The 65,123-nt window shown below is 46.6% G+C and overlaps 14 protein-coding genes across 14 annotated transcripts in view; 4 read left to right on the top strand and 10 right to left on the bottom strand.

The window, feature by feature from the left end:
• The window catches only part of NEUTE1DRAFT_105018 (uncharacterized protein), a gene marked incomplete at both ends in the record, with an annotated part of 2,457 nt that extends 1,041 nt beyond the window's left edge, over positions 1 to 1,416 (bottom strand). The window contains one exon of the mRNA XM_009857355.1: positions 1 to 1,416. This exon is cut by the window's left edge and continues 597 nt beyond it. Within this exon, the coding sequence (XP_009855657.1) occupies positions 1 to 1,416 (1,416 nt within the window).
• A 1,096-nt stretch (positions 1,417 to 2,512) lies between these two features.
• NEUTE1DRAFT_132786 (uncharacterized protein) lies at positions 2,513 to 5,919 on the top strand (the record flags this gene model as incomplete). The annotated part of the gene is made up of 3 exons (XM_009857356.1): positions 2,513 to 2,816; positions 2,886 to 5,170; positions 5,250 to 5,919. The coding sequence occupies 3 exons, from the start codon at positions 2,676 to 2,678 to the stop codon at positions 5,614 to 5,616; spliced, it is 2,793 nt and encodes a 930-aa protein (XP_009855658.1).
• Positions 5,920 to 6,397: 478 nt separating this feature from the next.
• Positions 6,398 to 10,748, bottom strand: NEUTE1DRAFT_105020 (uncharacterized protein; the record flags this gene model as incomplete). The annotated part of the gene is made up of 8 exons (XM_009857357.1): positions 6,398 to 6,891; positions 7,062 to 7,210; positions 7,270 to 7,974; positions 8,010 to 8,011; positions 8,212 to 8,553; positions 8,606 to 8,743; positions 9,027 to 10,351; positions 10,427 to 10,748. The coding sequence occupies 8 exons, from the start codon at positions 10,746 to 10,748 to the stop codon at positions 6,398 to 6,400; spliced, it is 3,477 nt and encodes a 1,158-aa protein (XP_009855659.1).
• Positions 10,749 to 10,988: 240 nt separating this feature from the next.
• Positions 10,989 to 14,058, bottom strand: NEUTE1DRAFT_149642 (uncharacterized protein; the record flags this gene model as incomplete). The annotated part of the gene is made up of 3 exons (XM_009857358.1): positions 10,989 to 13,298; positions 13,350 to 13,536; positions 13,625 to 14,058. The coding sequence occupies 3 exons, from the start codon at positions 14,056 to 14,058 to the stop codon at positions 11,337 to 11,339; spliced, it is 2,583 nt and encodes an 860-aa protein (XP_009855660.1).
• Positions 14,059 to 15,206: 1,148 nt separating this feature from the next.
• NEUTE1DRAFT_118607 (uncharacterized protein) lies at positions 15,207 to 15,492 on the bottom strand (the record flags this gene model as incomplete). The annotated part of the gene is made up of 1 exon (XM_009857359.1): positions 15,207 to 15,492. The coding sequence occupies one exon, from the start codon at positions 15,467 to 15,469 to the stop codon at positions 15,266 to 15,268; it is 204 nt and encodes a 67-aa protein (XP_009855661.1).
• A 1,461-nt stretch (positions 15,493 to 16,953) lies between these two features.
• NEUTE1DRAFT_71201 (uncharacterized protein) lies at positions 16,954 to 18,524 on the bottom strand (the record flags this gene model as incomplete). Its single annotated transcript, XM_009857360.1, has 2 exons — positions 16,954 to 17,563; positions 17,951 to 18,524. The coding sequence occupies 2 exons, from the start codon at positions 18,518 to 18,520 to the stop codon at positions 17,165 to 17,167; spliced, it is 969 nt and encodes a 322-aa protein (XP_009855662.1).
• Positions 18,525 to 20,563: 2,039 nt separating this feature from the next.
• On the bottom strand, positions 20,564 to 25,677 carry NEUTE1DRAFT_149644 (uncharacterized protein; the record flags this gene model as incomplete). Its single annotated transcript, XM_009857361.1, has 4 exons — positions 20,564 to 20,649; positions 20,719 to 23,384; positions 23,457 to 23,491; positions 25,600 to 25,677. The coding sequence occupies 4 exons, from the start codon at positions 25,675 to 25,677 to the stop codon at positions 20,609 to 20,611; spliced, it is 2,820 nt and encodes a 939-aa protein (XP_009855663.1).
• A 4,236-nt stretch (positions 25,678 to 29,913) lies between these two features.
• Positions 29,914 to 31,749, bottom strand: NEUTE1DRAFT_89901 (uncharacterized protein; the record flags this gene model as incomplete). The annotated part of the gene is made up of 4 exons (XM_009857362.1): positions 29,914 to 29,997; positions 30,061 to 30,186; positions 30,255 to 31,248; positions 31,310 to 31,749. 4 exons carry the CDS (start codon positions 31,657 to 31,659, stop codon positions 29,914 to 29,916), a joined length of 1,554 nt encoding a protein of 517 aa, XP_009855664.1.
• A 935-nt stretch (positions 31,750 to 32,684) lies between these two features.
• NEUTE1DRAFT_132792 (uncharacterized protein) lies at positions 32,685 to 35,320 on the bottom strand (the record flags this gene model as incomplete). Its single annotated transcript, XM_009857363.1, has 4 exons — positions 32,685 to 34,251; positions 34,354 to 34,525; positions 34,757 to 35,029; positions 35,122 to 35,320. 4 exons carry the CDS (start codon positions 35,123 to 35,125, stop codon positions 32,685 to 32,687), a joined length of 2,016 nt encoding a protein of 671 aa, XP_009855665.1.
• Positions 35,321 to 35,766: 446 nt separating this feature from the next.
• On the bottom strand, positions 35,767 to 39,413 carry NEUTE1DRAFT_132793 (uncharacterized protein; the record flags this gene model as incomplete). The annotated part of the gene is made up of 4 exons (XM_009857364.1): positions 35,767 to 35,811; positions 36,090 to 37,601; positions 37,680 to 38,267; positions 38,367 to 39,413. The coding sequence occupies 4 exons, from the start codon at positions 39,411 to 39,413 to the stop codon at positions 35,767 to 35,769; spliced, it is 3,192 nt and encodes a 1,063-aa protein (XP_009855666.1).
• Positions 39,414 to 40,607: 1,194 nt separating this feature from the next.
• NEUTE1DRAFT_149647 (uncharacterized protein) lies at positions 40,608 to 41,757 on the top strand (the record flags this gene model as incomplete). Its single annotated transcript, XM_009857365.1, has 1 exon — positions 40,608 to 41,757. The coding sequence occupies one exon, from the start codon at positions 40,684 to 40,686 to the stop codon at positions 41,755 to 41,757; it is 1,074 nt and encodes a 357-aa protein (XP_009855667.1).
• Positions 41,758 to 42,368: 611 nt separating this feature from the next.
• On the top strand, positions 42,369 to 43,343 carry NEUTE1DRAFT_125594 (uncharacterized protein; the record flags this gene model as incomplete). Its single annotated transcript, XM_009857366.1, has 1 exon — positions 42,369 to 43,343. The coding sequence occupies one exon, from the start codon at positions 42,369 to 42,371 to the stop codon at positions 43,341 to 43,343; it is 975 nt and encodes a 324-aa protein (XP_009855668.1).
• Positions 43,344 to 43,411: 68 nt separating this feature from the next.
• On the bottom strand, positions 43,412 to 44,693 carry NEUTE1DRAFT_89911 (uncharacterized protein; the record flags this gene model as incomplete). Its single annotated transcript, XM_009857367.1, has 2 exons — positions 43,412 to 43,651; positions 43,721 to 44,693. 2 exons carry the CDS (start codon positions 44,636 to 44,638, stop codon positions 43,484 to 43,486), a joined length of 1,086 nt encoding a protein of 361 aa, XP_009855669.1.
• A 1,239-nt stretch (positions 44,694 to 45,932) lies between these two features.
• Positions 45,933 to 47,739, top strand: NEUTE1DRAFT_55822 (uncharacterized protein; the record flags this gene model as incomplete). Its single annotated transcript, XM_009857368.1, has 2 exons — positions 45,933 to 46,004; positions 46,087 to 47,739. The coding sequence occupies 2 exons, from the start codon at positions 45,933 to 45,935 to the stop codon at positions 47,737 to 47,739; spliced, it is 1,725 nt and encodes a 574-aa protein (XP_009855670.1).
• Between the last annotated feature and the right edge of the window lie 17,384 nt (positions 47,740 to 65,123).

Here is a 65,123-nt window from a genome sequence, read left to right on the forward strand (position 1 = left end):
AACCGCTCTAGGCGTGGAATCCATGGGAAATTCTGATCCTCGAATTTGATGTAGAAGTCGGCTGACCTCTAGACGGGCATATTCAGACTTGGAGTAGCTCGATGCTGATTGTTTATCGGCAGGAGAAGGATCACTGGAAGCAGAGAGCTTGAACTTGCGGCCGTCAGCTCGGATTCTGGCCGAAAACCGATCGTTTTCCTCGGCGGCACGTGCCCGAAGGTTTTGTGCCGGCGTTCCCTTTGGGTCTGCAGTTACACGAAAAAAAGTCTTCCTGGGTGGGTTTTTGTAGAAGCCGTGGGCTGCGGGGACAACGAGCTCATTGGAAAAATAAAACAGTTCAATGAGCTCTAAGCGCATTTCTTCGGGTGTGCTTTTGGCAGTGCCAAGCGACTTGAGTTCAGCATCACAATCATCCAAGGCCTTTTGAATCTGTCTGCGTAACGCGCTGACATGTCTCCCAATGTGCTGCTGAAGCTGGAGGCTTAACCTTTGCTTCAGAGCGCTGGCTCCGCACATGGACGCCGGAAGCGAGCTCCATTTGCCTTTGGAGAAGAAATCCCGTTCAGTCGACCGGCGTTGCTCCGCAGAAGGCCAGGGTTCTCCTTCTGTTCGCGGGCCAGGGTTCAGAAGGACGTACCAGCCCAAACGAAAATGGTTACGCCGGTCATTGTTCTTGACGAGCTCGATGAACTTGTCTTCAAGACCAATGGAGTCGGTAAGATCAGGCTTGGTGAGAACGCCGATGGTGCGGGTACCGTTAGGGTCGAAATGTCGAGCCTTGGTCAGTATGGGAGCCTGGACGTAATCGGAGTTCCCGCCAACGACGGCAAGAATGATGGTACGGGGACTCCGCATGTATCGATCGGAAAGCGCTTCGATGATACGGATGTCTTCAAGGGACTGGTCCTTGTTGGGATTCCGTACCAAACCAGGTAAATCGACAAGAGTCAACAGTGGCATATCCGGTCCTTTCTTCTCCACCACCAGAATGTCCCGTGCAGCAAACCGTCCTGGAACACCCTTTGGAGCAATGAGTTCTGCGGCTCCCATTACCGTAAGATCGAATGGGGAGCTACTGTTGACCAGACGACCAAACTCTAGCAGTTGTTGTTGCTCGCTAGAAGGGCGATTTCTGTCGGGAATGATGGAGACAGTGATGCTGGACTCGGGGGATCTGCGCAATCTGATTTCGGTAGCAAACCTCGTACAAGCGCCAGCTTCGCGGGGGAACGGGATTCCAGTGAGAGCTTCGAGGACAGAGCTTTTGCCAGCCGACTGGTCGCCGACGACCACTATCTGAGGCAATTTGACATTGTCGAGTTGGGCGTATTGCAGTTTCTCGAGCAGGTCAAGCAACTGTCCCTGTTCACCGGCCAGGTCTCGGGCATCGAAAGTTGATTCAAGGGAAGATGACATGACCACCCGGAGAGCGCGAGACGAAAGAGATGTAGTGGATTTGATTGCTTGACTGTAATTATGGAGCGAGCAGAAGAAACACAAAATGTTGAACACTGAGAAACTTAAGCTTGACAACAGTCAAGAAGAAGAAGAAGAAGAAGAAGAAGTGATGTTTGACGACGAATGATACCGACCTGAGCACACTGGATGTCTCAATCAAGACTTTTGCCTATTCATGGCAGCATCAACGCGTGGGTAAACATGAAGAGAGTGCAATCTGAGCATGACTTGGTGACACTTGCCAAAGGACATGGTTTTAAGGTGTTACGTATAAATCGTAGCCAGTGCAACCGCGGTGTTGGAGAGCTAGAGGTAGTAGGTAGTATGAAGCTGCGACCAATGCGCGACTGTCCGATACAGCATTTCTGCGGAATGGGCGAGTCGAGGGGAAAACATGGGCAATTCCATGAGTGCAGTGGCGACACAGAGAACATATGATAACGTTCAAACCTAACCGTCAAAGATGTTGTTGTGGTTCGGTTCGTTCGTTGCGAACTGACGGATCGATTAACTGTTCGGCGGAGCCTGCCGGGAGCTGTGGCTGTGCTGAAGCCCTGCAAGGCTGCCACGCGTGGCTGATCATTCTTGGTCCACTTCTTCAGTTCGTTAGGCGGGTGCGGCGGGACTGAGTGCCCAACGGTGAGTGGATCACTAGGAAGCAACGTCACCCCGCATGACGGCGCCCAGCCTCCAGTCGAACCCCCAGTTCACAGCGGTGTCGACCACTCACTGTCACGCCTTCCGCCTTGTCGTCTCCAGTTGATGCTGCCTTGTGCAGAACATGCCGGCGCTATCATGATGGAAAGTTAGCGCAGGACAACACAACCTGGCACCACTGCGGGCACCACTCTCACGCCTCCAGATCCGCAAAACGAACCCCCCGGCTGCACTGCTGCATGACCAAATTTCAAATCACACCCGACGGGCACCTATCTTAGGTTCAGTTGCGCCTCAGCCTGACAAGAAGATCTTTTCCTCCTCCTCCTCCTCCTCCTCCTCCAGTCCTCCTTCTCCTCCTCTTCCTTCCTCGAATACGATGTGGCTGTACTAGGGTGAACCACATCCCAATGTCGCCCGCGTTTACACGACCACCCGATCCCACTTACGCCTAACCCGCCTGTTTACGCGAACCTCAAAGCACGAATCCGGAGGCTGAAACCGATATCCGATCTAGCGCACGCTCCCGCCTGTGGCCGGCCACAGCACAGCGATCCGCCATGAACTGGATACTTGAGGCTGGAGATGTCGACCAGGGAAGGTGCAAAGGCGAGGACTATGTTGGCCCGGGAAACAAGGATACCTGGTACCAGTTTATCATCTCGGTCTCTCTGGGCATCTCGGCCTTTCTAGCTTTTTGCGTGAGTACCTTACACCCAATTACAGGCGTCATATCATCATCTGCTAACCTACATGTCCCCAATATCCAGGCCCTCCGACCACGATGGAAGTCTCTCTACGCTTCGCGAAAGCGGGCGTCCATGGTCGACCCCTCGATCGCTCTCCCTCAACTCCCAGATACCTTCTTCGGATGGATGGGCACCCTATATCGCGTCACCGAGCGGCAGGTCCTCGCCTCGGCCGGCCTTGACGCCTATGTCTTCCTCAACTTCTTTAAGATGGCCATGAAGCTGTTCGTCATCGTCTTCTTCTTCGCCTTGGCCGTTCTTGAACCCATCAACCGAGCTTTCCCCGATGACCTCAACACGTCAGAGGTTCCGCCCGCCCAAGTCTTTCGCCAGTATACTTACCCGTACGGCCACACAACTCTTTACGATGACGACCCCGACCAGCCTGATGACAGTTTCAAAAAGAGCAAGCGCTACCTGTGGTCATATCTCGTCTTCACATACTTCTTCACCGGTCTCACGTTATTCTTGATGAATCGCGAGACCTTCAAGGTCCTCCGTGTGCGTCAGGACTACCTTGGTACACAATCCACCATTACTGACCGGACCTTCCGTTTGTCTGGGATCCCCAAGGATCTGCGCACAGAGAAAGACATCAAGAATCTGGTAGAGAAGTTGGAAATTGGCAAGGTCGAAAACGTCACCCTGTGCAGGAAGTGGAAAGAGCTGGACGATTTGATGGACAAGCGACAGGCTATTCTTGCCAAGCTAGAGGAGACATGGATCGCTTACCTGGGCCAGAAACCGGTGCAACTAGCGAGGGGTCCGCCTCCAAACACGACTGCCAACGGGGATCTTGAGAACGGCCGCCTCATTCCAGATCTTGGGGATGAGGAAGCAGGCGAGACCGGCCGTCTTCTCGGCAACACCACTTCTGATCTCATCTCGAGCGAGAGACCGCGGCCTCAGACTAGGATTTGGTACGGCTTCCTCCGCCTGCAGAGCCGCAAGACCGATGCTATTGACTACTACACGGAGAAACTGCGTGTCTTGGACGACCAGATTCGTGCCGCCAGGAAGAAGCACTATGAGCCGACCGACCTTGCTTTCGTGACCATGGACTCTATTGCAGCCTGTCAAATGGCAATTCAGGCGCTCATTGACCCCCATCCTGGCCAGTTGCTAACAAAACCAGCCCCTGCGCCATCCGACATCGAATGGAGAAACACTTACGCATCGCGCCTCACCAGACGGGTGCGATCCGTTGCAGTGACGCTCTTCGTCGCGTTCCTCACCGTCGTATGGCTTGTCCCAGTTGCCTTCCTGGCATCTTTCTTGAGCATTTGCACCATTGAGTATTACTTTAAGGGCTTCGCGATGTGGCTCAAACAATATGACCTTGCCAGAGCACTTGTCCAGACCGGTCTCCCCACAGCCGTTGTGTCGTTGCTCAACGTTGCGGTTCCGTACTTCTACGACTACCTCTCGTACCAACAGGGCATGCTCTCACGCGGTGACGCCGCCCTCTCCACCATCAGCAAGAACTTCTTCTTCACCTTCTTCAACATTTTCCTCATCTTCACAGTCTTTGGCGCCGTCACCTCTATCATCGATGTTCTGCGCGAAAGTCTGAAAGACACCACATACATTGCTTACGCCCTGGCCAGCAAGATCGAAAACCTCGGTGTCTTCTACACCAACTTCATCATGCTCCAAGGCATTGGCCTGTTTCCCTTTCGCCTGCTGCAGTTCGGCAGCGTTTCCCTCTACCCCATCAATCGCCTAGGCGCCAAGACCCCACGCGATTTCGCCCAAATCGTCAGCCCGCCCATGTTCTACTACGGCTTCTACCTCCCCACCGCCCTGCTCGTCTTCATCCTCTGCCTCGTCTACAGCGCCCTGCCACAGGGCTACAAGGTCGTCGGCCTCGGTGTCGCCTACTTCACCCTCGGCTACTTCACCTACAAGTACCAGCTCCTGTACGCCATGGAGCAGCCCGCGCACGCCACCGGTGGCGCCTGGAACATGATCTGCTACCGCATCATGCTCGGCCTACTGGTCTTCCAGCTGACCATGTCGGGCTACCTCGCACTTCGCAAGGCATTTACCGCCGCTCTGCTCGTCTCCCCGTTGCTAATTATCACGGTCTGGTACGGGTATTCGTTCCGTCGCCACTTTGAGCCGCTCACCAAGTTCATTGCGCTGCGGAGTATCAAGCGCGGCGAGGACATTGGGGAAAATGCGATTTTGGATGAAGATCTAGATGGCGAAGGGGCGGAGACGAGGGAACGCATTAGGAGGGGGAGTACTTTGGATGAAGACAAGGAGAAGGGGGCCAAGTTTGTCAATCCGAACCTTGTGAAACCGTATGTTTTCTTTTTCTTTCTTTTTTGTTAATCTCTTCCCTGCACTGCTTGTACATCCTCGCTAACACACCCCCAACAGCCTCGAACAACCCTGGATTTTCAAAGACGCCCCACCACTGCTCTACCCCTCCTCCAGCCTTTCTGATGTGGAAGACCGCTACACAGACGAGGAGCCTAACTCCGGGGGCGGTAGTGACGTCTACTCGGGCTCTCGACGTCCCACTCGCAACGCTAACGGCCTTCGTGTCGAGACCTCGCGCGGTAGTTCGCAGAGTCGCGCAGACAGTGGTGGTGGTTATGCAGACCTATTAGGCGCGGATATGTACACCGGCCTTGGTAGGGGAGGAGAGAGGACGCCCCGGACTCCGGCTGCTGACACGCCGAGGAGTAACGCATCGAGTGCGGCAAGTCTTGGTGATACCCATATATGGAGAGACGGGTTCTGAATCTGAGCTAGAAAAGAGAGAGAAAAGAAAAAGAAAGTCGATGATTGATATGATGAAAGAAAAAGGAGGGTGTTGTTGTATTCCATCGGATTGTTTGTTTGGTGTTGTTGTTGTTGCAGCTCGCTGCTGCTGCTGATGGTCATTGTACTGTTTCTCTTTCTTTCTCTTTTTTCTTTTTCTTTTTTCTCTCTCCTGCCTTTTTGGTTGGTTCTGGGTCGTTGGGGCGGCGTAGTTGTCACTTTTTGTTTTATTCCTTTCTTTTCGCTTTAGACATGAGATATGAGAAACATACATCATTCTTACAACAAAAGCTCTCCATATGGGGCGTGGGTGTTATATACCATTTACACATTGCAGACATTGCTACCGATGATATAAACTAGATGGGCTGATGGTCGTCTAAATGCCCAAAGTGGAACACTTCCTTGCTCATATACTTTCATCAAAGATGGACCTTAGGGTGTCTTATACCTAATATTCATTGGGATGCAAAGCGCCGTGAATACCGCTAAACTTAATGGTGTCTTGCTGTAACGTGCCATGCTTTGAGGCTACTCGCCGCGGATGTCAAACTCACTGCACAAGAAAGCGCTCATGTCATTTTACTTTTTCTTTTTTTTTTTTTTTTTTTTTTTTCTGATCCGACAGCTACATCTACAAACTATTTCCCACTCGTCCTTGTATTCGGAACAAAGTGTTTACAAGTGAGCAAGTAATTTCCGACCGATATCCGGCAACCTTTTGACCTTCAAAATGTTCAAACCCCCTTCACCTTTCTGGACTAATCTTCCTTCCTCCGCTTCTGTCTTCCTTCACGTTCTGCATCACTCTCGGCTCCAGCACCTTCTCCTTCCTCGCCCCCATCATTCTCAGCAGCAGGCCGCTTTCGTCCACCTTGACTAACGTCCATAACCTTATCAGCTTCTTCAGGACGGCCTTCACCGACCTCTCCAGCATTCTCATCAACTTCTTCCGCCTCATCGTTTTCCTCTCCCTCCTCAACACCAAACCACCTAAGCGTGAACTCGGTCTGCAATCTCCGAAGGTACGAACCCAAGGCGGCATCGTCCATGGTCGAGTCGAGGGCTTGTTTCATAACAACAGGCAAAGCTAGCGTGAGCTTCCTTTGTCTAGCCTCCCTTCCCTTTTCTCCACTCTGCGGTGGCCTTTGACCCTCACGCAAGGCTTTCAGAACCTCCTCAGCGTTGTCCACTATGGATGCAGGAAGAACGCAGCGCGCTAGTTCGATGCCGTAGTCCTCATTCTGCACGGGACCTCCGGCGAGAGTGTGTGGCAGTGTGATCTGGGTGATTTGGCCTACTGCTTGGCTTTGGCCTTGGAAGTGAACGTTCAAGACATCTCTCGGATAGATTTTGTTCAAAAGTTGAGCTAGTACGACTGAGATTAGCTGTGAATCAACGAAGAGAGACGCTCTTTGAACCTACGAATACGTGTGAAATGCGTTGCAAAAAAGACACGTGGTTTCATCTTGATTAACTTCTCGATGATAGCAATGGCGAGAGCCTGACCGTCTTTTGGAGAAGTTCCCCGGCCAAGCTCGTCCATGATGATCATGCTTTGTGCTGTGGCTTGCCTAGACATCCCGTTAGATCATTTACTTCGAGCTTTTGTAGGGGAGGAAAGGATACCTACCTCAAGATGACATTCGTCTCCCTCATCTCCACACCAAATGTTCCCAGGTTATTCTCAGGCGCATCGTCCGTGGAGACTCTAGCAAAAACTTTGTCACAGATGGAAATGGACGCAAATTGCGCAGGGACAAAGGATCCCATCTGTGCCATGATTTGAATGAGGGCAACTGATCGGATGAACGTGCTCTTGCCGCTCATGTTACCGCCAGTGATCACCTGGAAACGTCCGGATTGATCACCAGAATACACGTCGTTGGCAACATAGTGGTTTGTCCGTGCCTCGACAATTGGATGCCTTGCCTGTTTGATAACCATGCTATCAGTGATCATGGGTCGAACGTAGTCCTGGGTAGTGGCAGCCTGTGTGAATGAGCAAAGCATATCGAGCAATGCAATAGCATCGCTGATATCGAACATGAGACTCGAATGCTCTTGAAGTCTCCCTTTGAGCTCGATAACCAATCTATCGCTCTGCATCGTTGCAATATCTGCCTGGAGCTGAATAGCCCTGCTCCTCTGGAGAAGCTCGGTTGTCTGGCATTTGAAATGCTTTTTATCCCTAGTGCCGTTAATCATATCGAGACCGGCAATCGAGACCTGCTTCCAGTGGCTGACTTCGCCGGAATTCCCCTTTTGAACGTCGGATTGAGGTTGTATTTCACGTTCGACATCCGAGTAATCAAACCTGAGCCAATACCGCCGGTTGCTGTCCATGTACAAGTTTGCACGAGTTCCCAAAACCTCTAAACTGCGTCAGTGATGATAATCTTGATGCAGGGAGATTGACCTACCATTGAACTGGTTGTCTAGCATATCAAAATACTCATTGAGGTCATTCGTAAGAGCTGTGAATGACCTGCGTGCTTTTCCAAGAACGGAATTACGCACAGCCTGCCGAATAACTATTAGCCCCGTAAACGAAAACCAAGCAGAGATGACTTACTCTGACGGCCCACATCCGATTGTTCCTCAATTCTATTGGCTTTTTGCTGTAGGCAGCATCATCTTCTATCATCTCTTCCATGGCCCTTTGAACGGGCTCAGTGTGCTCTGGTGCAAACCTATCCCTGATCCATCTCAATAGACGGCTTTTGCACCCAGCTGCTTCAAGTATACCATGCAATGCGTCAATGCCACTAAGATACTTCTTCAGCATGAGTATGGAGTTCAACTCCTGTTCCGCTTTGGTAAGCTCCGCGTGGGTTGGTAGGAGTAGGCCTTGATTTGTACATCCTGGAACGCCTTCTTCCAGAGGCTGCCGTGGGTTGGGTTGTTCCTGGCTGATCTTTGAAAGAATTAGCATGCTAGAGGGACTGAGAGTGTTAAAAGCAACTTACCCATACGATGACGCGCTCAAAGTCGATTCGAACAAGCTCTTCGAGTGCTTTGCGCAACTCACGAAAAAGTTCTTCGTTAGTAGACAACTCCTCAACTGATTCATACCGTTCTATAACCTCTTCCTTGTTTGTACTCGGCTGTAAGAGGGTTGTGCGTAGCAAGCGGTTTCCTTGGGGGGTTTTGGTACTGTTGAGTATACCGAAAAGCGTCGAATTCTTTGCAGTGGCTCGTCGTGTATTTTGAAGCAGCTCCAACGAGGCAACGGTGGTGCGGTCAATACCCATGGTGTTGAGTGGCTGGATATACCTGATTCGTAACGCATTGCTGGCAAAATGAATGTTCAGCTCGTTCTGTACATACTTCATTACCTTGATATAGTTAGCCAACAGTCTTATCTCCACGATGACGCCGATAACTTACAGCAGAAAAGGCACAAGGAGTGTAGAAGTTGTTCTCAAGGTCTGACTTGAGAGCAATCACATGATCCCGAAGTGCAAAACGCTCAATCATCCTGAGCCCTTCTGCCTCACTCCAATGTTCCCTTCCCCAAAGCACTATGGGGACTGCTGGGAAGTCTTGCTCCAGACAAGAAATGAGTAAAGACTTGCTGCTATTGGTGGTGACGCTGTTGACGACAAGGAACTTTTCCGGCTTTGACGACATCTTCCACAATGTGTCTCCCAGACGCTGATACAAGTACTTGTCATCGTTCAGAATTCTGGCTAAATCCACTTGTCCCGTAGTGATATTGATGACGGCAATGCCAACCACTTCCGCAGAGCGACTCTCTGATATAGCACAGATGACGTGATCGTTTTCTTCAGTACTGACGGTTGGGGCCGATTCTTTCTGTGGAGTTATGATTGAAGAGGAGCCAACTAGGCGGTGTCTTTTCTCAAGGCTTGACTCTTCAGCATCTGAGTCGGAATCGGAGTCACTCAAGACAGGCGTGGGCAAGGTTGATCTGGTGCTCATTGCTTGAGTCTTGCTAATGCGATCGTACAATGAGGTGCGTGGTAGGCGTAATGTAGTCTCAGAGGTGTCTCGTTGAGAAAACGAGTTGGATGTACTGCTCCGAGAGCTTGAATGAGAGATCACAGGTGAACTCATCTCTCGAGAGCCGGGAGTCGTGCCGGGACACTCCTTCAAGCCCTTTAGAGGAGCCCTACTCGAGTACTTGGCTCTGGGAATACTTGCGCCGCGGCCATTTCCCTGTTCTTCTCCCCTATACCGATGATAGGAAGACGAGCTTGTGGTACCAAGGGGAGATGGGTGTACATTTTGCACACTGGGTGTTCTGGGGATGTCGCGACGCGCACCCATATTTGAGCGTCGTGACTTCACAGGAGTAGAATTTTGTGTGCTCGTGCTGGCTGGCCGGCTTAGCGGTAACCGTCTGTGTTGGCGTCCATTATGGGTTCTGGGAGAGCTTGAAGCTGAAGTATTGCCAAAATAAGGGGAGCTGCAAAAATCTCTTCTAGGCTCTTCTCTGATTGATGAGCTTTCGGTGACACGGCGCTGGGGCGTGATGTGTGCTGGTCCTGATCCAGGACCCCAAGATTTTGTTGCTGTGATGTTCTCAAAAGCAAGATATGGGTAACTCGCTCCGGCGAAGTTTCCGTTGGACCTCGGGTTATAGCTGTGCTCGGGGCCATACCCGGGTTGATAGCTGAATTCAGGCTTACGGGGATCGGATATGGGAGTGTGGGGAGCGTAGGTGTTGACGGGGTGCAAGGCGTAGTTGCCTGTCACATAGAAGTCAGCTCCTTGCCACTAGTTTTCTTCATTTGATAGGTTTGACTCTAGACTTGATGTCGTACCATGGGTATCAGGCAAGTAGCGCTGATGACTCTGGGAAACAGGGTATCCGTGTGGGACCTGCCTGCCTCTAGGATCCTGCCAGTTATACTGGGTGGGAGGGCAAGTTGGCAGCTGTGGATGTGGGAGCGGCTCTGGGATCATGGTAGTATGAAGGGGCGGCCTGGACTTGATAACAACATCATCCATGAGCGCTGATCCCCTTGCAAAGGTTTGATGGCGTGGCTCGCTTCCGATGGCAGCACCGGACAAGGCTCTCCTGCGGTAGTCATCGGACAGGAGGCGAGGAAACCGACCCTGGTGCGCGTGGAAGTCCTCTCCCATGGCGCCGGAATTAATGGGACTGCTGTCAATAGGTCAAGGTGAGGGCGAATGGGAGTTGTTCAGTTGTTTTGTGACTGGTTGTTGACCTTTGAGTGAGAATCTGGGGAAAGTGTTGCGACGATGAACGCGTCTTGGACTGGGAAGAGCGCAAAGTCAACACTGCCATGAATTGGAAGCAGAGGGGAAATCCAGCGTATGGCGCATAACGTAGTTTTCATAAGTGCGGGTAAGGAAGGTGGATGGAAGGAAGGAGCGCCCGGGTTGGTTCAACTTTGTGCTTTCGATGCTCCCGTCTACTTAACGTTATGCGCCTTCCTAGAATCCCACTTCAAATACCTATGGCACACCAAAAAGAGGGCCAAAAGGACACGCCTGCATTCGCTCCTTCCTCTCAGTACCCATGTAATGAACTGATGTCCAGCTGACTTCTTGTAATGAGACCAATGATCATAATCCTCCACTTCCACCTCTACTGGTCCCCGTCTTGTCGGCAACTTCTTGTTCGGTGTGGCTCTCTGACATGATGGGAGACTGACAAAGCTCAGTTCAGAATAGACATCGCCAAACCGAACATCTTTCAATGTCCCTTCATATCTCCTTGACGAAGCCTACCTCGACCAGACGATCCATCGCCAACTGCAGATTCGCAATCTTTGCCCGGGTGTTGTCCCTGATCCACAGAAACACCGACAACATGAACCTTCGAGCAATCGGTGCACCCGTCTTGATTCGCATCTGTTCCTTTCCGACCACGTACAGAATCTTGGAAGCATACGCGCGGTCAAGACGAGCCAATTCTGCCGCCGCCTCTTCATCACGGAGCTCGACGGGGAGTAGCACACCATCAGGACCCGATGCCCCTGATGATTCTGTCCGGTGAGAAGTCTCCCCCTTTGCAGCCTCCTGTTCCCCTTCGCAGTCCGTATCCTCACCTGTCCTCAACTTCTCTAACGCTCTCATCCTCTCCGTAGCCTGTCGCACTACAAACCGCCTGATTTGTTCGTAGATCAAAGCGGCCAAGTCAGGACTTATCACCTGATCCATGAAACCATGCTTGATCACCAGCCTATAACACCCTGGCACCGCAGTGACATGCGACACAGCATACCGCTCCTCGGGCAACACCGTCGGCGCCTCAACTGGATGCAGATGGAAGAACACCGCCACCTCCGGAATCGCGACAAACTTGGTCACATAGTGCGTGAACACCGCAGGCGTCATCACGCCTGTCTTGTCAAAGAAGATGCCAAACCCACGAAGTGAACTGAGCGGGTCGCCGCCCCATACTGGCTGCAACCGTAGCCGACCACCCTCGTTTTTGTCCTTGACAATAAGATGCGACGGCTTGAACCGGTCTTCGGCCTCGGCGCGCCACTGATTCTCCTTGCCGAAGCGCCACAGCAGAAACAGCGAGGTCAGAATGCCGGAAAGCGTGAGCGTAAACCAGGCGCCCTCGGGGACCTTGATCAGTGCCGCCGAGAGGTACAATCCGTCGACGGAGGCAAAGACCAGCCAGGGAACGAACACCAGGAAGGGCGAGAGCTTCCACACAATGAGGGAAACAAGAGTGACCATGCAGGTATCGAAGAAGGTGACAAACATAACGCAGACGCCGTAAGCATTGCCGAGCTTGACGGTGTCGCCGTAGACGGCCGTGACAAGGATTGCGCCGAGCATAAGTAGCCAGTTCACAAAGGGCACGTAGATCTGCCCGTGGAAGGTCTGTGAGGTGTGCACCACTTTGACTTGCGGACAGTAGGAAAGCTTCATGATCTGACTGATGAGCTGGAAGGTTGCCGTAATCATGGCTTGGCTGGCTACTATGGCAGCAAGAATGGCGATGACCAGACTTGGGTACAGGGTTCCTGGAGGAGCCGCGTTAAAGAAGGGGTTCGTGTAGGCGTCCGGGTGGTGACTGATGTAGGCTGCTTGTCCGATATATGCCAACAGCAAGCAGGGGTAGGTGTAGCACATCCAGCTCAGTTGGATGGCATGAAGACTAAAGGCTCCTAGGTCGGCAAACAAAGCCTCGACGCCAGTGAAGGACAGAAGAACACCGCCAAGCATCCTCCAAGCGCGCTTTTTATGCTCGATAAAGAACTGAAAGGCAAAGTAGGGGCTGAAAGCTTTCAAAACCGTCCAGTCAAATGTGACCAGGTTGTAGATGCCAAAGGAGAAGTTTAACCCGAGCCAGACGATGACGATGGGCGCAAATGTGGTTGCAATTTTCGATGTACCGAGTGGCTGAATCAGAAACAGAAGCACCAAAATGCCGCACGTTGTGCCGGTGACGGTGGACTTTGAAATATCAGGCTTGACAACGGATAATCCCTGGACGGCTCCGAGGACCGACTGAGCCGGGGTCAAGACGCCGTCGGACATGACCATGGAGACGGCAAGGACGCCAATGATTTTGAGCAAAACGTGGGTGAACCTGCTCCCCTCGAGTTTGGCGCGCAAACTGCGGGTAGGGGGTTTGAGGTCGTTGGTTAGATGTCTTTCCATCCGCACAGTCACTTGTTCTCGCGGGTCGCGCTCGGTGATGTTGGCCTGCATTTATTAGCAACCCCCCCGGGAAATGAAGGGCTTGCTTGTACTTACAAATCTGGTAAGCAACGAATAGCAGCTAAAGGTACCACCTTCGCCCTCATTATCCGCATGGAGAATGACAAAGATGTACTTGAACGTGACGAGGATGGTGATGGACCAGATGACGACCGAGAGGACTTGGAGTAAATCCCTGTGGGTGGGCGGAGCAGTAAACGTTGACGAGAACACGTAGAGCGGACTGTACCAGAGACATAGGGGTGGTTAGATCGTCTTCAACAGGGTAAACAAGAAAAGAAAAAAAAAAGGTATCTGGGTACATCACTCACCTTGTTCCGATATCTCCATAAATCACACCAACAGACTGGTATGCCAACCAAAGCAAAGTTCGTCCCTTAAACACCTGCTTCTTCTTCTCATATCCGCCCCGCCAATCATCTCCCTCTTCGATATCAAGATGCGATTGTGATGTGGTGTCATTGTCGTGCGAAGAGCGACTATCAGCCGGTCTTTTTCCGCGAGAGATGATGCTGCGAGGGTTGAAAACGCCTCCGACTAGCTCGGGGCGGTGGCAACTGGACATGGAGCTACCTCGCGAACGAAAGTTCACGCCGGTTGAGACACCGGTTGCATGTTCTCGGCTGGCTCGGTCGGGATCATTGGTGTCTTTAGGGGGGAAGGATGGTTCTTCGATTCTGATGGTGGTCGTGTTGTTGGTGGGACCCGAACTTGGTTTGGGGGCTGCTGTAGTGTCGTTGTCCATCTTTTCAGGACTGAAGAAATGGAAGTGTGAGGTCAATTGAGATGGAAAGAGACGTGCCGTAAGGGACGTAAGTAAGGGGGGACCCTGCAAAGGATCTGGATACACCTAGATAGATCGATGAGTGTAGGTAGGTAGGTAGGTATGGAGAAAAAGAACCAAGCGCAGGCGTTGGAAAGCACGACCACCACCCACACACAAAGACTTCGAAAAGCAAAAGAGGCGGGGGTTCTACTCTTCGCTTAAAGGGCCCTCACAAGTTGAAGCAGCTCGATACAGCTCCCTCGGCCAGTTATATAGTCGGGGATCACTCGTATCTGGTGGAAGGATGGCAAAGACGAAGAATAAGAGGCCAACCAGTCCCGCTAACAGGGAGAGGCTCCCGTCAAACCCTGTCATCCTCTGTGAACGTGAGCCGACGTCCAGTCTTGGAGGAGCGATAAGCGTTGTGCTCGAAAAAGCTACCTAGCCTGCCCGGCTGGTTTGGAGGTAAGGTAGGTAGGTAGTAGGCAGGTAGCTAAGGCAGGGATGATAAGAGGAGGTCCGGCCGTCGTCGTGAGGGGGGCGCACAAGGCAGGGTATCGATCGGACAGGGATATCAGCGCCGGATATTCGTGGTATTGTGAAACGCCTCTTTTTTTCTTTTTTTTCTTTTTTTTTGTTGCATGGGGTGGTGAGAAGGGTAACTTGCCCGCATTTGGGAGATTCCAGTTCGCGGTCCCGACCTATCAGAGCATTGGACAGCTGACATGACAGAGAGCTGACTGACTGACTGACGCAAAGCAGCTGTGAAAGCCCCGGAACCGCATACCTACTGAGTGAGCATGCATGAAGCAATAACACTTCTTGAGAAATGAGGCTGGGCCTAAGCTTGTGCTTGGGCCATGGGTTCACTGCAGAGGGCTGCGCTGGACTGCACCCCACTGGGTGGTGCACGGTCTGGTGATGACGGTGGAAGAAACAATGCTTGCTGGGTGTGCGATGGGGTTTGCAAGGAACCTTGTCGATTTAACAGCGAGTTGTAAGTCAAGAACATACATGTAGTGTGTTCTAAAGAAACAGTTGAACATGGGATGAATGATGATCCATTTACAGCAAAGCCGCCTGGCATGATGCCAGATGCCACAAGATACAAGCAGACCGGTAAAAGTCAAGCCGATATCAGCATTCCAAACACCACCTACACTTCCAGATCAGGCATACCGAAACTTCAACCACTCGGGGGCAAGGAAAAGAGGTGTTGAGCCCCCCCACTCAACTTCCATCTTGTCGCGCTGGACTCGAGACCCGAGGAAGGAGACTCGGAGCACAGAAGCTGGCTACCTCTATGCTCACAGTTCAAGGAAGCTGGGAACAAAACTGTATTGAACCTCCCACCAAGATGATAGGTGAGTCCCTGTTTGTCGGCGTTCATCTCGTTTACTTCATCCGGCTTCTGGTCCACTGTATCACCAACCCTCGGTGCCAACCACTCCATACCCATCATGCTGGGTGAGGTCCTCGAGCTCGAGCTCTCAGCTCGGACTGCAACATTCCTTTGCGACGGTCCTGCTTCAACACGGCATTGGACATGTGCGTGGAGCTTAGGTACCTAGGTATCTGATCTTTTGATTTGCAACTGTGGTATTTTGCATCAGTTGCATCAGCAGCACTGCCACTCACTCTATCGAATTCTTCGAGTTTCCTAACAAGGAGTAGCACGTGGGCTGGCTGGATGGATGGTCTTGTTGGAAGGGTTGGGGACTGGATGGGAAGAAGAGGGACTGGAACTTTCCGGTCCGGGAGGCCTCCTCACTCTCTCTCTTGTCAGGACCGGCCGGGATTGAGCGTGGGTGATGGCAGTGACCCGCGGTGGAAACAAGGAACAGAAAACAGAGAAAAATCGCGCGTATACACTACACGCTGCAGGCGGCTCAACTTCCCAGTGTCGGATTCATGAAGCGGTGGAACGTGATTGGTTGGGGATAACCGACATCTCGCTTCGTTTGGACGTGCGTGCGACTTTGCGACTGTGCAAAAGCAGAGGGCCAGATCCCGGAACTCTTACATGCAATGGAACGAAGCGACGGTGAGGAGACCGATAGGATCCAAGAGGGCCGACTGGGTGGCAGGATCGCGGACATGGAGGTGTCTGGCCTGGTGGGGGTTGACCTCCAGTCATCAAAAGGGAAAAAAATCATCGCTGGAAGGCCTTTGAGCGCTGACAGAACTGTAGGTACCTACGAAAGGGAATCCATGGTTGGAAAGAAAGACCACAAAGGAATTACATATCGTCAAGTATCGTTTGGTGTTGTTCGCTCCAAGGAGTGACATTGAAATAAGGTTGTTTCGCCAAGATTTGGTCAAGACGTACGGAATGGTGGTCTCCACCCACCCATCCACCCGCCTACCCCCCCTAGATCGACCCCGACCATCGTTCCCTGCCTGGGCGCTTTAGGCGCTTCCCCTCGCATGTCATCCTTTGTGTGCGGGGAAGCTTCTGACATTTTTGCTTTTTTTACGTTAGTATTCATTTGAAAACGATTCGCGACATCAATTTTGAACGCTTTGCACAGCCTCAAGCCATAAGTACCTTAGCTTGTTCTCTCTATCTCCATCTCCTTATGCCTTTGTGATACATCTCTAGTGGTCTGACGTTGTCCAGGTAAGACGGAGGCACATCATGTCACACGCGACCAGACAACCTCCATTGAAGCTAAGATCCGAAAAAAGGGCAGTCGTAAATATTTGCAAAGACTACCATGCCTCAAAGATGGAAGCACAACTTTTATCTTCCCACGTGCACCGCGATTACTCTAACATGTTTCGAATAGTCCCCTTTAGAGCAACCAGACATGTGATATCCTTTCTCGCAAGCTCATCCCCCTGGGACCAACCTGTATGTTACCAGGTGCATCACGCAAACCCCCTTAAGGCAATGTTCACTGTGCCTCGAACGCCTAGATCGCAATATCGATTAAATGTACGACGACCTTTGCAAGAACGGGTCCAAGGTTTTGTCCCCTGTCGGATGTGTCGCATTATGTCCAAGTAGGCGTTGCGCTGTATCGTCTTACCATCCTAGAAGCCTCTAGGCCATGCCCCACGAAAACCCCTCCCAGCTAGTCTTCTAATCCATCTGGTCAACGGTCTGCGCCTCCTTACCCTGACCCTCATTAGAACGAGCCTTCTCCGCACCCTCTGCCTTCTTTCCATCCTCCTCGGTAACCGCAAAGCGCCAGCCGAGCTTATCCTCGATCTTTCCGAGCTGAATTCCCTTGAGCTGGGAGAGAAGCTTGAGGCAAAGGTCCCCGGCGTCCTCCTGGTTATCGGGGAGGTAGGTGACAGTTTCCTCTTCGGCCTCTCTGTTGAAGGAGACACGAGCGTGCTCTTGGGTAGCAGTGCTGGAAGCGAGTGACTGGGGAGATGACGTCTTGACGCGTCTGGTGATTGAGCGAATGGGGACCAGAGCGGCGGCGGTACCAGCGGCCATAACCTCGGAGAAGGAGGGGAGTTCAGAGTACTTGATCTGTGTGGGTGGTAGAACAGGGTGTTAGCGATTGATCCGATCCAGATATCCGGTTGAGATCCATGGGAAAGAATATCTCCGACTGTTGTGGAACACCCCTTCCGTTCGGCAGTCATTCTCCTGTAAAAAGGAAGGTATAGGCAATGTAGAGGTAGTATTCCACCCAAGGCCTGGACCCAAGAGACACACCAAGAATGCCCTCCGTTGCACTTTGCTTTCCGCTTGCATCTGAAATCGAAGCTTCCACCACTCCCGGGTCCCTGATCCGATCTTGGCACCATGCCGTGATCACAGAACACCGACATCAAAACCGGCCGAAGGTCGGCATAGACATAAGATTGTGGAGGTAAGGAGGGGAATAGAAAGCAGCAGACAGAAATCACTTACCGGTCTCTTCTCGACCTTCCAGCCAAAGCTCCTACCAATCTCCTGGATACTGTCACTCGTGACACTATCAATCACGGCCTTGGAGCTGGGCACAACAACAGTAACGTCATCCTCTCCCCCATCGCCACGAAGAACACCAATAAACCCACTGGTGCTAAACTCGTCGACCTCCTCGTGCCTAGCACTATCCAGATGGAGGGTGATATCATAGCCCTCCTTGCGGGCCTTGTCACTCCAGCGGAGCACAGGCGCATAGTTGCCACCAACCTTGGCGCTACCGGTACCGTTGGGCGCGGCACGGTCAAACTCCTCCAGGATGAGCGCCTTGACGGGGTGAGTACCGTGGTACACGCCCGTAGGGATGACAAAGACGGAGAAGAGATACTCCTCGGGCGGGCTGAGACCGAGCTGCGCGGAGCTTCCAAAGATCTGAGGGCGAATGTAAAGGGCCGCGCCCGTCTCGTGGGGTGGGACGAACTCGGCGTTGAGAGCCACGGCCGCTTTCACGGCGTCAATGAACAGGTCGACCGGCACGGGCGGAATGCTGATGTACTCGGCCGAATGCTGCATGCGGCTCGCGTTCTTGTCGGCGCGGAAAATGGCAATCGAGTCGTTGCCGGGGAGACGGAAGGCCTTGAGCCCTTCGTACGCTTGCTGGCCGTAGTTGAGGGCGGGCGCCATACCGTGCATGCGCAGGTAGGGGTCGCTGACGAACTTGAGCGGGGACCATTTTCCCGTCTTGACGGAGTAGGAAGACTCGATATGACCGTTGACTGCGAAGTGAAAATGGTTAGACATTAGCGGACTGTTGCTTTTTTCGTGTTACCCGTAGTCGCGGAGATTGGCCCATTGTATTCTCTCGTCCAACCCATGGATACATTGGAACATGGATGGTCGCAGAAGACTAGATGTGTAGAGGTAGAAGGGACCTAACAGAGGAGATGCAGGGACTCGGGTGTATTCCACTACCCACCTTCGCGGACCTTGAATCCGACGTTGGACCAGTCGATGGTGCTGACCGGAGGAGGAGGGAAGTTCGCCATGGCGCGGATCTTTTTTTCGGGACTAGAACTGGTCTACTGCGAATATTGTTGAAGAGGTTGTATTCTGGTCAACAGTTTCTGGTGATGATTCTTTGTCAGCTTCGGGAATGTTAGAAGTACCCAAAAGTAGGAGACAGGTAGAGTGGCGCAAGATTGTCAGATGAATCTCAGAAACGTTCAGGCGATGTATGTCCTTGTGCAACATCGATAAATAATACCAAATTTCCCTCAGACGAACCGCAACAATTCGCAGGCCTAACTCGAAGAAGCACGTAACTAACCTGTACCGCTAACACTTTGGAATTATCAAGTCTATCTGCTTAGAACTTGTTCAGAGTACGAAAAGAAGCCCCCCCAAAAAAGAGACAAACAGTCATCCAGTTATCGAGGTTCCCAGGAAGGATCCTGCGGCTCTCCGATATACGGCCGAGACGCATGCATCAATGCCGGACGCCCGATGTCGTTGCCGTAGGTACGTGTAAGTTGACAGGGGTTGATTGATGACACAGCACTTTACTGCCCCGCCATTTCTTCACCTGCCCTGCCCCGCACTACATAAGCATCATAGCCCAGGGGCATTCCGCAGTGGGAGGCCAGGGATGCTGTCCTTTATGAACAATACAGCTAGAGGTAGTAACGAAGATGTGGACAGTTCTGGGGAAGTGATGTCATCGTCACCATCGCGACATTCCCCTCAATGACCGTCTATACTCTCTCCTCGTTATATGATCGAGACGGGAGCTTTGAGATTGGAAGTGATATCAATGCACATGAGCATTGCATCGTACGACGGGGCAGGTATGCGAGCGAGTGCCTGGTCTTCGAGATACATCGAATGCAACGCCCAGTGTGCAGTATGATACTGACACCTCTCTTGCTCTCTGGGGTAACGTCCACGCACCACATCATGTCAAATTGCTGTCTCGATGCATATCACAAATATCTTCAAGTTATCTCGACAAGAAAACACGAACAGACGAAAAAAAGCCTTATAAGAAACCGATAAACCATGCCAGCGCCTGGCTACCTTATTCTATATATATATACTACCTTGTGGTGCAGTGTAAGAATGATCATGATGCGCTCCATTTTCCGTTTCCCATAATCCCATGCTTTCCATACCACGTGTCATTGTTGCCGTAAAAGAAGAAAGAGAATCACCACCATACATGTACACACCGCCGCCCAATGTAGTGTTCGTCAAGACCGTGTCCTTTCTGTCGCTAAACGAGTTCCCTTAGCTTTCAGATTTTGCCATGCAGTGCTTGATGATCGCAGATCGCTGGGCATATCGATGAACATGTGTGTGGTGCTGCAAGAAAATATTGACGAAAATGAAGTGAAAAGAAAAACAAATCATAAAAGGAGAGGAGGCATTGAAAGCAGGCACCCTCCAATACTGGAGAGGGCTTGCGATACAAAATGCCAAAAATTCCACCAACGCAAAACGCCACGCAAAAGGGGGGATGCTGCAGCAAAGCAAACAAGCAACGCCCGGATTGCTCACATATTGACGAGAGACGGAATAGTTATAGAACTTCGACGACGCTGATGCTCAGCAGGAACCCTATATGTCATGAGTCGGTAAATGTGGCCTCAAAGAGAAGGCTACTGCTTACACGACTTGGGATAGCTTCTGGAGAGCTGCGAGAACGCCTACAAAATCACATAAACCACATTAGCAGCTGCTTCAAAAACAAAAGAAATAAAGAGAGATCTGCTTACCACTAACGCCCTGGGTCACCGTCGCCTTAGCCTCAGTGTTTCTATTGCCAAGGCTAACAGTCACCACCTCCTGTACTGTTCCATCAGTGCCCAACTGGTTGGCCCACTTGAAGACCTTCTCGTCGTCACGACCGTCGCCAACAACCATAAGGAAGTCAACCGGGGATTTGTGCTTCTCATCCGGCCCCATCCGTTGCTGCAAATCATCAAAGATCTTCTGGGCCGCGGTGCTCTTGGTCCAATCTATGGGCTCAACAAGCACGCAACCGTCCATTGGAATAGCGTGAACGCGTTGGTCCTCGCAGGCGTCATTGATGTGGCTGGCCAAGTCGGAAGCTTGTGTAGCGGCCGTCTCGTAATCATCCGCAGACTTGTAGTGGAACACCAAGGAGCAGCGACGTTCCTCAATCGCCGCTCCCGGCGTACGCTCCAAGTAGTAGGTCATGATGTCCCGGAGTGAACTCTTCCAAGAGCGGATCTTGTTGGAATCGGCCATTTCGGTCCAAGTGTTGCTTCCGCAGTCCTTGAGATAGCATCCGCTTTCGGCGATCAAGCCGAGGTTAGTAACGCGGCGGAAGATACGGTCCAGCTCCTCTGGACGTCTACCAGACATAACATAAATGGTGTTGCGCTCATCGAGCAGAAGATCGTTGAGAACATCCAGGGTGCGTTGAGGGCTGACCGGAATGATTTGATTAACGGGGCCCCAGCTGACAAGGGTTCCCTCAAAGTCAATGATGAAAAGGCGGCGTTTAGTGCGCTCGTATTGCTGCAACAACGTGGTCATCGAGAGGCGAGGTACTGCGGTCTGATCGCGACTATGTTGCTCCTCGTAGACCTTATCTAGGCGGAGCATGAACTCTGAGAACCAATGCGAGCCTGTGTGAACGTTGACGGCCTCGTATAGGTTCTTCCAGCGGCGCTCCTTCTCCTCGCCTTCCATCTCGAGAGCCTTCTTGATGGCATCTGCACAAGCCCTGTAGTCCCAAGGGTTCACCGACAACTCATTTCCGTTGAACAACGAGGAAGTACCCGTGAACTCAGAAAGGATCAATGAGCCGTGCTTCTTCTCGCTGAACTTGCCATCCTGGCAGAAAAGGTATTCGTGGGATGTGAGGTTCATGCCTTCACGTTGACTGGTGATCATGAGAGCATCAGCAATGCTCAATAACGCAAGGTACTGGGCGTAGTCGATGTCCTGCTTGAGGTAGACCACAGGTTGATATGCCAAATTGGCCCACGAAGAGTTGACGCGGGTCACAATGTCAGAAACGGTAGCGTCCAACTCGCTCTTTTCGCTTGTTGAAAGGGCAACCTGAATCAGAACGACTTTGTCCCTCCACTCAGGGTTCATGTTCAAGAACATCTCGTAAGAGAGGAGCTTCTGGCGCACGCCGCGGACGTGGTCAAGCTTGTCGCGGGCTACGATGAGCTTCTTGCCTGCATAGCGCTCACGCATGATGTCCAGCCAGCGCTTAACTTCACTCTCACCACGGTGACGGCTGAGGCTAACAGGGTCAATACCGATCGGGAGGTTGATGACGTCGACAAAACGGTCCTCGAGCTGAAGACCATCCGGGGTGGCCTCCACGCTCAGAATGCGGCTGCAAGTCTGGAGGAAATGTCTGGCATACTCACGGATCTGGAATCCAATGAGGTTGGCGCCGAGCATGCCTTCAAGTAACTCCTTGCGAACAGCTAGACATCTAAAGACCTCCGAAGAAGGGAAGGCAACGTGCAGGAAGAACCCAATCTTGGCTTCGGGAATCTTCTTCCTAATCATTCCAGGGACCAAGAGGAGGTGGTAATCGTGGATCCAGACCGTGTCTCCTTTTTTCCAGTTCTTAACAATCTTGTCGGCAAACGCCTGGTTGACGTTTACGTAGTACTTCCATGAGTGATCCTCGTACGCCTTGCTCTTTGGGTTGTCCGGAATCTGGTAGTGGAAAACGGGCCACAAGATCTGCTTGCAAAAGTGGGAATAATGACCGTCGAAGTCTTTGTCCGAACAGAAAACAGCCAGCATGTCGTGCTCAGTGGCAAGTCTGTCATCGATGTCCTGAAGTTGCTGAGTACCCTGGAGAGCGTCCGTGGGCATGCCCAACGTGCCAATCCATGTGTACTCTCCAAGCTTGCCATCCCTGGCAGCTGCCTCGGCGGCGTTGCGCAAGCCACCGTTACCCTGATCGGCGCTAACGATCTTCCAGTCGGCGTGTGCAAACACTCGATCATGGCTTTCACTTCTCACGAGGCTCCGTGGCTGTGTGATGCCTTGGCGACCCATTTCTCTGGCCTTTTGGTTCAGAGCACGGCTGCTGTTGATCAGGGAAGGAGGCGGGGGAGAGTTCGCACGGGACATCGGCTGGTCCGGCCGGCCGCCCCATGTCGGAGAGCTTCGATCGATTGGAGCACGGTAGCTACCATCGGGAGAGAAGGGCATTTGGGGAATTTGCACCTTTAACCCATCCTCGTTTGCCCAAGGGTCATGATGCTTGCGGTCTTCCGTCGGTGTGTGCGGAGGAGTGATGTGACTAGGTGCAGGCTGGAAGAGGCTGGGAGGAGTGTTGGGGGCGAGCTTTTTGGCCTTGCTGGCCGGCTTCTGGGAGGCTGAAGCCCCTCTTGGCCGGGCACCAGGCAGGTTGAAATGAACGGTCTTGGGAAGAAAGCTGTAAAGGTTTCCGGCAAGTCAGTAAATATATCCATGCCCTCGTTCCCATCTTTTCATTGTCCGGACCCACCCATCCGAGGGGGTAGAAGGGTCGGACAAGGTAGCCTGGTGCAGAGATGCAATGCAAACGCATGGAATGTAAAAAAGAGTCCAAACTGGTGAGAACTTACAGCGAGGCAATGAACACAGTCATGGTGGGCGGCTGTTAGTGCTTTGTCGAAACTTGAAAGACGGTATAATCTGCTAAATGGTATATAGATTTGATGGAGGTGACGGCGACCGAGATGTCTGCTATCGGTCGTCTGTTGTGCTCATCAGATATGGCAGTGAACGCGTCGCCGAGCTCGAGGGCGTCGAGGGCTGTATCAGGACTTTTAGGTCGCGTCAGAATCTGTTAGGCGCAGAAACCGGACGTTCTATGTCGAAGGCGAACAAGACGAGATAGCGGTGCAGACAATGGACGTGCGTCAGGCAGGACGAGTCAAGAATGCGGGACTCGGCAGAAGTTGAGGAGGTTGGAGATGGTCGAGCTTCCGCCAGAGGAGGGGGACTCTTAGGTTAGTTAAAAGGGAAGAAGAAAGGATGTGATTTGGTGGAATGTGAGAAAAAAAAAATGACCAAAGGAGACACGGGAGAAGCTAGTAGAGCATGACCAAGACCACGGGGTCACAGGCAGGGTAGGCAGCATACCTTAGTTTCAAAAGTAGTGCTTGGGCTGGAAGGCGCGATTACTCTTGGGTCTCTGCTGCCAGGGGGATAATACCGGTGAAGGAAGTGGCAGTGGGTGGATGTAATAGACTGGGTTCAAAGACGTGATTCTTGCTTTGGAAGGAAGAAGAAAGGAAACTTTTTATTTATTTATCGAGAGTCAGCCCAATTGGATGCAATTCCTTGACATCTTCTGCCCAGACACATGCAGCGGGGCAGTTGGGTGAAGCTACCCAAAAAGGTATCGAAACAGTTGCTTGTAGACGGCCGTCGACTGGACGAGCCGGGTAAAGAAACAGGGCGATGACGAATGTAGCGCTGAGGAACTTGAGCAGCCCGGCGTTGTAGTGGAGCCCAGCTTGAAAAGACTGCATTGACCGACACTGACGTAACAAGCAGCGAGCTAGCTAATGCACAAAGAAACTGACCTGCCATCCCGCTGCTGGCCCTATCTCCGTTCCTACCTAGGTAGGTAGCATGCCCACGGTACTCACAGTGAACAAAAAGGCAAGACCGGCTCGACAGCATGGTAGTTTCCCAGCTCAGGAGCGGCACGATCACGTCAATGGGACATGTGTGATGGAAACTGGGGACATGTATAATAGAAACAAACTCACTTATGTCAGGTAGTTGGAGAAGGGCGAGAACTATTGGTTTCGTCTTGAGGGATGATAGGACCTTTTCGTCCGGGAATGGGGTCACGTTGCTGATGATAACAGGAACAGAGGCAGACAGAGGTAGCTTCGGGTATTGTGGGAAAGAGTCAAGGACGACAGAATGGCGCGTTTCGTGAAGATGATGACCGGGGATGTGAGGACTCCAGCAAAAATGGAAATCACGAAACACATGGAAGAGTGGAGGGGCTTCGGTGATTCTTATTTTGGGCCGCGGATCACTCGATTCGATCGAGGATGTGTCGACGGGAAGGCGGGGCCGTATGGGCCGGGGATACCAGACAGCCAGTCCGAGATGGGCTGGGCCATACAAATCCTCGAAAAGCAGAACACGGCTTCTTTTCCGGTACCTCTTCGGTACCTCAACACTTGCGAAAGAAAAAAAAAAAAAAGTGGTGTGGGTCCTGTCAAATGAAGAAGATTTTGAACGTGCAATTTTCAGTTCTCTCTACCTCTACCTATACACTACTAGCATGAATGGCTGGGTCACGGCCGAGCAATTTGTTTGGGTAGCAGAATTGTCTCAGGCCCTGTTTGCCTGATTGTTTTTCTTGACTAGGTCCTTCTGCCTTGTCACTTTCATCCAATATCTGCAATATGAGGCGTACGTATGCCTACCTACGTACCTCGAGAGGTACCAAAGGTAGTGTGCCTTGCTCCCAGTCGCTCCTGCTTCTCGAGTTCACACATCTCTGTCCTCTGCTGACCCTGTCATCGTGATGAAGACTTGAAGAGGGCCATGAAGGAAGCACGTTTGGCAGTTGCGCCAGGGAACAGGTTGAATTTCCCCTGTTGATGACAGGGATCACGTTGAAATCGTGATGGGCGCACTGGCCGTGGAATGTGGATGAGCACCGAGGTGAGGGGCCGCAGCTTGACAAGGGTTTGGGGTCCGGAGCAAAGTGACATGGTGGTTGTCTTTTTGTCAACTTCATCTAGTCTCGACACGGACGGAAAACTTCATTCCATTCTTCCTATCCTTTGGTCTTACCATCTGCCAGAAGCTTCAATCTTACTCGTTATCTTTCTATGTGACGGTCTGACCTGACCTCAGGGTGCAGAACGGACTGCAGCTCCCATTTGACATGAGCATGACGTTCCCGTGCAATTCTCCCGATTTGGTCTTTCAACTTTGGTGAGACTCGAGATTGCAAAGGCCCGGTGTCAAACGTGCTTGCTTATCTCCTTCTTCTTCTTCTTGGAGACGGTTGTGTCCATCTCTTCTGGACCTCTAAAGTGGTAAGCAGCCAAGGCCAAGCTGGGGCTTGCTTCGTTTCACCAACACCACTCATCACTTTACAACCACCATCCTCTTTCCTGATATCCTATCACGTAATCCTACGTCTCATTACGCAGCTTCCAAAAGGCCACATGTCTGCGGCAGCTGATGAGCTCAAGGAAACAGCTGTTAGCAAATAGGTCTTGGCCTTACCCAAACCGCATACCGGTGTAGCAACACGTTAGTCGTAAAGATGCTCGTGATTCAATTCCTTCCACAGAGTCCGCAGCCTGTGGCCGAGGAAAGGAGTAACTGATGGAAGGAACCCATCAAAATTCTGTGCTCGCCAAACAATACCTACTACCTTGGACGTCTTTTCCAGCCGGCCCTAATGTGACAGTCAAGGTGACATGCTTTGACCAGTGCCAGGAGCCTCGTCTGTAAACGTCCATCGAGTGTGAAATTATAAGTGCCAAGATTAACACTGCGAGAAGATTGCATATGCAAACATAATCATACTGGGTTAGTGCAGACCGGTGGCAGATGACAGAGCCTGACAAAAGACTTGCGCGTACGCCATCAAAAGATCCTGGTTTTCTGTAGGATAGAAGTATCGCACTAACCGTTCCCCACTGACCTATCAGCCTGGATCAACACCTTGTTCTTCCCAGCACCATCACTTTTCTCAGCCCATCCATGTCTGCTACCTCCCGATCGAGGAACCGAAACTCATCGATGCGGTAGGCTTGTTTGTCTGGAATATAGGGTCAAGCTTCCCACAAGGACCTTTGTACGCCTTGACTCGCGATGTAGGGGGATTGAGCGCTCTTGTTTTTGGAAATGGGGTGTACACATATCCGCAAGGCTGGTATCTTGCAGCATCGACAGGTATTCTTTTATTGCGTAACAGACTGGGGATCGGGTATTCCCTGAGCCCTAAACTAGAATAGCTCTAGTGCAATCATGGGGACATGGGAATGGAGGACGACAGTTGTACATTTACAGACTCAGACACACGTGGGGAGAGGATCACTGGGGAAGTGTTTCCTGTGTCTAGATGGACGCTGACCCTCATCCAAGTCTCGAGTGTTGGAAGGGAAGAGACTGAACGAAGCTACCTCTACCTAATGTTGCCGCATGTAGTGTAGGTATCCAAGCTCTTTGCATGAACCGCGAAAATCAAATTGCCTCTGAAACCCTAGAATGATGGGGTATTTCACTCGAATACCGCAGCCCATCCAAGTGAGTGGAGACAAAAGACAGAAACTCGGCCCAGCAGCCGGCTGTAAGACGCCGTCGATCCGGCAGGCGGTTTGATGGAGATGGTCAGAAAGTCAGAGGCGCATTGCATGCTTCCCAATTTCCGACCTGGCAAGCGATGGTGGGATGGGTTTGTGGTGAATGCGGTGCGATGCTATCAACACCAATGACCAACGGTATAGCGGCTTTTTCGCAACCCATTCATAGTATACTAGGTAGATGGGTGCACACAGCTCATGGCGAAGAAAAAGTCCCGAAAAAGAGGCGATTTGATCGTGTCCCGAATGGACCCCCAGACCCCTTTGGTTGACAGAGTGGAAGAAAGACAGCATAAAGGACTGGGCTACACGAACACGGCTTTTTATTGTTCAAAATCCTTTATGAAATCTCCGGACTCCGATCACGGGGTGAGGCAGAGAGGCGAGTAAGAAGGGCGTTTGCGGTTTTTGCGGTGACCATGACATACATACTACCTCTAGGTAGCTCTGCCGTCGTTGACTTCCACTTGTTGTCGTCGTTCGTGCTGCTGTTGTTATTGATTTCGCGTCCGGCCGGCAGAGTCGAGCTTTTCCTCAAAACTTATCCGGCCAGATCTTCAACGCGGTACCACCAAGGTGTCCAGTAGGATCGACAGCTTTCAAAACGTGCTGCTTGGACGGACTAGACCTGATACCCGAACTGACGATCACCTATACAGACCTCCATAGTGTACACTACACTAGAGGTAAAGTCGGGTCGGTCTCGCTTCATTCCGTGGATCGGCAGATCTGCAAAAGGAGCTGCCTGGCGGCGCTTGCCAGACCGGCTGTAAGCTAGGTGGTTGAGGACTTAAAGGCGACTTTTTATGACAATAAATGCTGGGAGGTAATGAGAGGACTTTGGTCAGATGAGGCTGACGATGGCTTCAGCGTATCATACAAGTGAAAGTCGCGATATGCAAAAAGGATGGAAGGGGGTTGTTTCGCCTTGTGTTTCGATCGACAGAACAACCAAGAAATAAACGTCTATCAGGGGCAATTCCTATCGATGACAGCAGAAGCGGGGGAGGGGAGATTTGGGCTTTTCTGTACCGGTGTATCCACTGACCAAGCCACCCATAGAAGGCGCAGCTGTCTAGGTACCTCTGTGTAGTTGACTTGTAGTGTAAAAAGGGAACTTCCGTTAAGAACGTCGCCCAAAAGCCCAGAACAATGCCCAGAGTTTCAGTTGCATGGAATCCATGGCTTGCCGTTTCAAGTGGGTGTGACATGAATGAATGAGGCAAGGCGTGTCCCGATATCTCCCGAGATACCACTGTATTTCGAAGGGTGCGGTTGGCTGTTGACGACGGTTGGGGAACAAGGTTTTCAGCCAGAAATTGGAAAAGGTTGGTTTTCTTTCTGGAGCACAAGAGCCGGGCTGTTGAAGATGGAAGCTTCCAATTCTTCCATCTCAACGTCGTATTGGTTGCTATTTCCACCATTCACCTCCCGCTTTTGAGGAAATGGCTCACCAAGTTTGCTAATCAAAGATGTCATCGCGAAAAGCATGAGGCATAACCGAATGCTTCTTTACTGATGTGACGGACAAACTCAATCACAAAAAAATTGTGAGGCATTTGTGAACAACACAAGAAAAAGTGACAAGAGAAGAAGAAATAGATGAAAATTGAAATCAATGACCGTTGGACTTGCCGTCTTCTAGTGTACGTTTTCAACATACCTGAAAAAGCGGGGGCGACGTTGGACCCGACGCGGCACGCCGGGGCGGGGAAGTGGAAGGCTGCCTCCTGCTCTTGCCTGCTACAGATCGGCAGCTCCTTCGAGGGATGCTTCAGAAAAAAGAAAAAAAGGCTCGCAGTGTGCGTGGTTCTTGCTACCTTTGTTGCTTCGGGAAAGTGAATCATATGCCGTCTTTGAAAGTTACATATTCGTAACTCTGAACATCAACGGCTGTTTCAATAGCTCCAAACGCCATGATTAATCAACGTCTCTCTAGGTTGCCATGAATGCATATCACTATCCTTGTCTATATCGTGGCATCTATGTAACGCCATGCATGATGCGCGCAATGAGAACCATTCCATCAAATGCTCGCATCTATCAAACCTCAAATGGATACCCCCGGGTATCGCTTAACATGACCACGTCTCTGTCTATCTATGGTGCTTCCCATTTTCCAAATCTTTTGAGCGTTTTGTTGGTCCTGGTGTGTGATCGCGCGGTTTGGTAACATTGAGCTGGCGGCGGGAGATTGCACCGATTTTCCAGGCCCATTTCATCACCTCTTTCGCTCTTGCCCAGTGATTCTGGAAGTTTGGCAGAGGCGCAGTCGGTCAGCACTTAACAGCCACACATCACCACCACCCTGCGAATCGAGGTGGTGTGTGCAGCCGAGTTGCGTATTGACTCAGTCAGGCTTCTTTGGTGAGCCGATAATAGTAGCTAGGCTGACGTCAAGAAAACTTGGCTCGTGAAGATTGCCGTCAAAGTTGTTTCTGGCAGATACCCGGGCATGTAGTATCCCAGGCCGGTTCTTTCGTGCGAACTGCAATCTGCTGCAAACACCACGGCAGCAGGCCAGAAGTCATGTCACCCCGCTGAGGCCTCCGCGAGTTGGGTAGAGCGGGGGCTCTCGGGTTCCGACTGCTGGCTGTAGGAGGGTAAGGTTCGTTCTTGCCCTCTCTTTTAGTTTCTCCATGTCCTCACGGCCTTGTCCTTTCCGCCTGATCCTACCATCTTGCCATCCGGCGACCAGTCCACGGCGTATACCTGGAAGCAAGTTAGAACTTCTCGGCAGTAGAACACCGATGTCGGGGTGTTTGGTTCACATACCTCGTCTTCGTGTCCGGGAAGGTCCATGGCGAGAGTGCCAGTTCGCACATTCCATGCCTTGAGGGTAGTATCTTTGCTGGCCGTAATCAGAAGCCTGCTATCGGCGGACCAGGAGCATTGGTAGACCTAAAGTATCAACGTGTTAGAGATTTCCCCTCGTCGTGGTAAGAGATGAATGTGGGGAAGGAACTCACGGGTGCAACATGGCCCCTCAAGCTCTTGAGGAACTTGCCATCCCTGGCGTTCCAGAGCTTCACGCTGTTATCCCAACCAACCGAGGCGATCAAAGTGCCGTCGGGAGAGAACTGGACCTGGTTCACCTTGTTCTGGTGTCCCAAAAGTCTAGCAACGGGCTTGGTACCGTTGTTGGTGGGATCCCACAGGTACATGGTAAAGTCGTCACTGGCAGATACGATCCGCTCGGCAACCTTGCCATTGATCTTGGCCGCTCTCTCGAAACGCTCCTTGGCCTTCTCCCTCTTGCCCTCCTCGGTGGAAGGGACGTCCTTGGTGTGGTCAAAGTATGCCGTCCTCAGGGCGTGATCGCTGGACAGACCAATATGGTTGATCCAGTGGGCGTGAGATGTCAAGCTGTGTACCAAGGTGCCCTTGACGGCGTCGAATACCCGGACAACCTTATCGTGCGAACCAGTGTAGATGAGGTCGGTGCCACCCCATCGCACGCAGGCGACGGAGCTCTTGTGACCGCTCAGGACGTGCTCGGTACGGCCTGTGTTGACAACCCAAATCCTACAGGTACCATCCTTGCTGGCACTGGCAATCCTAGGGGTGCCGTCTCTCCACAAGTGGTACGGCTGCCACGCCGTCATCAACACCCATTTGGCGTGGCCCTTGAAAGGCTGACCAACAGGCTTGCCGGCCTCGGGATCCCATATCCTTACTGTACCATCCATGCTGCAGGTCGCTAGCTGCTCTCCATCGGGTCTCCAGTTGACGCCGAGGACCCAGCCGGTGTGCCCTTTCAGTGTGTGCTTCGGGGTACCTGTATTTGTATCCCAGATACGAGCTGTGTTGTCGCCGCTGCCGGTAGCGAGGCGTCCAGATGAAATAGGCGAGAACTGGGCTGCGAGGATGGGTTGGCCGTGACCGGGAATGCGATGGGCAAGGCGCGAAACTGCTTGTACCCTGAAAACAGCCTGGGGCTCGGCACTAAGGGTAATTGTGGTTCTATGCGGAGGTTAGCGAAGCAGTTACGTGCTGGGCTTCCTGTGTCCAGGGTCTTTCATACTCGAAGGGGTTCTCGACACCATGCTGCTTGAGAAGGCCGAGGAGGTCGGAAGGGTACTGGTCGACAATGATATCCTTGCCGGGAATATGGATGCGGAATCGGTATGGGGTAAACTCTTCGCGGTCCCTCTCGAGTAGGGTGTTGAGCAAGACGGAGATGTTCTTTTCGGTGGCATCGGCAAAGTTGATTTCGATCACATCGGTCATCTGGTTGCCATCGCTGTCGACGAAGTTGGCCTTGAAGGAGCCGAGCTCAGGCGCCAGTATCGGGGCGACATCGAGCTGTGTTGTGGTGCGCTCAATCTCCTCTCTCTTCTGGCGCTTCGACGGGGGTGGTAGTACTGTCGCCATCTTGAGTTGTGTTGTGCCGGAAGTTGTCGCTGAAAGTGTGTTGCGATACTCGCCCAACTTCCAAGTGTTGATGATGGATTGGGGGCCTTCTGGGTTTGCACTGGACTGCTGCCCCTGCAAAGGCTGGACCCAGCAGAATGCGGACAGTCCAAAATTTTGGCGGTGATGGCGTGCAAAACTGGCTTGGCATGTCCAATTCCAATGGAGCTCTGACCCACACTTGCTTTCCCCATGTCTCCACATCACTTAGCGCTGTTAGTGCGTCTCCATCCAAACCTTCCACCTGAACCATCATCATCCTATGTCATCATCCCATTTCCAAACATCCCAACACTCCGAGTCAACTCCCACTTGTCGTCTTCAATGTTTCCAAACAGCTGTTATACTGTAGGCCCTACCGATTTTTCCATCTATGCCTGAACCCAGCATGACCATCGCCCGGCTGTTCTTGACTCCTCCGGAGGGGATACATGATCCGACATGATGATGCCTTGTTATTTCTCCATACTACTACACAAGGCACGAAAATTCAAAACCCGAAAGCAACAGCACGCAGCCCAGTCAATTTCTCTCACTTTATCGGGGTGACCCAGACCCTCAGACATCACCCACGTCCAGACGAAATCACTATACCCTGGATTCCCTTCACCGAGATACTCGTTAACTACCTCTACTCATTCACCAAACTTCTCATTCCCCTCGCTTCTCATTAACCGGCAGTCCCTTCCGATATCTCAGGCTGCTCGGGTTTTCGCTTCCCCAATGCCACTTGCAAAGTATTGCTCCTGCTGCTGGTCACAAGTCGGGTACAATCACGGCTGGCACTGGCTCTGGTACTGGCTTTGATACTGCATCTGGTGCGGCCTCTGCTACGACATTTACTGAAATGGCTGTTGGCAAAAGCCCAAACCTCCTTGGTCAAAACAAACTATTCCTTCGGTCTGAGCCTCAACCATGACCGTTCATCTGTCATTCGAACCTAGCCTACACACTCCAACTTCCCATCCTAAATCCTATCTTCACCCTTACCCAACAGAGCTAGCCAACCTTGGATTTGGCAAGTAAAACGCTGCCACGGCGATAATGAGATAGGCAGATGCCAAAAGTGCTCCCTCGAGGTAGTTACTCCTCCCATCTCTAACGAGAAAATTCACGATGAAGGTACTAACGAACATGCAGACAGTCTCGAAGAGGGTAAAGTAGAGAGACATGTCTCGATCCATGATCCAGCCCAAGATAACCACTACCGGCGTCACAAACAGCGCAATCTGGATACTGCTGCCCAGTGCCACGCCTAGTGCCAAGTCCATTTTGTTTTTGAGTGCCACGCTCACAGATGTGATGTGTTCAGCTGCATTACCTACAATGGGGATGAGCACTAGACCGATGAAGGCTTCGGAGATGCCTGTGGCTGCGTTGGCATCCCGGGCGACGATTGCATCGATGGAATCCACCATGAACTCGGCACAAACGGCGACCAAGCCGGTCGAGGCCAGAAGAAGGATCACGGCGGCTTTCTGTGGCATGGCTTCGACCTCTGTTGTCTCCTGGGCCGCTGGCTTTTCCTCACTGTTGCGAGGCGTGGCCGGTGTGCTGTCAACCACAATGGGGACTACTACCGGCAATTGGCCGGGTGCCTGTCGATTGCTCGCAGCCCTCTGTGTTCGAGTCGGCATAGACTGGACACGCCGCAGTGGCTGTCCTTGTGCATTATGCTCCGGTTTCTCTGCTTCGTTGGGGTTCTCCAGCATGGAGGCAACAGCAGTTGAGATCGGCCGGAGCGATCTGAGTAGAAACGGCGCAGCACGAGAGGCCGTGTCCCACTGTGCCTCTATGTCACTGGCCAGGCCAAGACCACCATGATGTTCGTTGGTCCCAGAATTCTGGTCTCGGCCTTGCGACGGCTCAACGTCTTTTGTTTCACCCTGCTGGCCTGGGCCTCTTGCGTCATCGGCAGCGAACGTGTCAGTATCAGGCTGGTTAGCAGGGATGAGTTCCTGCGTCTGGTGTAGCGTGTCATCTGTGACAGCTTCCGTCCTTTCAGCGGCATTGTGCTCTGTTGTGGTGGTACCCCTGCTGTTCTCCTGTCTTCCAGCTGTGCCACCATCTTCGTTCGATATGGCTTGGGGCGCTTGTAGTGAGTTCTCATCAGGAGTCCTAGGTGGAGATGAAGACGAGTTACGTCTAGAGCTGAAGTAATGAGCTGCGGGGCCGGGTGCCGCTGCTTGTTCAATCAAGTGTCTTGGCGTTGGTGCGTACAGGTAGGAGTGCGACTGTAGCTGGAAGATGAGGTAAAGGAGGTAAATAACGAGCAGGATGACACTGGTTCCCCGGCTGAGCGGTAGAACCTTAGTATCCGCCTCCTCCTCGTTTTTGAACGTGGCGTGGAACGCGGTTGGGAGCATCAAGCTCAGCACACTCAGCGTGAGCAAACAAGCGCTCATCTGGGTTACGGTGCTGTTGTAGATTTGCTCGCGGAATCGCAAACCGCCCCAAATGAAGCACATTCCCAGGATCAGCAGGAGATCAACCAAAATTGATCCAACGAGAGAGGCCTGGACGATCCGGATTTCATTCTTCACGAGCGCAATGCTGTTGTTTGCGCATCCTTTGTCAGCTTCAAGCCCTTTTTGATCGGCTCAGTACCTCGAAAGACGTTGTGAAAGATCATGTGGGGGATCAAGATTCACTCACATGAAAATGATTAGCTCGACAGCGTTTCCAAAGGTGACGTTCATCAAGGCAGCAACGGTGTCACCGCAACGACCGGCTACACTTTCCGTTGCGTGGCTGAGGAGCCCGGCCAGAGGAATAATTGCCACAGCGTTCATGCCGAATACCACGCCAGCCGGCATGGACGTGAAGTCTGCAAAGACAACCTCAAAGGAATCAGCAATCTAGGGATCTCACGCAAGCAGCACATGACGGCCAAGAACTGCTACAAGTGTAGCTCATCCTGAAGGGGTTAGGTGAGGTACCTCCTTGGAGCCTAGCCCTGAGAAGAGCCACTGGTGTACGGCGTTCTAGCCTTGGAAATAGCCTAGACCGCCCAGTGTCCTACAACGAGGGGGATGTAAAGTGGAACTGGTTAACTTACGGACGGCGAATGCTACCGGTACAAAGACTAGGCCTATGTTCAAGAAGCGCGAGAAAAGAATCCCGTTGGCGCAGGTGTATAAGCGCGCGAGTGCCGAAGGCTTCTTCGCTTGTAGCTCTTCAGATACCACTGAATCATGGCGGCCAGTCTCGGCTGTCGAAATCGTGCCACGGCGGCTTCGACTTCCTCTGAAAATTGGCGTAGCATCAGACCTAGTGCGCACCAGAGGCGTTGGGCCATGAGCTTTTGTCCTTGCCCATGTCCGGATTTTGTCTGGAACCCACCATGACACAGATGTCAGTGAATGACCTTTTCGAAATTGAATGCCGGTGAAAGGCGGACGTGAGGACCTCAGGGCAACTCACGCATGACTGAACAGCTATAGCACGCGGTCGTTGATCAGACTTCCGCTCACTTTACTTTGAAAGCGCGAGAGAAAAAAAGGGGGCGGGATGAACGAGTGTTCGGACCAGATATCAAGAGCTGACGACTGACTGAATCGAAGCAGAACATCTGGAGTTAAGAGATGAAGTTCTTTTCTATATAGGTACATACTGTAGAGGTAAAAAAAAGAAGAAAAAAAAAAAGAAAAAAAGTTTGCGCAAGAGGCACACCGATGGCATGTTTTCTGTCATGGCGGCATCATCACCATCACACGGCATTAGATTGCATCTGACTTGGAGCAGTTCACGACATCAAATGAAGCTCAAGTGTCACGCTTATGCACGATCAATTGCATCTAAGGGACAAAGATTGCATCGATAGCCGGTTTGGTGCCTCCAGATCTCTTCTGCAAGTTCTTTATTTTACCATCAAAAACCACAACTGTGACGAAAAGCCACATCATCGAAAGGGATCAGACATAAATCGGGGAACTGTCACTAACAGACCATGCTGTGATCTTGAGTACAGAAAGGCAAACAACAACAAGTGAATATGTCGTGTACATAATACGTTATTTAGGAGTGTTATTAGGCACACGGAGTCCGCGATCTAGTCGTCACCTACCTCTATCCAGTCTTTGATAAGAGGTACGCTTCGTAAATGGCACATACCTACCGGCAAATATCAAGTCAAATCAAACCAATCAGTAAGGTGGTTTCCTTGCGAGTCACTCAACCGTTGTTTAGAAACAAATGCTTGAATCTGTACCTGACAGTCGAGCCCATCTGTTTCATCTGATCTACATCCAGGACTATCCTAGCACATCTCCACTTCCAAGTACCTCTAGAGATCTGAGATTTGCAAGTACACTATAGAGCAGGGAGAGACCACCTCTGCATCACTCGTGCCCTTACTCGATCGACCTATCAAACTCATCAATGACACTAACCGGCTTTACGAACTTGCCCAACGGTTCGTACTTCAGATGGTCAAAGCCAAACGCTTTGGGACCACCAAGATCGATGCCTCTCTGTGACCCCGTCCACTTGTCTGAAGCGGCGATTCCGATAACAATGACCAGCAAGCCATACCGATACTCCGGAGTGCCCACGGCCTCACCGCTTTGAGCATCGATGACCGAGATCAGATCCGGCACAATCGCCAGTACATCCTCCTGCTTCTCCAACTCCTTGTTCTCGTCGTCCTTAAAACCATCCCCTGCGGGTATACGGATAGCAGCAATGTTCTCGTTCTTGAACGGGATCTTGATCCTCTTGCCAGTGAAATCCTCCTTCTCCTCCCCAGCAACACCTTGACCTCCACGTCGACCCCTTGTTCTTCTCCCATCATTTGTTGTAGATGTAGTATCATCCGTGACATCCGTCCCCTCAATAATACACTCCCCATAAACATGTCCCATCCTCAGCGTCCTCCTAACACCCACAATCTTTCCCTTGAACAACACCTTTGCCGCCACCCCCTTCTGCCCCCCACCACACTCCTCCACAATCGTCTCTGCCACCTCGTCCAACCGGTTCATCGCCCTCGCCCTCGCCACCGCCCTCCCCAGCCTCCACGCCTGCGACACCGTATTCTCCACCACCCACCTCTTCATTTCCGCGCCCCTAACCGGCGGGTCGGCGGCGCCCACCTGGCTACCCATCTGGCTTAGCGCCGCGCGAATGATTTTCTCGACGGCAGCATCCGACGCCGCTTTGGGCATCACCAGCACGTTCCCATTTCCGTCCGCGACGGCGATGGGGCTCCAGATGGGCGACCGCTCGTTGAAGACTACTGGTGTCGTCTGCCACTTGGTCGGGTACGCGCGCCCCATCCAGTCGCCGTCGACGCAGGGGATGTCCATGTTGGAGCTGGCGCCGAGCGTCATACCTTGGAGGCCGTTGCCGCCGCCGATTTCGAGGGCAATCATGTGCGTTGCTTTATTATTTTGATTTTGATCGGAGGAGGAGGACAAGGCTTTGTAGAGCTCCGTCTGCGCTTGCATCATCTCGTCGCCTTGCAGCTTCTCAATGCTCACCGTCGGCGAGCCGGCGCCGCAGCCGCAGCCGACGGCGGCGGAGTCAGGCACGTCCGCAGGAGAGACGACCCGTACCGAGGCGCCGGAGCGAAGGAGCTGCCGGAGGAGAATCATGGATGCGTAGGGAGAGCCGCCGCCGCCGGTGCCGAGGATGTAGCAGCCGGTGGAGATGAAGGTGAGGTCTGTTTCGGAAATGTGCCAGATGCGGTTGAGGACGCTGGGGGTGTAGGTTAGGACATTGACTTCGGATGGTGTTGCTGCTTTTGGCTTGGTGTCTGTGACTGTTTGTGGCTCAGATAAGTCTTCGCCCACGGCCTCTTCCTCTGATGAGGCTTTCTCATCGTCATCGCTTGACATATATGATCGCGTGAAGTCAAAGTCGCCGGCTGCGCGGACGACGAAACGAGTTTTGTTCTCGACGTACTAGCAAGTGAAAGTGTGTGTTTTGTTAGTCGCTCGCGTGAACTTGCATCACTGATGTAACAAAAGGGAAGTTCTTACCTGCAAAGGCAGCATCTCAACCTCAACAACCTCGACAGATTCCGGAGAAGCACCAGCCGCAATGGTTCTCTCGATCGCATCCTTCTTGATCTCCTCCAAGAACTGCTTCTCCGTCTTGGTCTCTGTCGACTTGATTGTATCCACAACAGAACTGACACGAGCAATGGCAGCTCCTATCGCATTCGCAACCTCGGACCAGCGGGGCTTGAGCACCTTGCTTGCACCCTGGAGCTCATCAGGAGCAATGACTGCACCACCGCCGACAAGAATAGCTGGCAGGTCCTCTGGTGACGTCTTCATGTTATCGATGATCTTTTCGATCTTGCTCCTGACGATGGCCTTGAACTGCTGGGTTTCTTCTTCGGTCAGTGCGTCTTTGACAAGACTGGCGTTACCTATGCTGGTGATGCCCGGGTTGGCGAGCACTGTACAATCAGTTGTGGTAAGCGTGCTTCCACCAAAGAGCAGGGCTTCCTCGTTGATCCTATAGCCCACACTTTCTGGCCCAATGGTGATACCATTTTTGCCCTTTCGGACAATGGAACCGCCACCGAGACCAATGCTTTTGATGTCAGGGCATGAGAAGTTCTATACACCCACAGTAGTGTCCACACATGGAATCAGTCAGCCACCAACACTTGGAACAGGGAGCAGTTCACGGGGACCATTGTGGGCAAAATAACATACCATTCTTACCCCCGCCAACTCGCTATAAGCAGCCTGCTGTCTCGGAAACCCATTAGGCAAAAGTAACCCAACATCAGTCGTAGTCCCACCAATGTCCACCACCATCATCGCCTCTCCCTGTCCCTGTCCTTCCTTTTTCCCATCCCTCTCCTGACCCTGCACGAGGAACGCGGCACCCCTCATACTATTCGTCGGCCCGCTCGAGAACGTCTTGATGGGCAACTCCGCCGCCTTCTCCCCTTTCAAGATCGTCCCATCATTTTGCGTGATAAACACTGGCACACCCTTGAGTCCCAACCGACCCACCGCCTGCCGAAACTCCCTAATCGTCCGTCTTGCAAACCTCAGTATACTCGCATTCAAAACCGCCGCATTCTCTCGTTCCAAAAACCCCAAGTTCGCCACCTCCTTGGAGCACACCACATCCACTTCTCCTTGCCCGCCCAATTCGCGCCTGACAATCTCCGCCGCCCTCTCTTCCTGTCTGTAGACGGTATCAATAGGACTGAACACGCCGTTAATCACCACTGCTTTGATCCCGCCGCGCCTGCGGATCTCTTTGCATTGCTCCACGATCTCGAACTCGTCAATATCGCTGATCAACGACCCATCTACCTCCAACCCGCCCTTCACGCGCGCGTGATACCCCAGTATCAAGGAGCGCATGTCATCGGGCCAGTCGACGCAGGGCGGGACGTGCTTGGAAAAGGGACCGGAAAGACGGAGGACGGCTACCCGCGAAAGGCGGGAGGGATCCCGCTCGATGACGGCGTTGACGAAGTGCGTGGTGCCGATGGTGACGCTGGAAATGGCGTCCTCGGAACGGATGTTGGCGGCGTGGGTGGCCTCAAGTTGAGTGAACATGGAGGTGATGGCGGTCATGATGCCGTCACTGGGGTTGGGCGTCGTGGCGGTCTTGATGTGGGCTAGGATGCCTTTGGATGGAGAGGATGAAGCGAGGGATGGGTCGAGGATGACGCCGTCGGTGTTGGTGCCTCCGACGTCAACGCCGATGCGGAGGCGACGGGGTGAGGGTTGGGGTGCCATGTTGCAAAAGTGTGTTTACCGTCGGTTCAGAAGTACCTATGTTGCCGAGATGAGATGGAAGGCTCGTTGAGCGTGAAGATTGAAGTCAATGGAATCAGTTGGGCGTTAGAGAGCTTGGGATCAGCGGGTGTGATTTCTTAAGACAGCGTCCGTTTGTCGTCAAAGCAGAGCGTTTTGCAGATGTTTGAACAGTCTGTGAATGAACGTATTCAGGGAAAATATCATGGCCCCATCAAGAAGACAGACATGGCGGTTATGACGCATGCTGGCCGGCCGAAGGTGTCTTCAAGGTGGGGAGAATGGAGACGTTTGTGAACATCTTCGGCGGTTCGCCCCACATAAACAGAGCCGACAGGGGTGCTTGATCCCTAAAAGAGGAGTGGGAAGTGGAGATGCGTGATTATCTGATCATCAGATAAAGGACGGCCACGTTCTTTCCCGCTCTTTCCCTCGTTCATATCCCCATTCTCGTTCTGTTTTCTGTCCCTCCCCCCTTTTTGTTTTCCTTTTTTTCTTCTTTTTTTTTTCTTTGGTGTGATAGCTCCGGGCAGTGGGTTTCCCCGTGACCGACGAACTATTTTCACGAGACAAGTCTCGGACGCCAGAGGTATAATGGTATCTCTAGGCATTAAGGACATGTGCCAAAAGCGTAACATGACGTGCAGTGAATCGGGGCGGCCGCCCAGTCGTGGAAGTCAAGCTCAATTCCGATCTTCTCTCGTAACTCCAATTCCTGGGCAGACATCGTCTCCGAGGGTCTTGGTCAACGATGACGTTTGGAGCATTGGCCCATGTATCAATCTCGCAGCGTCTTATGATTGCATGCGCACCCGGTGGTTGAGTCTCCCTCGCACTTCGGTCTACGATCAGCATTCCTCCGTCTGCAGCGTAACACCATGGAAGCGATAACGCGATGAGACATCGTGTTTTTGTCCAGAGCCCATTGGCCACCCTAACGCCGAATCGGTGAATCTTGATGGAGTGTGCGCAAGTCAGTCGTTAGTTGTGTCATTGATTTCAAAGCAGAATATTCTCTTCTATGGCAGGGGCATGGTTGAGGTAGGTAAGTCGCTGAGACGTATGCTTGCGAAGATGAACTTACCCCTCGAACTCAGATATATTACGTCCATCTATTCAGCCAGATTCAGTGTTTTTGTGATCGTCTTTTCCATCTTCCATGTTGCTTTTGTTGTTCTGGTAAAATCTTGTTACTTTCGCGATTTTCGAAGGAACCAGCCCTCACTCAACCTCAACCAGAAAAAATTGCACCATGGCGAACACACCCCTCATAATCACACAGGAACCCTTCATCCCTCTCAACTCCCTAGTCCTTATCACCGGCGTCAACGGCCTAATCGCCAGCCACATAGTCGACCAGCTCCTCTCAGCCGGCTACCGCGTCCGAGGCACCGTGCGTAACAAAGCTCGATGCGCCTGGGTCGAGCCCTTCTTCACCACCCGCTACGGCGTCAACCGCATCGAAGTCATTGAAGTCCCCAACATCACCGCCCCCGGCATCTGGAACGCTCACGTCGCCGGCGTCTCCGCCGTCATCACCGTAGCCGGGGTCGCCTGGCTCGACGACAGAGACGTGCCAAAAGCCGTCAACGAAGAACTCAAGTGTCTCTACGGTCTTCTCGACGCCGCCAAGATGCACTCCAACACTGTCCAGGCGTTCATCTACACCAGCTCTTCCTGGGCGGCTTATACGCCCAAGGTCGGGATTCGCAGGACTCTGACGGAGGAGTCATGGAATCACGAGGCGGTGGCGTTGGCTGAAGATTCGGGCATCCCTGATGCGGAAAAGGGCCTCGCTCCGTTCATGGCCATCAAAGTCAAAGTTGAGGAGGCGCTGTGGGATTGGGTTGCGAGGGAGAAGCCGACGTTTACTTTCAACGCGATGCTCATTTCCACCGTCACTGGGCCCATCCTTGATCCCGACAATCAGTCAGCCAGCACAGCCGGGCTGGTTAGGGCTTTATACAATGGGAAACCGAAGGAAGCACTCGATGTAATTCCTACTTTCGGTCCGCAGTCGTCCATTGATGCTCGAGACGCAGGTCGGCTGTATCTTGGCGTGCTGGTGTCGGGACTAACTGGATCAAGGGTTTATGGGTCTGCGGAGCAGTTCAGTTGGAACCAAACTCTGGACATTCTCAAGGAGTTGTATCCTAAAAAGAAGGACTGGGTGAAATTGCCGAGTTCAAATCAAATTGATGAAACGGAAATTCCTGTGGACATCCCCTTCTCGTTGTTGCGTACTGTCGGACAGGAGGGATGGACGGGCTTGAAGGAGAGCATCAAAGACGCGGCGGAGAGTTTTGCTCCGACTGGACAGTGCTGAAGGGAAACCAAAACATGTTGAGGCTGGGGGGAGTGCATAGCGATGGATAATGATGTCATCCGATGCCTCGGCTCGAACATCTCGGCCAATCCAGCTTATTTCAAGCACCAAGCACCCAGCTTCGCTCGTTCTCCCCTTTCTTCTCGTCAGTTTCGTTTCTTTTTGCATCAGGGCTCACGGTACCTGCAGTAGCGTTTAAGATTAAACCAAACAAGCCCCAGACCCACTATCGGTCATTGCACTTGATTGAAGTCGCCCCGTTGGGCTGTCAATGGTTGTTCCGGTTTTCTGGTTCCTCTTAATGGGATCCACAAACTATTGGACTGTAGCTCGATGGATGGGGTCTAGGTCCTGATAGTCCCCAAAGTTCAGCCAGCCACCATTGAATTACCTCTCGGTCAATGGAAGGAAGAAGCCTGCCAAGATTTGGACTGTTGACCGATACTTTGTGTGATTGCTTCTCCAGCGTATGGTGTAAAGCGTCGATAGGGTGCCATATAAGACAAAGCGTTGTGAACATGAAATCACACAAACTCAAACCTCTGCTCTCTTTCCCCGTTTCGCGTTGTTCCGCGTCCATTCTCTAATTGAATCCCTTCGAATCATCGACCATGCGTGCCTCGTTAGCGCTTTTGCCAGCCCTTGCGGCCATGACCGTGGCAAGTCGATGCCGCCCACGGACAACGACGTCGTCTTTGGCAACGTCGACCTTGACATCAATGGTAGTTAGTAGCCCAACAAGCTCTACCGACTACACTTCCAGCGCTGTCAGTATCATTGAGAGCACGACGACCACTACATCCGATGAGCCTACAGCAACTGAGGCGTCGACCGTGGAGCCCTCTACCACGGAGCCTGCCACGAGTGATCCACCCACCACCAGTGAGCTGCCCACCACGAGTGAGCCACCCACCACCAGTGAGCTGCCCACCACGAGTGAGCCACCCACCACGAACGAGCCATCCACCACGAGCGAGCCACCCACCACGAGCGAGCCGCCCACTACCAGTGAGCTGCCCACCACCACCGAGGAGCCTACCACAACATCCGTCGAGAGCACGACCTCAACCGCTCCCAGCTCTGCTCCAACAGTCACGGGCTTCTGCCTGAAAGCCATCACCCCTGGTGTGAGCAATAAAGACTACCACATTCGTGTGCTCTCCCCCTACTCCAACCTGATCACCGAGGCCCCGACCGGCTCCAATTTCGGCTTGTTCGATCTCGACATATCTACTGGCAAGATGAGCATCAGCGGCGGTACATGGGCTGGCTATGAGGTGTACGCGCTCCCACCATATGACAACCAAAAGCTTCGTGTTATCCGGTTCACGAACACGCCGGTAGAACATCCTTTGCGCTGCTCGAACCCGGATGGAGTGTATACGACTGGGTCGGTATTGAAGTGTGAGGTGTCAGCTCCTTGGGCTGACGGTGTGATGAGGAGGTATGCCCTGTGGAATAGCGGTAATAGCTCCCCTATCGATGCGTGGAACATTATGCTCGATGACTATGTGAGGGCTGGGTCCTATAACTACGATGTGGGCATGTTCTTTGGGGATGACTGCAGTGCGGTGGGTGCCCAATGATGATGGGCTAGGAGAAACCGTCATATGTAGAAACGGTCTCGTAATGGTAATATTGAAGGTGTCATTGGCCATCGTGGTAGTTTCTTTCTTTGTTGTGTACAATAGAATTGCTTGACGGAGATGGCCGGTGCCAAACACTGCTACGCCGCTGGAGATGTTGACATGTGGCCGTAATCTTGTAGGGTCCTTCGTAGCCTTCGAATGTGTTCGGGGGACGCCTTGCAGCAACCTCCCACAACGATAGACTTCCAATTTCCTCTTTGACGTGCGGCTTCGACAACACCGGCTAGGACTGTTTCCCAAGGGGTCTGTTTGAAAGAAGTGAGTGTTGGTGCGTGAACCAAAGGACCTGTAAAGAATGGTAGACCACAGCGTACCTCTGTCTGTTTGTGTCCTGGAGACAACTCCCAAGTCTTGGTGGCCGTGTTGTAGACCTCCCCTTTTGTCCCGTCTGGATAGAGGACCAAGCTTGGCCAGGCCATCCGCTCTCCGTTCTTGATGCAGGTTTGGATCGCATCTTCGTATCGTTTGACCAAGGAGTCGAGCTTTTCCACCTTTGTGCAGTTGATGCCAATACCCCAGGGAGTCTCCAGGCCTTCCCTGTGCGTGAGAACGGCTTTGACGGCCTCCTCTACCGTGCTGCCGTCGGGAAGCTTTCCATCATCGTTTGGGTAAGGAGTGGAAATCCATACGGGGCGTCCACGGAGGGATGTTGGGATGTTGTCGACCGAAAGCAGATTTCTGATGGCAACAATCTCATCGAGCCTAGGAACCGTTTCAAAGGCAATGTAGTTGACATGGTTGGGATCGACGTCCTTGAACAGATTCAGACGTTCCTTGTGCCATTTTTCCAGGGCCTGCACATCTTGGTGTTCAGGATCGTACCTGCCGCTGTATTCGGTCGATGGAATCATGGTGGCGCCATAAGGACCCAGCGACAAGGCAACTTTGCCCTCCGTCCCCGCTGCATTCGCGGCAAGGACGACCGCACGGCTCAAGAAGCGAGGAATCTCTTCCTTGTCGATGCCCTCCCTCTCCACGTCGAGGGTTCCGCTTTTCGGCGCCTTGGTTGCGGCAAATCCATTGATGGATATTTGGTACGTCGCGGTAGAAATGATGTTCGCTCCCGCCTGCTTGAATGCCTCGTGGCAATCCGACAGCTTGTCCTCCTCGCCGGAAACAAGGAGATGTGATGACCAAAGCGGAGTTTCAAATGAGAAGGTGATGTCGTGCATGTCTTCCAGAGTGGTTCCCATCCCTCCATCCAGGATCTGAACTGGAATCGGTGTAGCCATTGCTGCAGAGTTTTGACGTGTTTGCCGCGATTGGGCGCTGGTTGAGATATTGCGCTCAAGCAACTATATTTGATGGGGAAGGAGTGAGTGAGTTGCGATTGCCTCAGGTGAATTTCCAAGTGAATCTCAAATAATGCAAGAGCTACCGCTACCAAAAATGACGTTCAAGCCGCCGCCCCGCTACGAAAATTGTTAAGGATCGGCCCAAGTACGGCGCTGCGCTTCCTTGTAATCCCTGCTTTGAGGTTGCAACGGTAAAGCCTGGGCACATGAAGTGCTGCGGTCTTGTCCGAGTTCCACGCCGAAACCGGCTGTCAACACCAACCCAGCAAACCTCAACCATCTCCCAATGCGCCGCATCGAATCTTGGACAACCCCAGAACAAACGCCAAACGCAAGAGGATTGAAAGGTCTGTGCTCCGTCCTCTGATCATTGAACCCTAGCCGTTTGTCGTTTCCGACTATTCTCAATGACGAGCACTGGGGTTTCAGAGGCGTCTGGCGCACGAAGACCGAGGAGGTTTCTTCACCGTGGTAGCAGCTGGACATCTCACACGTGCTTAGTACGAGAGTCGTGACGCACAACCATATGTTGGCTCTGTAGATGAAGTTGAGAGGTTCAAGCATTGACGTAGGAGGACCTTCCGCTCAGTCTATAAAACGTGAGGGATTCCATCAAGGCATTGACCTTCATCCACACACCCTGGCGCACTCGTACTAACCCTCACAATGTCAGAGCCAGTTTCTGGATCTCGAACGCCTTCGCTTCCCACTCACCACTCTGGAGACTATCCACGACTGGGTTTTCTACGCGATGTTCAATGCAGGTGCTACGAATATCGATCTGGTGAGATTGAGCTATGGGAGTCAAGTCCCTTGCAAAGTGCCCTCCCCTTTGAAGTCAAGTATCAAGAAAAATGCCTAGTAGCGCAGGGAGTTCCTCGTGGAGCTCTTCGGATTGTCAGACAATTTAAACCGAGAAGCCAAGAGGCTCTTGTTTTTGCAAAAGAGCACATCGTTGCTATTACAAAGCCCAAGGTGGGTCAATAAATTCCGACCAAGTCTGTGGTACAGTTTTCTATGTTCCGGTCATTACTAACCACCTTCATTTCGGCTTACTTTGAAGTTTGCATACCACTTTCTTCGGTACCTGCAAGTTTTCCAAACCGATGGCCACCAAGTGGACAATGGTATGCCCGACCTCCATCTCATGACAGAGGATTGCCCCTTAGGAGATCTTCAGTCTTTCATCGCGACCCATGGATCCATACGGGAAGAGGAAGCAAGAACAATCATGCGTCAAATCTGCAATGGCCTAGGGCTGTTACATCAGGAAGGCCTTGCCCATGGCGATCTGCAACTGTGTGTAAGTGAATTCCGAGAAATCGTCCTCGAGTAGATGTAGTGTAAGTGCGGTCACTAGAATAACGTCTCGGTCTTTGCTTTAGCACATTTCTATCGACCGTCTTCCCGAACACAACCCCGATCAACACCACAGAGAGTGGCGCGTCAAAATTGGGGGATGCAGGCTTCATTACCCAACGTCTGCCAACAGTCATGGCAGTCCCGGAACTTTCATCAATACTGTTGCCTTTGCAAATCTCTCCTTTCTCTCCCCAGAGATTCTAGGGGGTTATACACCGAGAGACCCTGCAACCTTTGAAGGTTTCAATGGAATACAAGCATTTGACGTTTGGGCAGCAGGAGAGGTTGCCGCTCAAATGTTAACCGGCAGTCCAACCTTTGGCCTAGATCTCCAGATGATGTTTGACTACCAGGCCGGAACAGTTACATTTCCAACCAGGAAGTTGGATCAAGCGATGGTCTCAGAACTTTGCAAAAGATTCATTACGACATTCATGCACCACGATCCCTTCATGCGACCAACGCTTCCCCTCGATCCAAGGCGAGATGCCATTGTACAGTGGATTGAACCAGCCAACTGCTGGCAAGCCAAAGAACTGAAGTCAGTTCCGCTAACGACATTCTACCACGACAAGATTCTACCGCCAACAATGCATTACACCCCCGATGGGAGCAAGCTGGTTGTTATCGACCCCCATACCATTACCATTCGTTCAAGTTTCGCCGGATTCATTAGCAGCTGGATCTACGAGAACGACCGGCATGCTGAATACCGCGCTTCTGCTCTTTCGTCTTACGGGAAGACATTGGCGTTGTATGACGCACACTCCAATGGCATCAAAATATTTGACATTTCGAAGGGGAGAAACACCGGGTTATCCATAACCTACCCCGTTTCTGAGCCACTCGTTACCCCTCCAATGTCTAATTCCCTGTTTGTGCAATTACAGCAGCCGCAAACAATCCTCAACTTTCATCCTACCGGCTCTACACTTCTTGCCGCCTCTCCAAGCACCTTCACAACTCTCAATCTCTCTATTGTCCCAAATCCTGCCAACCCCCTCCCATACCAGCCCAAGACAGACTCCCGAGAAGAACCAATTCTCAACGCCTGCTATACCAATGACGGCCTTGCAACGGTCGTTTCCCATAGAAACTATACAAGGTTTACCCTGCTATCAAACGGGCAAGTCACCCGTACAGTGGCGCATCCCGTCTCCGCTCGCGTTGTGGCTATTGCACCGGATGGACACCGCCTTATCCTGGGGTCAAAGCATGGTGATATCTGGTCTCTTTCTACTTCATCGTTCGTCCAGTCAGACGAAGGTTGTTGGGTACCGGTCTGGCGATGTGTAGACGGCTATCCCGTCGACTCTATCGACATTGCCCTGTCATCTACCCATCCAACTCGGAAGGGGGGTACAAGTGCTGACGCAGTTACGGTAGCGGTTGTTAGTGGGGAGCGATTGACTCTTCTATCTATGGGCAGCGATCAAGACGATCGCTGCTTGGGATGGGTAGAGTTCAAGCAGCGGAAGGCACTGATTGCCAAGATTAAGCCCAGAGCGGATAAAGAGAACCATCTCGAGATTGCGCTATGGAGTGGAGGTGAAAGCAGGATTACCTTTTTGAAGTTTGAGGGGTTCTATGAAGATGAAGAGGTTGAGGGCGGTGGCAATAACTTCAAGGGGCTCGCAGAGTCGACCATCGCTGGAGAAATCGAGAACCACAACTAAATCGCAGAGGAGCAAGAAAAAGAGCAAGAGAAGAACAAGGCAATGTGTATACAAGCACACAGGGATCTTGATATTACAAAGGGGGGATTGGGGTTGACGGCGCGAATGAGAAGAAGGACGGTGGGGAAGAGGAAAACAATGATGATGAATACTATTAGAAGGGGGAAGGAGCCAGTGGCTCTGGATGTGCGAGTTGGTTTGTTGATGGCTACCTACCTCTACATTGAGGAGTAGTTGACCCACTTCTGAGCATACTTGCGTATGGGAAGGAAAGAACGAAGAGTCGAAGACAAGTGTCCTTTGACTTGTGTGAAATTAATTCTGGGCCAGTGGGAATCACATATTGACGAAATGCGAACGTTCGGACGCTCAAAAGTTAGTGGGCTAGTACATAGGTAGGTCATTGAATTCGCGAGTGCATCCAGACATGGTTCTTGTGCGTTGTTCTTTTCATACATCTGTTTTTCAACTTCGATGCCTGGAACAATCGAATGTCTCGTTCGTACCTTCTTTGTCTTGCAGTAGTGGCTCCAATTCCCTAAAGACAAAGGCAGGTCCGCTACGAATTGGAACCTCCGCGCCTGACTCACCGCAGTCGATCGACATGACCCAAGGAACCCGAGGCTTCGGGTGCGATGGACCGACATATGGCTGAGAGTTCTGGAAGGAACTCACCGCAGCTTTAGAACCTCTTTTAGAGATGGGTCACGTCTCGGAGGCCATCTCCAGGTGTCCGGTGCACATAACTCTTCTTGTTGTGCAATGTCGAGAAGAAACAACACATGAGAACTGAGAGCAACAACTGAATATCTTTAACCGTCCCGAGTCACCTGTGCATTCCTCTCTCGATCCTGGCAGCGAAGAGCATGGCCGGAGCAGGCGGAACTCGGTTCCAGCACATCAGCAACTAGACCGCCGTGGTCGGGTATGGACTGCCACTCATTGGAGGCCACTACCGTACAGAGAAAAAAAATACACATCGAAGGTCCAGAAGCCGCGGCGCCTGTCAAGATCCAAAGTCACGGTGGAAACAAGAAATCCTGCAGCGAAGGTTAAAACAGGGGGCAGATTAGTCGGGGCTCCATTAGGTTCAGTGCTCCGGTCCCTCGGAGGATACATGTATGCCGTCGAGGGATTATCTTTTTTTCGTTGGGACCAGACCAGACGGGACTGGACTGGACGAATGGAGCCGCTCGACTGGCTGCTTACTGCAATGTTACCCCCCTGAATTTCCCCGGTCTCTTTGAGTCTCATTTCCTTCATCGTCCTGGGACCTGGGTCTGGGTCTGGGCCTGGGACGCTAGATAGGCGATACCCGATACATACCGCAACAGGTACCTATGAACCTAACCTTATCCAGGCCTCGTTCGTTGAATTGTTCGTATTTGTCTGGGTGTCATTTGCCTATTCTTCACGTTGCGTAGGTAGTTACAGTGGGCACCAGTGCAGACCAACGACGTCTAACATACGTGCGTGTAGATGGAATTGCGGCTGACGGTCCGCGAGAGGGAAGCAATACCGTGTAAATGGATGTTACCTACCTAGGCATGGCAATAGTTTAGGTAACATCGACGGAAGCGAGAGAGACCTTACCCTCCACGACTTCCTGCAGCTCCAGCCCAGTTACAATCCCGCGTCAAAAAAAACGACCAACTGTTTTATTGCCCGCAAAAAGGACCAAAACTTAACTCTATGACTCCTTGGTTTTCATATTCAACCACTTTTTAAAAGCAAATGCACTTCAGAAAGAGAGAGGTAAATGATTATAGTTACTGAACATGTACTTAGAATTCGTTTCTTTCTTTTAGTGGTGTGATGATAACTGTCCAAATGAGAGTATAAAAAGTATTTTTAATTATAGTGGACCTATAGTGCATTTTAGTGGGTGAAATTTGAAATGCTTTTCCGAAAGTTACTTTAGTACTTACCCTTTTGCGCCCTTTTGGAATGTATCCTTTCGGACAATTTGCATTAGCATCTCCTATTAAAGATATCTCTAACTATAACGTGGAGTGACTTTTGTAAAAAGGCTCGTTAAGAAACCAAGAGTTGAAGATGTTGACTTTTGGCCCTTTTTACGGGTAAAAAAAGAGTTGGTCGTTTTTTTTAGCGCCCCACTGTACGTGGCAGCGCCGTACTATAGCGGGAAAATCACTAGCGCATTAAGCCTTGTTGGGGGGTTTAACGCTTGTAATCTTTACAAGCCTTGTTGTGAAATCTAGCACTGTTGGTTCCCTAGCACTGTTGCTCAAGGCAGGGCTCTTATTGGCCAAATTCCGCTTGCTTTATAGGTAATTCAACAAGGTAGAGGTAGTTGAGAGAGTCGTTCTTTCTTATTAACCCATCCGTCCCCCCCTTTCTCTTTCTCAGTTCCCTATATCAACGGCAATAACGAATATCTTTATTATCAATTGGGCTAGTGGCTCAATGGTTTCTGCCGTCGCTCTCTTTCTTGTGATTACTTGTTCGATTCTAATCGGTGACAGCTTTTTTTCCGTCGCGCGAGAAGTCTCGCCGAAGTGAATATGTGAATACCTTCATCCCCCTCCCCCCCTTCCACCTTCCAAGTACGAAAAAAAAAAAAAAAAAAAAAAAAAAATGAGTAGAAGAGACCCTTCTAGTGGCATTACAGAAGGCCGTTATAGGGGTCTTTAGCTTTTACCATTTTGCACCCAAATGCGACCAATCAGGGGCCTCCCTCAACCAACAGTGCTAGATCTCACAACAAGGCTGGGCCAGTTATCTGCTCTAAGATTTGGAACTAGCCTTGAACCCCCCTCTCAAGCCTTAATAGTCTTCCTATATTTCCGCTGTGGTAGGTAAGTAAGCAAGCAATGGTGATAATGTGGGAGAACCTACGCCTAACGTTTATACTGAAGGCCGGAATGGAAAAGGTTCTGCCCTAAATAAGGCGGGTTGGTGATGAAAGCGCCGCTGCCACTGGGTTGATATATGGACTTCACTTGGTCTTGACCGGCGTAAACACCTGGAGGTGACAGATTCAGGTTATAATTCCATATAATGAGCATAGCATAAACGAAGCCAATTATAATGGCTGCTGAGTTTACTAAAGCTTCGGTACTTCGTGGTACGGTTGCTCAATGCGACAGCGCATTCCCTGCACATCGTTTGTGGTACCCAGCTTCCAAAATTACTAGACAAGAACCAGTAACCGAGTTCGATTGCAATTCAAAAGGAATTGGAGGCACATGCGTGGATGGACTGATGGTTGTTATTGTTATTGTTGTTGTTATTTTTAACGTCTACTTCCGCCTCCCTTAGGGTATGAGACGTGCTACAGCGGTGAATCTAATGTATAAAGTAGAGGGCAATGCCCTAGCGGTGCTCTGTAGCGCCTAGAGACTCTCGACTATTCTACTAAATCCGTAATCCGAGGGCAAACTGAGGTTTACTATTAGAGACTCTCAAGTACTGCCTATAGCGTAAACGCGGCCTAGCAATTCTAATTAAAGCGCCCGTAAACGAGCAGCGAATATGTCTACCGAAATGAAAATAAAAGAAAAAGAAAAAGCGTCCTATTCCCCTTTCCCTTTACTATCATTATTATTATCTTCTCTACTATAAATCCCCTCTTCTCGCCTTCTAACCTAGTAGACTAATCTATTTAAATTTACTATAACCTTCCCTATAGTATAGCCGTCGCTGACTTCTATTCCTTCTCTTCGTAGGAAATTAGTAAGATCGCCGGCCGTACCACCCTCGTTAATATATTACTACTAGAGTAATTAGCGCTACGCTTTCTTCGTATAGGTTTATAAAAAGAAATATAAGGTTTAGATTCTAGCTATAAATTTTTACTAATAGATCCTAATAGTAAGGGAGAAATTCTCTAAGGTAGCCGCGTCTCCTATAATTAGGAAGATACAATATGCCTTTCGATAGTAGAAAGGGTGAAAGGGAGTCTTCTAACTATTATAATAGTACGTTAGTAGCGTATTTTCATACTCGAATCTTTTATAGTATTCCTTGAAGTCGCTATGACCAGACCGGGCTGTAAGGAGGTAGTATAGCGACTACCTATCGAGTTCCCTTAGCTCGTTGCTAGGCGTAATAGAGGCGCCCAACTTATAATTAGCGTATAATTCTAGTTTATTAACAACCTACTAGCCTTTAAAGTCTATTCGTACCTCCTTCTTAATTAGCCTCTTCGAGTATATTAGAGTAGCTAGGCCCTTATTAATTACCTCTCCCCCTTCGGCGCCCGCCTTTATAAATTTATCCGCAATCTCGTTGCCTATAATACTTTTATACCCCGGAACCTAGCGTACGTCGACCGGGCCGTACCCCCGGCGTATAGCCTAAAATTTAAAGAAGGCAATTTACAATAATAGCGTAGGGGTACTTCGGAGGCCCCTAATAACCGATGTATTATTTAGGCAGACTATAATACACGGCCGAGTATACGCTTATCCCGGGAATAACGCTACCGCGGCCCGTAGGCCGTACTTCGCTCCCTCGGCCTTAGTATTAAAGACTTCGGCTTGCTCTAACTGCCTATAACCCCGGGCTAGCTTAGTTTGTCCCTAGAATACAATATACTTAAAACTAACGCACTTGCCCTCCGGTCTCTCCTCGTTAGCGTCCGGGTCCTTAATGTACGTTGGGAGCTCTATTTATTTAACAATTATAGATCCGTCGGTATAAACAATGATTTCCGAGGGGTTAAGCTATAATAACTATTTCTTAAATTCTATCGCAGCTCTATCTTTCAATATTAGCGCAGGATCCTTATAGGTAGTACCGTTGAAGATTGGCGGTTATATATTAGGAGGCTAAGGGGTAACCGCCGGGGAAGGGATACTATAGTACTATAATACCGACGCTCTATCTCGTCTGATTAAACTCTTACTTAGAAGTATTGCGACAGCCGGTACTCTCTTTTGCCTAATTAATCTTCAATTTAATAGTATTAGAGTATTTAATAAAATAAGTTCGTAGGAAGGATAATCCAGCGCTACGTTAGGGTAGTACGCTAATATAAAACTCTATAATTCTTAGCTATAATAGAATAGAGTTTATATTAATATAAAAGAAGTTCGAAGGAGCTTTATTCTTTATAGTTAGTAATTATTAATATATTTTTAAATTAACCCCTAATTTACCGTCCCCTACGTATAGCTACGACTATAGTTATTTTAATTTACCTTCCTCCTATATCCTAATAAATTAATAGTTCTTCCTCTAGAAATTGAGTTAATATTGTTAAAATATATATATATAATAGTCGGTCTATTTCCTATACCGCTAAGGTAACCCCTTATCCCTTTTATACTATTACCCTTTTAGTTACTATAATTAAAGTCCTATAACCTCCTCCGCCTTTATTATAAAAATATTAGCCTATTGTAGAGTCTATTGAAGTAAATAATAATGAAGATTACCCCTTTATACTACTCCGGGCTCTTTATTCGTACCTTTAAATATTTAAAGCTAATAAGTTTATACGTAAATAATAATTATTCGAATTCTAATTCGTTGTAATTAAACTCCTCCTAAATTATCTCCCTTTATATATATTCTAGTAGGATTAATTCGTGTGACGAACGGCAGTCTGATCTGCCTACGTGGGATAGCTGAAGGTAAGAACTATCAGTGCTGTTCGGTGAAGCTAGAAAGTTCATAACAAGTATGTTTTGTAATATTAGTCTCGGTAATAATAATTAATTAACTACTATCGAACTATCTAATAATCTAAATTCTCTAATTATCCCTTTATACTCTATACCTATCCCTAAAGTCTTATCCTTAGAATACCTACTCACAATAGTATTCTATTTACTATAAACGCTACTTACTATAAGCGTTATTTACTATAAGTACTATTTACTATAAGCGTTACTTATTGTAAATACCTTTCCTAGTAAGCGCCCTTCGGGTATTCCCCTACTTCTATCCTAGTTTTAAATTATATTATTTTATTATAAGCGGGGCTATTATATCCCAATAACTCGGTTGGCCCATATAATTACTTAAATTCGTAATATAATACCTCCCCTCCCTAACCGACGTCCTCGACGGCTTATTGGTTTCCGGGAGTATTTACTTACTCTTATTCTCTATAGTTACTTTACCTATTAATCTAAATATAATAAGCCTTCCCTTTTCCTTACCCCTTTATCCGAAATATTCGACCGCATTTCTAAGCCTATATCCAACTCATTAACCCGTCGGCGCGTATTACTAACTTCTATTAAACGCTTTAGCTCAATAGTTATACCTTATTAACGCTACTCTAATCGGAAATTCATTTATAAAAAGCTTCTTAGCGAAATAAAGTATAGGGAATATATCCGGGTCGTACGTCCTTATATAGAAATAGACTATAATACGGAACGTAAATATCCCTTTAGAATTAGTAAAGTTTAATTACTAATTCTAATAGTTATACGTATTTTTACCGAATATTAATATATAATTTAGGATATCGAAGTATTAATTCGGAAAGTTAATATAAAGTTTTTCGAACTTTAAAAAAGGAAGTTTTATTTGGTTCGTTTAAAATAAAGGAAAAATTAGTTAGTTAAGGAGGGTAGGGAAATATTATCGTTAGTGTTAGTAGAATTGGAAGTATAGAATAAGGAGGATAGGGCTACTAAACGGGAATTTAAACTTTTATTTAATAAAGAGCGGCCTACTATAATTATTACCTCCTTAACCTTTATACCCGTAAGTTAGGTGTCCTTAGACTTTTTAATTTATTTAGCCTCTTAGTTAAGTAGCCTTCCGCCCCTAACCGATCCGGGTTCCTCCAATAGAATTCCTCTAGCTTTTTAAAGTAATTTAAATTCTTAATAGGTTCCTATATATTATCCTCGGGGCCGAATCCTTCCTACTTAATAAGGTATTCTAATTCTCTATTTTCTCTTCTTAAATCTAAAATTTACTCTACATCCTATTCTTCTTCCTCGTCCTTAATATTAGTATATATATTAATTCGTACATTCTTAAGTACTAGCTCTAATAGTACAATATAGAATAAATATAATTTTAATTTTATAATATTAAAAATATCCAATTAATATACTACATCGGAGATCTTTCTCTTAATTTTGAATAGTCCTACCTATCGGTCATCGAATTTCTTACTAGGCCTCTTTATCCTAAAATTCTTAGTTAATAAAAGAATTTTATTCCCCTCTTTAAAGCGAAGTCCTTCGAATCTTTTAATATTAAAGAAGCGGCTTATCCTTTATCGAACGAACTCCAATTCCTCTTTAAGTTTCTTATATAATATATATAATTTACCGGCTTTAATTGCGGCCTTAGGAACGTTCGTATCTAGTCCTTCTAAAAATTTTAATTTATACTTATAATTTGCAAAGAAAAGTAAAACTTTTATAATTTCTATAAGAGAGGTATTATATACTAATTATACTATAAGTAATAACTCTACCTAATCGCTTTACTCGAAATTAATATAATTCCTTAAATTTTATTTTACAATCTAATTAATCCTTTCCGTTTATCCGTCTATTTATAAATAGTATACTATTAATATTTTACTCTTAGTACTAAACTTAATTATTAAAGTTTACTAGAATTTAAATATAAATTTAGTATCCCTATTTATAATCTATTCCTTCAACTAACCGTATATTAAAATAACATTTCAATAGATTACATCTACGAATTACTCTACTAACTAAATCTCCTTATATAGTAGGAAGTAGTTCTACTTAATTAACCTATCTATTACTACTAATATATTATTATATATAATCCTTATAATAATATTTATAAATAGTAGTAATTTAGTAATAAAATCTATAGTTACCAAATTCTACAGTTTCTCTACAATTTCTAAAGGTTCGAAGAATCCGTATAGTTTATATCTTATAACCCTAATCTTACTATAGCGTTTATAGGCCTATAATATCCAAGCTACTTCGGTTTTTAGTCCGGGGAAATCGTAGTATTACTATATCCTTATAATAATTTTCGTAATACTTATATATCCTTTTATTTTAAATATATATATTCCTATAATAAAAGCTCCGTATAACTCCAACTAAACGTAGGCCTTATTATAGTATTATAACTTATTATTCTAAAGAATAATTCTTTCTTCTAAATTATTTTCCTACTTTTATTATTCTCTTTAAATAGTAATAGTAGCCTAATAATTTAGGTCCTATAATTTAACCCGGTAGACAATATAATACTCTACCTATTTTTATAGGGGGTATATAAATAATCCATCGGATTATTCCTAAAATAAGGGTATAAAGGTTTCTACTACGTTTTTCATATAGTTGGCTCGATAATTTAAAGCGTTAGTTCGAATATTTTCTAATCCCTTCTTATAATTAATTTTAAAATTAAATTCCAATAAAAATTCAGCCTATTATATTTAGCGGCCGTTAAGCACCTTCGTAATTGTAAAATACTAGAAATTATTATAATTAGTATAAATCTATATTTTATATATAATTTTACTAAAGTATAGCCTCTATTTTTAAAATATTTTAATAATAATTAAGAATTCTTTATTATAAATAGAATAATTATAGTAGGGTCCCTCTAGCTTCTTTAAAAAGAAAGTTATAGGGTACAATTTTCCTTAATCGTTATATTACCTCAATTAACCTCCGATAGTATAATTTAATATATTAGTTTTAATTTTAAAGGGTTTATATAAATCGGGAAATTTTAATATAGGGTTTACAGTAATTATATTACAAATAGCCCTAAAGGCTTCCTTTTCCTCCTTTCTTTATATAAAAATAGCCTCCTTCCTAGTAAATTTATATAATAGCCGTACGATCTTCCTATAATTGTATATAAATATACAATAAAAGTTTATAAACCCTAAAAATCCACGGACTTTGGTCGTATTCTTAAATATAGATTAATTCTATATAATTTCTACTTTACTTAATTCTATTTTGATTTTATTTTCTAAAATTAAATACTTAAAAAATATAGTCTCCTTTATATAGAATTCACTCTTCTCTATATTAATAGAGAATTTATACTTATATAATACATCTAATACTTTTCTTACATATTCTTTATACTCTACAAAAGTTTTAGAATAAAAAAAAATATTATTTAAATAGTAAATAGTAAATTTATTAAAGTAGGGTCGAATTACATAATCGATAATAAATTAGAATATTATAAGTATATTAATTAGTCCAAAGGGTATAATAAAATACTAATAATATTTATAAAGTATATAAAATACTATTTTCTATTCATTTCCTTCCTTAATTCAAATATAAATATAAGTAATAAGTAGGTTAAAGCGTATAAAATATTATATTCCTCCTAATTAACTTCGGATATATAAAATTAAAGGTAGGGGATAACTATTTCTTACAATTTCTTAATTTAATTACTTATAATTAATATAAAGGCGTAACTTTCCGTCCTTCTTCAGTATAAAGAGGATAAGGTACCCTATTAATAATATAAATTCCTAAATATATTCTCATTTTAGGTTTTCGTCCAAGTACTTCCTTAATTCCGTATTCTACTTCTTATTAATATAATACACTTTAAAGAATTTAAATTTAATTCCTTCCTTAAATTTAATTTTATAGTCCTATAGTCCGTATAGTAATAATCCTTCTAGGTACTTACTAATAAAAGCCGGGTATTCTTAATACTCAATTAGGATTACTATCTTCAACTTTTCTACTTATTAATTCTAGTAATAGTCGAATTTATATTGAATATTAATTATCGATACTTCTACTAATATTACTAACCCTTCTTCCGTAATTTTACTATTGTTATTAATAATATAAATTATAATTTCCTATACTATTTATAGTAAAGCTATAGGAATAGTACTATTATAATTTACTTCCTTTTATACTCTTAATTTCCTATTAATAGTTAGGTACGTTTTTAAACGTAAATAATTACCTTCTTTCTAATTAATATATAGGTCGTATATAATATACTATAAGTATCCTAGGATTATATTTTTAAATAGTCCTATATTAACGATATTAAAGCTAATTTCAACCGTCTTTCCTTTTACTATAATAGGGAGTAGCAATATTTCCTTCTTTACAATTTGGGTTTTAAAGGGTCCTTTTACTACAAAGGGAACCTTTTTTTTCCTTTAGGGAATTTTTAATTAAGTAATAAATTTTAGTAAAATAAAGTTTAATTAAATTCCGGAATTTACTAACGCAAAGGCTTAATAATTCTTCTAATAGATTATAACTTTAAATTATTAATCCTCTTTCCCTTCTTCAACAATTATAACTTTTATAAATACTATAAGGTCTTAAATCTTATTTTTCTAACGGCTATATTATCGGATAATCTTCTTTATCTAAGGGCTTAATTTTCGTCGGGCCTCCCTAAAGGCCCTAAACCGTTTCCTAATTCCTAACAATAATTATTAAAAGCATCCTCTTCTTTAAGTATAAATTCGTCTAATAAACCGTATTCCTATAATTATACTAAATATACAGCCTTTTCTTCCTCTATAGCTTCAGCCTTATTAACCTATTATATATAATAATCAATTTCTATTTTATAAATTTAGGCTTTCTACCTTATATAAATAGGGTAGTCGGATATTAAATACTATTACTAATAGTAATCGGCGGCTCCCTATCCTATATAAATATAAATATTATATAAATATACTAGGAATTTCCAGGGCGCTAATTATTCATTTAGTCTCGCAAGGGGGCGCAACCTAAATACGAACTATTCGTTTATAATAAAAGTAATTTAAAAATCCCCTCTACTAAAGGTACGGGTAATTAATTTAAATTATCCTTACGCATTTATCCTTCGGATAGGCTAGAAATAATTATCCCGTTTCTTTCCGTAGTATTTATAGTAATTATCCGTAATATATTAGAACTATAGCATCCAATAATATATATAATAAAGGGGGTATATTTAAATAGTATTCCTTTCAATAGGTCTATAGGCTCTTACTAAATTTGGAATATCGCTCTAAAATACCTTAAATCTACCTTCAATAATAATTACCCGCTTCTTTTAAAAATCGTCCTACTTCTTATTCTCTTAACTCCTTTAATAATAATACTTTAAAGGGTCTATCCAATATCCAATAATAGAATTATTAGGGGGTTTATACAAGTATAAATTAATAAAGTCCTATATATTATTAATATAAATTTCGGATATAGAAAATAATACTGGTAGTAGGGAGGTATTTATAATATATATAATAATAAGAAGTATACGGTCGATAGTAGCAATATTACTAAATTCCTCCTATATTAGTATCTAATAGGTTTATTCCCGAATATAAAGTCTTTTACAAAATAATTCTTCCTATTAAGGGTCTTTATTATCCAATCTATTAGCCCGGTACTAATATTCCTTAGGGTTATAGTTATAACTCTATTTATAACATCCTCTAAATTATTTTATTTATATTTAGCGCTAATAATTTTAATTACCCTAATTCCTTCTATTACTATAGCTTCCGCCTTCTTCTACTTTAACTATTTAAGCGTATAATAATCGTACTTTATATACCCCTTTTTACTATAGTTAAAATACTTAATTTGTAATATATTATAATATCCTTTATTAGGTTAGATGGTACTAATATCTATAGGATTTCCTTTATTTTCCTACAAATTACTTTATCCCTAATTATACTTCTATTTAGTATTAACTTAGTATAAAGCTTACTAATACTACAATAGTAAGTTCTATTATTTTTAATTTTATTACTAAAGACGGTTATTAATACGGATAGTACGCGCTATATAATTATTAAAGCTAGCAAGTCTATTTTCTTTATATAATTTATCCTTAATAGAATTCTTTAATCCTTAATAGAATATTTATATAAGGCTTTCGTTATTAAATTTACTCTTAATAATATATTATTTAAAGGAAATAACGTAAATTAAGGCGGATATAGTTTAGCGAAGGTAGAAAAGTTTTTCCTAAGCCCTTAAATCCTCATTATATTTACCGAATACTCCAATTAAAGTATCTACGAAATTTTAAAGGTTTATTATAAGAAACTTAGTACTATCTTTAACTTAGTTTCTACGGTTGTACTAGTCCTAGAAAATAAACTTATACTAAATAAATACTCTATCCTTAAAATAAATCCCAGTAAAAACAACTTTATCAATCTCCGTAGGGAAACTCTCTAAATAGTAATTAAAGTAAGTATAGACTTACAAGAAGAACCCTTATAAGCAATCCTACTATCCTCCGAACTTATTAGGAACTTCGATTTTAATATTCTTCTTCGGGAATATAGGTTTTATAACCGGAGGGTCCGCCGGTTTATTATCTTCGGAGCTTCTACTATTAGGCCCGGTCTACGCTTTAAACTATTCTTTAAATTGCAAAATCCGGTCCTATAATTCCTAGAGGAGGCGTACAATCGGATCGACATTCGTAGCATTACCCTCTATAATAGTTAGTTCGATATAAGAAGATATAGTAAAGTAAAGGGGGTACCTTCAATTACTATCCGAAATGGGCTAAAGAGAGTAATTAATATATAATAAACGGCAATTTAATTTACTTCTATAAGATAATTAAAAGTAAGAACTATTAATACTATTTGGTAAAGTTAGAAAGTTTATAATAAATATATTTTATAATATTAATCTCAATAATAATAATTAATTAACTATTATCGAACTATCTAATAATCTAAATTCTCCAATCGTCCCTTTATATTCTATACCTATTTCTAAGGTTTTATCCTTAGAATACCTACTTACGATAGTATTCTACTTACTGTAAGCGCTGCTTACTATAAGCGTTGTTTACTATAAGCGCTATTTACTATAAGCGTTGCTCATTGTAAGCACCTTTCCTAGTAAGCGCCCTTCGGGTACTCTCTTGCTTCTATCCTAGTCTTAGGTTACACTATCTTATCATAAGCGGGGCTGTCACATCCCAACAATTTGGTTGGCCTGTGTAGTTGCTTAAGTTCGTAACAATTCGCTTTCGTAGGCTTTATTAAATAGAACGCAGTTGGTAATTACCCTCCTATTTCCGCTAAATTTTATTATTAGGACTATTTCTTCTATAATTAAATTTATATTTCTATTATACTTCCCTTTATTATTCGCTCTTCAATAATTATTATCATAATTACCCTTCTACTATTAATAGCCCTACTCGCCTATACCGAATATTACCCTAAATATAATATTATTAAATTTATGAGCGAAAATTTTTTTAATTTTAGAATTACTTCTATAATATTAATATATATTTTTAAGAATATTTTTATACTTCTCTTTCGTTTACTATTAATTATATTAAGGGTAATTTTAAGAACGCTTAAATTAAATATATATTAGCCTTCTATAGTAAATCTAAATATAATACCGTCCGTAATACGCTTATATAGAACGACCTTTGTGCCTTTTTAGAAATTAAATATAATAGTAATATTTAAATTATTAAATAGTCCGCTCTCGATAAATTTGAATATATATAGTAGGGTACTTCCAAAATAATTTATAATTTTTATAATTACTATTATATTAAAGAATTTAATCTCTCCTACAATTAGCCGGAATATATTCGGGTTGTTATTTAGGCTAATTAGCTATATCCTCTCTTTAAATAAGGCATCCTCTCGACAGTTAGTATTAATATAATAAACGAAGTAATAATATATATAGAATGGTTAGAGGGCTTAGAAAGTATTAAACCGTCCGTATTATATTGTTAAAATTAAATATTTTTAAAGTATATTTAATTATTTTCTTCGTTTTAACCTATCCCTATTTCTTTATCGAATATTCTCCCCCCTACGTCCTATAGTACTAATCCTCCTAATTTCCCCCGTCGTTCCTTCCTAACTTTTTAAATAAACTCTAATCTTATTTATTCTCTCTATAATTAAAAAGGCTATATATATAATTATTATACTTAATTGAAATTATTAAATATTTATTAAAAAATATAATATAACGGGCTATTTTGTATTAATATATTCGAACCGAACTTATCTTAATTATAGCGAGGTTAGCTATTAAGTGCGGAATTGCCCTATTCCTACGGGTACCCCGCTATATAGTATAAATATTATATTAATTACGGTTAAAGCGGCGGCTATATCCGTTTAAAATAATGTAGGTAAATTATAATTATGTTTAGAAATAATATTATTAGTAAAGATTTATAGAAATTAGTAGTATACGCAAAGATTAATAAATTCGGGTATAGAATTAAATTTAATTAGTAGGTATTTACTCTTATTAAATATAAAAATTAATTCTATACCCTATCATCTTATTAATTTCTCCTTTTAATCTATTCCTATATATAGTTCAATTACCTATTTTATTAAAATATATAATTATTATAGTATTAAATAGATAAAGTAAATTATATTTACTATTATTAAATCCCCGGCCGTAAAAATTATCTTCGATTACCCCTAACTTTACGAATAGAATTCCAATATTAATTAGTAACGGCGGACATTTCAATTTCGGATTGAAACCGACGACCTAAAATTAAATATAATATTAATAAAGGAAGTATATAATATTATAACCGTCCTAGCGGGGCTATAATAGGATTCTATTTTACTATTAAATTCCCGGGAAATAACGACAGTAGAAGAGAGTTTTCGCCCTCCCGTATATACGAATATCCTATTCGAAATTCCCCTTTCTTTAATAATTAAATTCGTAACCCTATTTATTATATTAAAATTAATTAATACCCTATAAGCCTCTACCCCCCTATCGAAAATCTTTCGGGTTATATTTAATAACATTTATTTTACCCTAGCCCCCTTATAAGAATTAATATAGTTAAAATCCCTAGAATTGTTAAAGGAATTAAAGAGCGAATTTACTATTTCCGAACTAATAATCTTACCGGAGTACGAAGAATTTTAATTAGTTTTTAAAGCTTTAGTAATACCCCTACTTTAATATAACCGTTTAAAATATTATATTAATTTAATCGATAGAGAATCTACGCCTTAGGGATTGATTTATATATTAAATATTAAAGAATTAGAGGTACTATAAGAATAATTATTAGAGGCGTTCTAAAAAAGGTAAATTTAATTCTCTATTAACCTAGTAAGTACCCCTATTATTTTTATTTTAAAGAAAGGCGGAAAATTAAAGTTCTATATTAATTTTAGGGCGCTTAATAAAGTTATAAAGAAAAATTGGACAGCGTTACCCCTTATTTAAAAGATTTTAAATTAATTATTATTAGTAAAAGTTTTTATAAAGTTAAATTCAAAGGATGTATACTATAAAATTCGGATTTAGGAAAGAGACGAAGAGAAGATGGTATTTTGTACGAAGTATAGGTATTACGAATTCCTAATTATACTAATAGAATTAGTAAATATACTAATAATATTTTAAATATATATTAATAATATATTAGCGGGGCTAATAAATATAATATATATTATTTATTTTAATAATATTCTAATTTATAATAAGAATAAAGAAGACTATAATAATTATATTAAAGAAGTCCTTCAACGGCTATAAGATTGGGACCTTTATATAAATTTAAATAAATATAAATTCTATACGAAGAGAGTATTATTCTTAAACTATATTATTTCCCCGGAGAGTATTTTAATAAATTTATAAAGGGTTATAGTAATTATAAATTAGGAAATTCCATCGAACGTTTATAATATCTAAATCTTTTTAAAATTTATAGGGTTTCATAAATATTTTATAATACTATATTCCAAAATAACAGCGCCTTTAATAGAATTGTTAAAGGAGGAGAAACGGAGGGCGTTTAAACTAATAGTAGAGGCGGAGAAGGTATTTACGGAATTAAAACAACTATTTTAGAAAGTATTAATATTATATTACTTTAATTTAACGTTATAAATCTAAATAGAGATGGATATATTGGATTTTATAATTAGGGTAATCCTTATATAGTTATATAGCGATAAATAATACCCGGTAATATTCTTTTTAAAGAAGAAATCGTTAGAAGAAATAAGATATAAAATTGGAAATAGAGAATTATTAATAATTGTAGGGGTATTAAAAGTGTAGAGGTAATACCTATTATATATAGATAAATTATTTTTAATAATTATAAATTATTTAAATTTATAGTATTTTTAGGAGAAGGAACGGATTAATGTAAAGTAGAATTAGTAAGTATTAAAATTAGCGGTATATAATTTTAAAATAAAATATAATTTAAAGAAATTGAATTCAATAGATAAATTATTAAGGAAATTATAATTATAGGGGGAGGAACTAGAGAAGGGAGGCGAATACTTATTAATTAGAATTATTAAAGGGGGTAAAAAAAGGATTGAATTATAAAGGAAGGCCGGATATTAAAGATACTAGTAAAATAAATAATTTTAATTAGAAAAGAAAGTTGAAGAATAATAATAGAAGAGTAAAAATAGTAATAAAATACCGGCGAAGTAGAGGAAATTGGGTATTAAAAAATAAAGAAAACGAATTATATAGGAGGTAGTAAAAACTATAGAAAGAGAATAAATTGTATAAGGGGTAGAGAAAGCGGATAAGGATAAAGGACGATATTAGAATAGGTAGAATATTAGAAAAGAAAATAAAATTTGTGGATAAAGCTATTACTAAATTAAAGAGGGAAACGAAGGGAATAATTATAAAAAATATAAGTATATATATAGTAGTAATAAAGGCGTAGAAAAATAATAAATATTTACTACTATTAGGGTAATAATTATTAGAAATATAGAAGGGAATTTATTTATTATTGAAGAATTATAAAAGAATAGCGAAGGAAGGAGATAAATAAAGAATTGGAAAATAAGGGAAGACGAGACTCTTTAATACTAATATTAAATCTATATTCCGGAATGTATATAGGCCGAACTATTTTATACTTATTACAATAATACAATAGCCGGGTACCCGGGTTAGAAGAAAATATTAAAGTATATTAACTAATTCTATTACTAATTAATTATTATAACCAATATTAAAATATATATTTATAAATACCTAAAATATTAAAAGGCTAAACTATATAATTACTAACCTTATAACTTACTAGGATTATTACCTATCCCTACTATTCTTTAGTAGGATATTTCGTACGACTTTATTATAAAGTTACTAAAAGTATTCGACCCTATATCTAATCGGACCTATAATGTAATTTTGGTTATTATTAACCGTTTTACTAAGTACGCTTTATATATTCCTACCTAAAAGATAATTAACGCTTAATAATTTACCTTTTTTTTAATAAAATATATTCTAGTAATTCAGCCTTCTAAACTCTATTATCTCGGATAAGGGTAATCTTTTTACTAATTAATTTTAGAAGATTTATTGTAAATTTTTAAATATTTGTAGGTATTTCAATATAATTTAATACCCTTAAATAGATTAAATAAATAGAAAAGTAAAATTGGAACC

This window comes from Neurospora tetrasperma, assembly GCF_000213175.1.
Source record: "Neurospora tetrasperma FGSC 2508 unplaced genomic scaffold NEUTE1scaffold_81, whole genome shotgun sequence".
NCBI classification, from domain to species: Eukaryota; Fungi; Ascomycota; class Sordariomycetes; order Sordariales; family Sordariaceae; genus Neurospora; species Neurospora tetrasperma.